Consider the following 52,149-nt stretch of genomic DNA (forward strand, 5'->3'; position numbering starts at 1 on the left):
AAAAATTAAAAATAGAACTACCCTATGACCCAGCAATTGCTACTACTAGGTATTTATCCAAGGGATACATGTATGTTGTTCCGAAGGGACACATGCACCCCAATGTTTATAGCAGCACTATCAACAGTACCCAAAGTATGGAAAGAGCCCAAATGTCCATTGATAGATGAATGGGTAAAGAAATGTAGTATATATATACAGTGGAGTATTACCCGGCAATCAAAAAGAATGAAATCTTGCCATTTGCAACTACGTGGATGTAACTAGAGGGTATTATGCTAAGCAAAATTAGTCAGAGAAAGACAAGTATCATATGGCTTCACTCATATGAGGACTTTAAGATATGAAACAGGGAAGGGAAACAAAAATAATATAAAAACAGGGAGGGGGACAAAACATAAGAGACTCTTAAATATGGAGAACAAACAGAGGGTTACTGGAGGGGTTGTGGGAGGGGGGATGGGCTAAATGGGTAAGGGGCATTAAGGAATTTACTCCTGAAATCATTGTTGCACTATATGCTAACTAATTTGGATGTAAATTTAAAAAATACAATTAATTAAAAAATGTTTGTTTCTTTACAGCTAGACTCATAGTACACATAATATTCTACAACTTGCTGGTTTTCTACTATACGGTATGCCAGGGAAAGTTCTAAGTAATAAAAATTCGAGCAGATGATTTGAATGGACAGATTACAGAATAAGTGATGAAATGGGTACTAAACAAATGAAAAGGTTTTAAAAATGTACAAACTAAGGTCATATTATATTTCTTTAAACCTTGATTGGTAAAAGAATTTATTTATCTATCTATTTTGAGAAAGACAGTGTGAGTGGGGAAGGAGCAGAGAGGGAGAGAGAATCCCAAGCAGGCTCCAAGCTGTTAGCACAGAGCCTGATGCAGGGCTTGATCCCATGAACAGTAAGGTCATGATCTGAATGAAAATCAAGTTTAACTTGATTTAACTGACTGTGCCACCCAGGTGCTCCCCCCTCCCCCTGGTTTTGTTAAGTTTTTTATTATTTTTATTTATTTATTTTGAGACAGCATGAGTGAGGAAGGAGCAGAGGCTGGGAAATGAAAAGATTTTAATGGTAGTATTAGCAAACATGTGTGTGCCAACACAAAGTGCCTTGTTCTAATGTTATTAGGTGCCATGACACCTACCCTGAGATTCTTAGTGAAACTTGTAATCTCTTCTCCATTGCCACTTTCCCCATCCTTCATATTCTGAACCTCCTTACAATGCTTTTGCCACTTCTCATGTTTCGTATTAATTAATCCTTCTCATAAAGTTAAGAGGAAGATAGTATTTGTATTTGTTTCCTAATGCTAGTATAACAAATTACCACCAAGTCAATGGCTCAAAACAATACAGATTTACTATCTTATAATTCTGGAGTTAAAAGTCCAATATCTGTTTCTTTGGGCTAAAATTAAGGTGCTGGCAAGGCTCCTTCCTTCTGAGGCTCTAGGAGAGAACCCATTCCCTGGCCTTTGCAGCTTTGAGATGCTGCCAGAATTCCTTGGCTCGTGACTCCTTCCTCCCATCACTCCATCCTCTTGCTTATCTTCCCCTACTTACCTTAATCGTCCTGGCTCCCTCTCTCTCCTAAGGACCATGCCATTGCATTTGGTCCACCTGGCTAATTTAGGGTAACCTCCTTATTTTAAAATCCTGAACTTAACTGTATTTACACCGTTCCTCTTTACCCTGTAAAGTATATAATCACCTGTCCTGGGGTTAGGACATGGCATCTAGACAAGGAAATATGATACTTAAGCACTCCTCTCCCCCTGCCCCATGTATTTCCCTTAATTCCTAGCCCAGACCCTGCTGTTAATTGTTCAGTAAATATTTACTGATTAAACACATAGATCAAAGAGTAAGAAGACCTTCAAAGAGGGTTTTAGGATATAAGAAAGTCCCTCAACTCCTGCAAGAAGTACTCATATATATATATTTTTTTTTCCATAAGGAAAAAAATGCCCAAATTTCAGTAAGGCTGTTAAAAAAAAATCCACAGGCCTAAAATGATGTCATTTAGGCTGAAGTCCCAAACTGGGGCTTAATACATAATCTAACTGCAGCTTCAACCTTTGCCAGAAACGCAGTGTTAGTCCAGAATTTTTCATTCAGCGCCAATGAATCTGCCGCCTGGGTCCTCTCCACTCCCCCAAAGAAAGATGAGTCAATCTGTATGAAAAGACAACTTGCTTTTCTCTCTAGGAAGCAGCCACATCTTGAAACAATCCTTTTGCTAATAACTCTCTTGCCCTACCCTCTTATAAATACCTTCTCTTTTGTGTATCTTCTTAGAGCCCCCTCTATTTGCTAGATGTGATGCTGCCTGATTCAGGAATCAGATCTTCAGATTTACTTGGTTGAATTTTGTTTTTTAACAAGGCTTATTTAAACTGATCTTATTTGAAGTGTTTCTTTAAAAAGAAACAGAAGCAAATCACACCCAAACTTCCCAGTGATTATTTTCCCTAAGATTATTAGATGTAGGCTACCCATATCTTATTTTTGTGTTGTATAAATATAATAACATTTGATGGTTGAAGTATGAGACTAATCTCATAGTAACTAGGTAGACTTCCAAAAGTAGAAGGCTTCCTTCAATCGTTTAAAAAGATAATTTTATTAATGATAATTTTAAACCTCTAAGATTTGTGTTTGCAAAGAGCCAGTTTCATCATTGAAGAATGTCTACTTCTATGAAGTTCTTAAAAGAGGTAAAAAACTAATTGCTAGAACAGTGGTTGCTTCTGAGGATGGGGATTGCCAGCAAGAGGTGGGAAGGAATTTTCCAGGGGGATGGGATTGTTCTGTGTCTTGATACGATGTGGTTACTCAGCTACTGGTGGTTGTCCAAACTGTATAAGCCATAAACCCAGATCTTACCAGAAGGCCCCAGTCCCCAACTACCCCCCCCTCCCGCAATTGAGCAAGATGTTTAAGGCCATTTCAAAAAGAGAAGATGTTTCAAGTATCTGAAAGTAAGCCTTTTCTCCTATCCTGATCTTGTCTGATCATATGTTTATACTTGTCCTTTTGAGACAGAGAGGCTGAAGGGACTCCATAAAAAAAAAAAAAAAAAAAAAAACAACCATTCTTTTTCCTTGCTTTTCCTGCTTCTTTTCTTACTGGGACCTGCACCCCCACCTTACACATGCCTTAACGTATGTCCTCCTTATGGGGGTTAATGATTTCTTTGGAGTCTTCCAGCACAATAGGTAACATCTAAGGAGTGACCAGGCAGGCTCATCATAAATGTTCTCCAAGACCACTGACTCCAAACACCTTGACGCCAAGACCCTGGGCTTCAGGGATCAAGTGACTTATGAAGGACACGTGGACCCTATCCTTGCTCTGCCTGGTTCCTGGATGCCTGGGGATGTGTGTACCACACCACAGTTGTCAGTGAAAATCCCAGACACCAAGCAAAGACGAGACTCCCTCCTTTCCTTCCTGAGTCTCCCGGACACTCAGTCTGTATCTGCTCTATGTTTTCAGTAAACTCTGCTTCCACCTCCTGTTGCCTCACATTTGATTTCCAATCTATGTGAAGCCAAGGCTTTCTTGGCTAGTCTTGCAGGACCCCCTCTGGGTCTCTGGACCCAGCCTGCTTATATTACTTTCAAGGTACAGCTGGGCTTCATGTTTTGCATTCTGATTACAGTGTTAATCTTGATAAAAATGATTTCTGATGCTAAATAATAAAATATTTAAGACCAGACTGGTAAGTGCATATGCAGAAACTCTCCAGGCTTTAAAAAATCAAACCATTGTTTCCAAATAACTTGTGCTATTTTGTTTTCTTTTTTGCTAAACTAATACATGTTCCCAGGGTGCCTGGCTGGCTCAGTTGGTAGAGCATGGGACTCTTGATCTCAGAGTTGTGAGTTCGAGCCCATGCCGGGTGTAGAGATTACTTTAAAAAATAAATTAAACTAATACATGTTCTGTGTTGTATGTGTCAAAACATCAGATACCTAAGAGAAATCATGTAATTTCACCACCCAGTAACTACTTTTAAAAATTGGGAAAATCCCTTCCAATACTGTTTTCTTTAAAATGGAAGCTGTCTATACATTCTCTTACAACAAGCCTTTCTGGCTTGGTACATTCTGAACGTTTTGTGGCCAAGACAGTTCCCTGAGTAGAAAAGCAGTGAAGTCACACTGGGACTTGCTGGGAAAGGAGTGGGAAGACAGGACTGACCCTATAGCGTTTTGCCATCACTCTGCCTCTCCTGGTTACCGTCTGCTTCTGCAGAGAGGCTTGCGTCTCCAGAGGTGGGCAACCGGGGGTCTGGTAGTCATGGAGAAAAAGTCACTTTTCTTTCATGGAATCCTGGCTGCGCTGACCTACAAGAAACAAAAAGGAACACACAGACTTGCTTCTAGCATGTTTTAGCCAGATTTCAAACACTTAAAGCTTTTGCCAGGGAGATATGAAGCTTGAGTCACAAGCTGTTATAATCATCCAATGGGCAATGTTGTTTTTCTACCAGCATTTTGTGTACTATCCTATTTCAGAAAATTTTTGTTCAAGGCCAGCTTGCAGACAACAAAATTCTAAAGCCATAGTATGATGATAAATATTTGTGAAGTGCTACTGTGTGCCAGGCATTGTTCCAAGCACTTTATCTACACTAAATCTTTCAATATGATATTGTTCCAAGGCCATCTGTGAAGGATATTTCCATGTCAGAGTTCAAGTTACCAATCCAATATGCCTTGTTTTTCCTTTAAAAAAAATCAAAGCATATCAAATAACAGCATAATGATTCTCTAATAGCTACTTTTATATTTCTGTATTTTAGGAAACGATCTAGGTTGGTGCTGTCTTTTGCCAGATTTCTACTGTGACCAATTACTTTCTGAGTTTTGTTTATTTTGTCTTCTATGAATCTGTCCTTAGCTCTTATTTCTTTTAAAGAAACTGCCTTGGCACTGTATAACTGGTCAACTGCTCTGTTTAGGCCTCCCGCTAAGTTGGCTCTCTGCACCCACTGTCCCCTCCCAGCACCGTGACCTGTGATTACTGTGCCTGCAACCATCTCACTGGCCTGGGCTGAGCTCCAACCACAGCCACTGAGGGGTCCAATGATCAACTTGGCTTCTGAAGTGTCTCTCAGCCCTTTCATTTTTCACTTGACAATGAAGGAAAACCATTTCTTGGTGACTTCAGTCTTTCTCTTCAAAGAATATAAAAACTCTACTCCAAACTTAGAATTAAGTTTGAAGGAACTTTATTTAGGAGTTGTCTGACTCAAAAGATTTCCTATTATTGATAGCAGTGGTTCAATAAATACAAACATTTTATTGATTAATTTTAACCATCTCATTGCATAAACTTTGCCTCAAGTGAGTGACGTGAAATCAATGGGAGCCCTCTCACAGTGCAAGCTGGAGGATATCCTCAAAAGGTAGTACTGAAATTTATACTGAAAATGATTATATATGGCAATATGCTTGAAGACTACAAAAAGCAGCATGATTTCCCCATTAAAACTGAAGTTTGAGGGGCATCTGGCTGTCTTCGTCAGTAGGACATGTGACTTTAATCTCAAGGTCATGAGTTCAAGCCCTACATTGGATGTACTTAAAAAAAAATCTTTGGGGTTCTAAATATGATTTCAAGCAGTACAGGGCAAAATTTCAATTTATTTTGCCTGTTGATAATTGAAATTAAGTTGAAAATTATTCTATAATTTATCTTTGCAATGTCTTATAGTTTTCTATATAAATGTGTTTCACGTCATTTCTTAATTCTAAATCTTTTATTATTTCTGATGCTATTGGTGGATGGATTTTTTTTGAAATGTCATTTTCTGATAGTTTGTTACTAGTATATAGAACACTTGATTTTGTTCTTGAGTTTTGGACATTGGCCTTATATCTTGCTAAATTTATTAGTTTCAGGGGCTTTTTTTTGTGGGTTCTTTGGTGTTTTCTGCCTACAGCATCATATCATCTACAAATAATGACAATTGTACTTCTTTCCCCCAACTGAAATGCTTTCTATTTTTTCCTTGTCTTAATAAACTGATTAGAATGTCCAGTACAATGTTAAATAAAAATGGTGAGACTGGATGTCTTTTCTCCATTCCTAATCTTTGGTAGAAAACTTCAGCCTTTCCTTATTTTAAATGTTATTAGCTGTAGGTTTTTCATGGATGCCCTTTGTCAGGTTGAGAAAGTTTCCTTCCTAGTTAGCTAAGAGTTTTAATCATGTGTCAAACAACAAAATTCAATTGAGTAATTTAAAATATCAAATTGGCTTTATCAAACTATTCATGATAAAGCAACATCCTATCCAGCAAATGGAAAGGAGCTCCATGGAGCTCAAGAAAAGGAAAGGTTTATAAAGGCAGAGAGGAGGCTGGAAAAAATGCATTATTTTAGGTAACGTAACCCTCCTAAGGGGGAACAGAAGTGGTCTATCCGTAAATTTCCTAGTGCTGACTAGTGAATTTTATGTTGACTGGTTAAAGATTACATTCCTAGGTGGGTTGAAACTGCAGTTAGGCTAGGCATTATGTCTTGCGGTGCTGATGTGGGACCTTAATATAAGTGACTCTTTTGGGGGAACTGTGGTTTTCTTTTTAACACAGGAAAGGCTATTAGGCTTTGTTAAATGCTTTTTCTGTATCCACTGAAAAAAATCACAGTTTTCTCCTTTATTAATATTTTGAATTATATTGATTGATTTTCAGCTGTTAAACCAACCGTACATGCTGAAGATAAACTCCACTTCGTCATGACATATGATACCTTTAGTGTAATACTGAATTCAATTTGTTAATGTTTTGTTAAGTCTTTTTGCATCTATGTTTATGAACGTTAGTGATCTGTAGTTCTTTTGCCTTGTGATGTCTTTAGTTCTGAAATCAGGGTATTACTGGCCTCATAAAATGAGTTCAGAAGTAAAGACACTTTCTGAATGATTTTGTGTAGTATTGATATGTTGGGTTTTTTTTTTTCCTTTTTCCTTTAATTGTTGGTAGAATTAACCAATGAAGCCATATGAGCCTGGAGTTTCCTTTGTTGGAAAGTTTTTAATTACTAATACAACTTTTAAAATTTATGTAGGGCTGCTCAAGCTTACCATTTCTTGTTGGGTTAGATATGGGATTTTGTGTCTTTTTTTTTCTTTTAATTTTTTTAATTTTAGAAAGACAGCATGAGCAGGGGAGGGGCAGAGAGAGGGGGAGAGAAAGAATCTTAAGAAGGATGCACTCTCAGTGCAGAGCCCAACATGGGGCTCAATCCCATGACCCTGGGATCATGACCTGAGCTGAAGTCAAGAGTTGGATGCTTAACCAACTGAACCACCAAGGTGCCCATGCATGGATCTTGTGTCTTTTAAGGAATTTGTCCATCTTACATGGGTTATCAAAGGTGTTTATAATAATCTCTTATTCTTTAATGCTCTGAAGGCACTATAGTGATGTCCCTTCTTTTATTACTGATATCAGTACAATGTATGGTTTCCATTTTTTTTTTGTAGCTAGAGGTTTATAAATTTTATTAATTTTTTTTTAAAAAGCGTCAATTTCTGCTTTCATTAGTTTTTCTTTTCTGCTTTTCTCTCTCTTTTCAAAAGAGAGAGAAATGTTTATTTATTTTGAGACCGATTGCATGTGCACTCATGTACCCACACACAAGCAGGGGAGAGGCAGAGAGGGGGAGAGAGAATGCCAAACAGGCTCCTCACTGTCAATGCAGGGTCCAATGTGGGGCTCCATCCCATGAACTGTGAGATCATGACCTGAGCTGAAATCAAGAGTTGGACACTCAACCAACTGAGCTACACAGGTGCTCCTCTTTTTTATTTCATTCATTTCTGCTTTTATATTTTATTTCCACCTTCCTGCTAGCTTTGAATTTAATGTTCTCTCTTATATTTTATTAAAGTGGGAGATGATATCATTGACTTGGGACTTTTCTTCTTTTTCTATTTTAGGTATTCTAAGGCTTTAAGTTTTCCTCTAAGTGTTCTGTGTTGGATGTATCCCCATAAATTCTGGTAAGTTGTATTTTCATTATTATTCAATTAAAAATATTTTTCTTGTGACTTATTCTTTCACCCAATGATGACTTAGAAAGTGTGTGGTTTAATTTTCATATATTTGGGGTTTTCTTGTTATCTGATATTTTTAAAATTACTACTAAAGTTTACTTAGTATGGTTTTCTTTCAATTTGCATTCATTAGTTTATTATCTTGCAAACTAGTAATTCAGGTCATTTATTTTAAGGCACAGTTAAAATTTTCTGCTCTGAGTTACAGAGTAAAAAAAAAAAAAATCTGCCATTTTAAGTGTTAGAAGTTCAAGTTTTCTTTTCTAGAGATTTTCTTTTTTTTTTTTTAATTTTTTTTTAATGTTTTATTTATTTTTGAGACAGAGAGAGACAGAGCATGAACGGGGGAGGGTCAGAAAGAGGGAGACACAGAATCTGAAGCAGGCTCCAGGCTCTGAGCTGTCAGCACAGAGCCCGACGCGGGGCTCGAACTCATGGACCGCGAGATCATGACCTGAGCCGAAGTAGGACGCTTAACTGACTGAGCCACCCAGTCGCCCCATCTAGAGATTTTCTTTTGTTTTGAATTTATATAAATATTTATTAACCTTTATAGTCAAGTTAAAAAAGAGTTCTGTTGAATTTAGGAAAATTTATAATCTAATTCATTAGTTATTTAATTTGGAGATAAGGTAAACTAATTTGTTGAGAAAACATTTCATAGTCAGAACATGGAAAAATTCTATCAAACTCTCTTGAGCAAGCTAGGGAATCCATTTGGAGTTCATAGCCAGATTTCTATTTCTTTATTTGCTCTTTGTTTTCTGCAGTAAACAAGTGGTCAGACTGTGGCTTGAGCTAAAGATTTAACTTTAAAGTCCTTCCTGGGGGTCGGCAGCAGGGGGTGAGGGGGTTGCCTGGGTGGCTCTGTTGGTTAAGCACCTCACTTTGGCTCAGGTCATGATCTTAAGGTTTGTGAGTTCAAACCCCACATCTGCTCAGCCTCCACTGTCAGCACAGAGCCTGCCTCAGATCCTCTGTCCTCCTCTCTCTCTCTCTCAAAAATAAATCTTTAAAAAAAAATGTAAATAAAGTACTTGCTGGGACAGGGCAATCTCCTTTATATTTTGACCTAGCTCATTTATACCATTCTGTGTGGCTATTTTATTTCTTTTGAGATGAAAGAGAAAAAATTACATACGCAGAACACTTCAGATTTCTCATGTATTTACCAACAGGAGGACACGAAGCTCCTGATGAGCTAGAAGCATTAATTCCCAGTACAACATGCATTTATATAGTTTATACAATTGTTGTAAATACTAAGAAACCCTTTCTGGAAAGTCCTTTATCTTTGCTTAAAGCCATATAAAATCAGTATAAAGTTTTTTCTTTAATTTTTATATAAGGAATTTTTTCTAGCCTTGAGATCAGACATATAACATTGTATAAACGTAAGGTGTACAGCATGATTTATGTATATATTACAGATTACCACAATAAGGTTATTTAACACAAGCCTCCCTCCATAGTTACAGTTTTTTTGCATATGGTGAGAACTTTTAAAATCTATTCTCTTAGCAACTTTCAACAATATGATATAGTTTTGTTAACTATAGTCACCATGCTATACATTACATCCCCACAACTTACTCATCTTACAACTGGAAGCTTGTACCATTTGACCATATTAACTCATTTACCCCACCACCCACCCCTGGCAACCACTAATCTGTTCTCTGTGTCTATCCAGTCAGTTTTTTAGATTCCATATATGAGATCATACAGTATTTGTCTTTCTCTGACTTATTTCGTTTAGCATAATGTGTTGAAGATCCAACCATGTTGTTGCAAATGGCATTTTGTTTTATGGCTGAATAATACTCCATTGTATATACAATTGACCTGTGACCAGCAGAGGTTTGAAATAAATATATAGTACTGTATATTTATTTTTAAAAATTTTTAATAAAAATATACAGTACTGTAAATATATTTTCTCATGATTTTCTTAATACTTTTTCCCCAGCTTTGCTTTATTATAAGACTACCTAATATACAAAATATGTGTTAATCAACTGTTTATGTTATCAGTAAGGCTTCTGGTGAACAGTAGGCTTTAGTAGTTAAGTTTTGAGGGAGTCAAAAGTTATACACAGAGGAAGCTTTAGTGTTTTCTCTGTATAGTATCACATCATCTGCAAATAGTGACAATTTTATTTCCTTACCAATTTGGATGTGTTTTCTTTTCTTCCCCTGCCACCCCCTTTTTTCCTTTTTCTTATCTGAATGCTGTGCTTAGCACTTCTAGTACTATGTTGAATAAAAGTGGTGAGAGTGGGCACCTTTGTTTCCTTATATTAGAGGAGAAGCTCTAAGTTTTTCACCGTTGAGGTTGATGTTAGCTGTGGGTTTGTCAGATATGGCCTTTGTTATGTTGTGGTATGTTCCCTCTGAGCCCACTTTGTTGAGAGCTTTTATCATGAATGGATGTTGAATTTTGTCAAATACTTCTTCCAAAGTTATTGAGATCATGTGATTTTTTTTTTTTTTTTATCCTTCACTTATTTTTTGGAATAGTTTAAGGGGAATATGTTTTAGGTCTTCTTCTTTTAAATGTTTGGTAGAATTCACTAGTGAAGCCATCTGGTCCTGGACTTGTTTTTATTGGGAGTTTTTTGATTACTGATTAAATTTCCTTACTAGTAATCAGCCTGTTTAGCTTCAGGCTTTTGTTTTTAAGATTTTATTTTTCAGTAATCTCCATACCCATCGTGGGGCTCAAACTCGCAACCCCGAGATCAGGAGTTGCGTGCTTTTCCGACTGAGCCAGCCAGGTGTCCCCGGGTTTATTCTTGATCCTTGCGTGCAGCTCCCCCAAGACTTTCAGGCTTCAGCTCAAGTGGAGGTGTTTACTTGGTCCTTCTTACTTGGCCAGCTCTGATCTCCATTCTTTTTCTTCTACTCCGGAGAATCTGCAAAAATTCTTTTCAGATTCTAAGGCTCTTAAAATATTTTATAGTTAGCCTTTCGGCCACTCAGCACCTGATTTCAAATCAGAAATCACCTCAAGAATAAAATCATACAAATATCAGAGTTCCCAATATAGATTTCCCAAGCCCTCTGTTATCTTGTCCCCACAAATCCTCACAGCTTTCATCTTTTTCCCATGCTGACAAATTTATATGCACATGTGTGTGTGATAAGTCAGAAAGAGACAGAGACAGAGAGACCAAGACCTAGATATATAGATGTTATTTATTTCTGGAAATTCCTGGTCATTGCAATGAAATATTTACAGGTGATAGGATTTCCTACTTGAAAATCTATGAAGTTTTAGTTAAAAATTACTAAATCTACCAAAGAATTCAATCCTCAATATTATACAAGGATTTGGTCAAATAGTGTTTTGATTATATACTCATGATAGAAAAGTAAACAGACACATAATTTTTGTCTTATGCTTCAGTATGTATGAAAAATAAAAGTGCACATGTATGTGCAGCCACTTCACATTTATTCCTGAATAATGAAAGACACATATAGCAGCCTTTTTATATAAACAAAAATTCAAAAATAAATACCCTTGAATAAGGAGATAATTTTAAAAATTATAGCCATACAACAGGGTATTTTTATTTATATGACTTGTAAAAATATGTCACCAGCAAATCATAGGTATATTATAAATATATGTGTATACACACATACATAAAAACCCATATTTCTGATATGTGTATTCAAATATAACCATACATACACATCACCTTCCCCTATTCTTTGCCTTACTATGTCTGTGTATGTGTATGTCTCCATTTGTGTGTTTAACCAGTAGGGGAAAACAGGAAGGGAATCCTTGGACAGAGCAGCAAATTCAAGTTTTATCTCATGTTATTGCCTCTTGCTAGAATGATCTTCTGTTTTCTCCCTACATGTATATACTTATACATACACGTATACACAAATATGCATCACACACGATTTTTTTTTTTTTTTTTGAGAGAGATTGAGCACAAGCAGGCAAGGGGCAGAGAGAGGGGGAGAGAGAGAATCCCAAGCAGACTCCAAGCTCAGCACAGAGCCTGACATGGGGCTCGATCTCATGACTGCAAGATCATGGCTTGAGCTGAAATCAAGTGGGATGCTTAACCAACTAAGCCACCCAGGTGCCCCCCCCCAATTATTTTTTAATAATTATTGGGAAAAAAACAAATTGTACATGCCAAACTATCAAGAGATTATTCCCCTGGAGAGCTAACTGGAGTAAGAGACGAGCAAATTTTATATATTTAAAAAACTTTTTTAACTCATAGGATAATTTTTAATATTCAATATGACATTTGAAGTCTCTTACATTTGGTATACACTGTAGATGAGATACAGCTTAAGATCTCACAATTACAAAAAGAATTTTATTGGAAAGTGAGTTTTTGTTCCATGTGGGGAAATCTGAACTGAATCTGAAAGGATGAGGAAAATTAGAAGAGACAGGGTCAGGAATGTCATACAGCTAACACACAGGACAGAAAGCATCTGGCTTGTTCACATGAGGCCTGACCTTTCTTCAGACTGGAATGAAGCACAGCTTATATACGGGCGGTGCAGCACCCACCCCATTGACAACTGGGGCAGTTTTAAGGTCCTTTGGATCAACCACAGATTTCAATGTAAAATGCTGTAAAATGTTGGTCAGTAGTAAAAACAGCTCCATGCGGGCCAGGCCTTCTCCAATACAAACTCTCTTTCCTAAAAATGACACATAAATTAAATACTCATTTTTTTTCTGAGTCAGCACACAGGGAAGAAAATAAATATATTAATAGACTAATTAACCTATGCCTTCTTTTGTCTACACTGAAACCTGGTTACCTTCATTTCCTCAGTACGTTTGTGTGGGCATGTGTAAAGGCCAGGGCAGGTCACCACAAGATGGACCACTTTGGCATAAAAATTATTTTTAGTTAAAAGCAATCAAAACCCAGCAGATTCAAGAAAAGCTCCTTACCTCTCCCTCAACTTCCAGCTTATACCAAGAAGAGAGCAATTAACAGAGATTCTTCTTTACCTAAGAAACTTCTCTGTGTAACAGGGAGACCTTTGTTTTTGAAACATCTCTCTCACCTTCCCGCTAATGGTGTTCCTTCCCTGTGAATCCCCAGACCGCTTCCCCTCTCCTTAGCTCAGGATGTCATAGAAACCTCATGTTGCCTGACTGTATTTGAAATTTCATGTCTGTAGATTCCCCATATCTATGAAACTAAATTTGATTTTCTCCTCTTAATCTGTCTCATGTCAATTTCACTTTTTAGTCTAGCTGGGAAGGACCTTGAAAGGCAGAGGAAAATTTTTCATCCCGGACACCTGGCCTAGTTGGTAGTACACTTTAACACACTGGATGCTGCTTGTCACAAACATAGCTGTGGCTGGGAGATCCTTGGGACATCTGACCTAGAGCCGACAGAAGGTAAGATTTCCTACCATGTCAGTCTCCTGGAATCTGAGGAGTCTGATAGAGCAAGAACGGTGAGAGTCATTCTCTCTTTCTAAATTCAGATTAGCAGGAGAAAATACTTGTGTAACTAGGTCCTTGGGCTTAGCAACTCTTGGTAAATTTGGTAGAGCACTCTTTTGGAGGAAATAGATTAACCAGAGATAGTCTTTGTTTTCCTTGTTTCTTTTATGTTGTTTGTCATAAAAAGGAATTAGCATAGGGCAGAAAGCAGGCATAGGCCCTATAAGCCTGCTGTTTAAAGGACATCTTGGAAACCAAAGCTGCAAAACTGGTGGGTGCGGGTCGAACACTTAAAAGCTGTTAGAGCATTTGCCACCTTAAGAAGGTTCCCGTGATAGGATAAATTGGTCACAGAACAGGTTAGATTAACACTTGGCCACCTGCCAACCTCAAGGAAACAGCTGTGTAATGAGGTACACTTGAAAACAACACACAATCCCCAACTCTGTGGCACATTCCTTTTAGGAATGAGTGTGGCTCCAAGACACCCAAGATTTAGCTGAAGGAAAAACCAGATAGGGTTTTTCCCTTTGTCTTGTTCATAGAACAAGCTCCTAAGAGCTTGGCTTTGTGAGCAGTGAGAATATGCTCTTTGGTCTCCACCATCTGGAGGAGATACACCTATCCGGGTGCACCTTAATGTCCAATTGAAAGGAAGAGGGATAGGAGTCTCTCTCTCTTTCTGTCTGGCCATGCCAGCTCTCAAGGGTGTTTGTCATGAGAAGTCCCAGCCCATAGGAGCCTTTATATTCTCAACCTTCATTTCTTGTTAGTGCTGGAAACTCCCATTATAGGAGCACATGCCTAGTGTCACGGATTATTGTCTTTGACTGGAAGCATCTCAAGATTTTGTTGGAGACCAGCAATGAAGGCCTCTGCTTTCTTGTATTAATTATGGGAGTAAACTTTTGGATCATGAGGGCTGTGTCATCTATGCCCTTTCTCTGGACACCTCTTGTATCTTTGGTTAAGGCATTAAAAGGCTTATTGGCTTGAGTTGCTCATAACAGATCCTACTCATCAATGGCCCGACGACAGATCCTTTAAATTAGTTAATGTTTGAAAAAAGAAGAAAAACATTTTAAACTTAGTTGAATGGCTAGCCTCAGGGATTCCCTTGATAAGATGAAAGAAGAGGAACTAGACTTAAAATAAAGGTCCACATACAACATAAATTCCCCCTAAAATGCCTATTTTAACTTCCCTTTCCCTATAGGATTTACAGAGAGCACTCCATCTCTACGTTCAAATTCTACAGGCTGCTCATGTAATTGCTGAAAGCCAGGAAAGGAATTTAACAAAAGCAATAAGGCTCACTTTGCTTCTACCTTCCAGGGCACTGTAATTAGTTTGTGACAGCTTCAGGCATTCCTAGGCAATGTACTTGGCTAGTGTATCCTAGACCCCCAAGGCAAAAGAATTTGTGTCCCCTGGACAGCTGTAAAGCTTTTAAATTATCAAGCCCTTTTAACCTCTACTTTCAAAGGACCCTAGCAAATTTAGAGAGAAATTAAAAAGATTAATCACTAGTCACAACCCTCCCTTCAGAGAGGAAACATGACCAAAATTTCTCCTAGGCCCTCCTATAAATGATCAGGGAAAGGCCAATATTCAGGGACTGTTAGAAGCCCAGATTAAACTGTGCAACCAGAAAGAAGGCTTTTGTTAAAATGCTTCACACAGACTTTACAAAGGCATGAATCTTTTGATTCCCATTTTAATAAAAAATCTGCCTGATATAAAAAAGCAAATTTAGTTTAAAAAAAAAAAAAAGGGCCAATCCCGTGATATTCAGGCTGTAATCCAGTCCTTTGAGGAATTAGAAACAACTCTCTTTCAAAGCTCTACAAAACCAGAGATGCAACTCTAGAAATAAGTCAAAGCTTACCTCTCTTTACCAATCCCCAAACCTGGTCTATTTCTCTCAAAATGTTTACAGATACTACAGAAGATTACAATTTGGAACAATATTGTTTAGGACTTAAAAGAATAAGTACATTTTAAATAGTAATTACACTGAAACTCTAAAAAAATTTTTTTTTTTTTTACCTTCTCTGTCCCTTGAAATTATAAATTTAATGTCTTTGAACACAGCCCACAATCACCTGAGACTGAAAAAAAAGCAAGAGGTGGGGTAGGGTGACAGTGGTAGGGGAAGAGGACTTTCCAAGTACAAACTGCTAAAATGCCTCTTGTGTTCAGACTTGGAAAAAACTTGGATACTTTTCTCTGTGCCTTTGTGATGTAAATTTTCTACGTTTATCATCTCTAGGATGTAAAAGCCTTTCTTTTAAATACAAACTTCAGGGGCACCTGAGTAGCTCAGTTGGTTATCTAACTTTTTTTCTTTTTTAAAGTTTATTTACTTTGAAAGAGAGAGAGCATGGAGGAGGGGCAGGGGCGGGGGGCAAGAGAATCCAAGCAGGCTCTATGCTGTCAGTGCAGAGCCCAATTCAGGGCTTGTCCCCACAAACTGTGAGATCATGACCTGAGCTGAGATCAAGAGCTTATGCTTAACTGAGCCACCCAGGAGCCCCAGTATCAGACTCTTGATATTGACTCAGGTCATGATCTCAGTCATGAAATCGAGCCCCACATTGGGCTCCATGCTGAGCTTGGAGTCTGCTTGGGATTCTCTCTCTCTCTCTCTCAAAATGAAAAAATAAACATTTAAAAAATAAATTTGTAAAAGAGCTCCATTTAGTTGGCTTGAAGACAAGTACTTGTAAGGATTGGGCATTCTAAAACTCAGGAAGAGAGAAACTAACCTAAATATTTTTCAAGTTTATGTGATCTCAGAAAATATTCAATATTAAATTTTTTAATGTTTATTCATTTCTTAGACAGAGACAGAGCATGAACAGGGGAGGGGCAGAGAGAGAGGGAGACACAGAATATGAAGCAGGCTCCAGGCTTTGAGCTGTCAGCACAGAGCCTGATGTGAGGCTCGAACTCACAAGCTGTGAGATCATGACCTGAGCCGAAGTTGGATGCTTAACCCACCAAGTCACCCAGGTGCCCCGAAAATATTCAATATTAAAGCTAATTTAAAGTTGTTGGTTTAGAGTACCTGGGTGACTCAGTTGGTTGAGACTCTGACTCTTGATTTCAGCTTAGGTCATGATCCACAGGGTCATGGGATCAGGCTCTACATTGGGCTCTGTGCTCAGCATGGATTCTCTCTCTCCCTCTCCCCTGCTCACATGCACTCTCTCTCTCTCTCAAAAAAAAAAAAATTGTTGGTTTAATTAAAATAGCCATGTCTTTAGAGTTATCAGGATTAAATATAAAACTTTTATTCTGCCTATGTTTACTGAAAGTCAAATAAGTCCATATTATAGCTTACAAAATTTGTCAGGAAAAAGAAACTTAAAATAATGGTTGACTTTGTCTAATACCTTATAAAATGTTGTGGCTAGTCTCAGCATAACAGTTCAAAACAAGTAAATAGATGTAGGGGTGCCTGGTGGCTCAGTCAGTTGAGCGTCTCACTTCAGGTCATGATCTCACAGTTCATGAGTTCTAGCCCAACATTGGGCTCACTGCTGTCAGCTTGTCAGCACAGACCCCGCTTCAGATCCTCTGCCCCTCCCCTACTTGTGCTCTCCCAAAAAATAAATGTTAAAAAAATAATAAAAATAAATAGATAGAAAGATAAAATAGTTTACAGGTAAACTTTTTATTTTAAAAATAATAAAAATAAATAGATAGAAATAAGATTAAATGGTTTGTAGGTAAACTTTTAAAGGGCTACCAAAATCTTCAGTAACCTGAAGTTTTAAAGTTTGGCTAAGTTAAATGTTAAGTTAAATTCATTGAATATCTAGATCATTTCCAAATAAGATAAAATAATGAAACATTAAGTACCGAACATAGGTTTATCTGTTTTTGTTTCTTTTTTAAAAAATTTGTTGATTTATTTTGAGAGAGAGAAAGTGAATGTGAGCAGGGGAGGGACAAAGAGAGAGAGCATCCCAAGCAGGCTCTGCAATGTCAGTGCAGAGCCCAATGCAGGGCTTGATCCCATGAACCATGAGATCATGACCTGAGCCAAAATGAAGAGCCAGTCACTTTACTGACTGAGCCACCTGGGCGTCCCTCTATTTTTGTCTTATTACAGAGAAACTAAAGATAAATTTGGGTCTGTGAGTAAACCTGGTTTGTTCTTTACTGAAAGACTGTACTATGATGAAGTACATGTTTCTAAGTTACAAAATGTATTCACAAATTTGCCAATCTAAAAAATACTGGTATTATAGTTCACTGTGAAAGTGAGGTACCTCCGTCACAGACCTGCTAATCTGTGACACCAGGCAGGCACTCCTGTAATGGGTCTTCCTGGCACAAACAGGAAACAAAGGTTGAGATGACAAAGGTTCCTATGGGTTGGGACCTCTTAAGAACTGTCATGGCCAGAGAAAGACTTGGAGCCCCATTCTATTTGGCCACCAAGGTACACCCTGTTAAGTGCATCCTCCAGATGGTGGAGACCAAAGAGAATATTCTCACTGGTCACAAAGTCAAGCTCTTAGGACAAAGAACAAGACAAAAGGAAAAATCCTATCCTGTATATGTGCACTTTAACAGCTTTAGCTAAGTGTTGGGTAGCTTGGAGCCACACTAATACTTGAAGGATGTGCCACAGGGTTGGGGATTGTGTGTTGTTTCACAGGGTGCCTTTTTCTTGAGGCTGGCAGGTGATCTGTTATCAATCCAACCTGTTCTGTGACCAACTTATGCTATCACAGGAGACTTCTTGAAGTGGTGAGTGCTCGAACAGATTTTTAAAAAATATATTTTATTTTTTGGAGCACCTGGGTGGCTCAGTTGGTTGAGCATCTGCTTTTGGCTCAGGTCATGATCTCATGGTGGGTTTGTGAGTTTGAGCCCTGCATCGGGGTCTGTGCTGACAGTGAGGAGCCTGCTTGGAATTCTCTCTTTTTTAAAAAATTTTATTTTTTAAGCAAAATCCACACCCACCATGGGTCTCAAACCCACAACCTTGAGATCAAGAGTCACACACTCCACTGACCAAGCCAGCCAGGAGCCTTAGTTCTAACTTCTTTTAAGTATTCAACCCACGTCCACCAGTTTTGCAGCTTTGACTTCCAAGAAGTCTGTTAGCAACAGCTTTGACTTCATGTACCCATTAACATAGGGCAAAGTTTGTAGGACAAGTGACATAAAAGACACTAAGGAAAACAAAGACCATCTCTGGGGGGAAATAGATCAGTTACCGAAGAGTATCCTACAAAACTCAACAAGAGTCAGTCCCTAAGCCCAAGGAACCAGCCCTACAAGTATTTTCTCCTATTAATCTAAATTTGGGGAGAGAGAGAAAAAGGACTCTTATCGTTCTTGCTCCATCAGACTCTGTAGATACAGATTCTCAGAGACTGACATGCTAAGAAATCTTACCTTGTACCAGCTGTCCTCAGGGACTTTTGGCTATCATAGTGTGTGGGGTGAGCAGTGTCCAGCGAGTTAAGGTGTCCTGCTGACACACCAATTGTCTGTTGGGGAGCAAGAATTTCCTGTCCCCCTCAAGGTCCTCTTAGCTGGACTAAGAATCAAATTGACGTGAGACAAATAAACAGAAGAAAACCAAATTCAATTTCACGTGTGCAGAGAATCCACACAGACCTGAAAATTCCAAAGATGATCAGGCAAAATAAGGTATTTATGTCATCCTGAACTAAGAGGGTAGGAAAAAAAGAAATATTACAAATCAGCCACAAACATACTAACTAATCACTAATCCCCAGACTGGCAATTTCAAATGCTGTCTAGAGTCTAGTCATTCCTCCAGTGGAAATAGCCCTCCATTCTACTCTGCCTGCTCATATTTTCTACATCATTCTAGATCCAGCTCAGATATCATTTCTTTTATGCAAAGTTCTTTGATGTGCTCAGAGCATATAACTCACTTCTTTATCTGTTTTCCCTAACACTAGTTAATGCTTCTAAAACAGCACATTTCAGATGAAATTATAATTATTCACCTATCTCACATACTGGAACATAAGTTCTTAAGGTAAGGCCTCAGATCTTGCCCACAGTGTCAGGGCAAAAGCAGGTCTGCAAGCCCTGTGACTTGAATAGAAATCTCAAGGAGTCTCATTATGCAGTAATGGGCTCAAAATATAGGAAGAAAGGTAAGGAGTAGTAAAGCAGCATCTTGCTTTGAGATAATCTCCGGGAGTTGCACATAATCCTGGGACCACGATAGCAAGGGTTGCTTGATACTTGTTTTTCTTAGATATTCAATCAGGAGCAAATCTCCTATTTTTGTCTCTGTTTCAATTACTTCTACAGGAAAGGCCTGTTACCCTCGTGTCTTCCTCCTGTTTCTCCTTTGGAGTGTGCTGAATATTTTCCATTTCTCCTGCCTTCCAGCTCTCTTTTGTGTTTGTCTTTTATGCCTACTCTGTGTTCAGGAAGGTGATTTCTATAGATGCATAAACTGAGATGTTAGTTCCCTTCTGGGTTCTGAACAAATTCAGAGCATTGGACATTGAAAAAGTCAGAGTATTTATTCCCTCAATCCTACCCTGTCAGGCTATAGTTCAGGCAGTGGTTGTATCGCTTTACTATAGACACATCTCCCGTTGAGGCAGCCACCCTTTCTTTCCTAAAGGTCTATTTGGATCCCAGTAATGCCCTCCTTCCTTCATCCTTTCCAATTTAGGATGGTAACCTCTTCCTGCTTATGCTAATCTCTGAGTACTTTATAATATCTTGTTATTTACCTTAATCCTACCCACCCTCTGAAAATCGTCTCATCGTTACATTCTCTTTAATTAGCCTTTTTGAGTATGCCACCTGTTTCTTCCCAGGACACTGACAAATTAAAGGAAGATACTCAAATTTCCATTACCCTCTGCTCCTGCCCCTTTATAGGAATCTCAGTGGTGGGTCCTGGTGCCAAACTTGGTGAGGGCAGACTTCAATTGAACGAGAAATAACCTGGGCTTTGGGAGTGATGCCTCTAGCCTCATACAAATGACAATTTGTTCAGTCCAGAATAGCCTCCATGCAAAGCCTTCCTCATCTCACTGACCCCTGATGCATACATAAATATAAATATGAAGCTTGCTTACCTGCTGAAAAAGCCAGGAAGTAGTCACTCTTCTTAAAGTTGCCACTTTCATCCAGGAAGTGGCCAGGATCAAACTGATCTGGGTTGGGAAACTCTTTCTCACCATGCAGGACAGAAGTCAGAGATGTTAATATGGTTGTGCCCTGATATAAAGAGAAACAGATAAACTGGATTATGATGAAGGTCATGGAGCTTGAAATCCTTTTGTTTTATAGATGAGGAGACTGAGGCACAGAAGTGATTTATTTACTCCATGTCACAGAACAAACTAATGACCAACCCTAACAGGTTTTAAATCATGTAATGGCAGTCCAAAGCACCGTTAACAGACTCCAAACTTTGTAGCCGACACCAGCACTTGCTTTTCAGAAAACTAAGGGAGCTCCCTAGAGTGCACTGTTGACCAATGGATTTCAGTATTGTCTCAAGGTGCTGATGCCACTGAGAATGAGGTCTTCAAAACTCTACTTGAGTGGCCATATTCTTGAAAACCCTTCATCTTCCCATCAAAATGACAAATTTAGGGGTGTCTGGCTGGCTCAGTTGGCAAAGTGTGGGACTCTTGGTCTCAGGGTCTACGGGTTCTGACTTTGGGCAAAGAGCTTACTTAAAAAAATTTTTTTAAAGGTAACAAACGGGTAAGTTTGAAAGAGCTATGCTGTTTCAATTGAATTGTTGCATATTATTGTAGAAATGAGAGAGCATTTCTGCTTCCTAGTAGGGTGTTCTTAAACTCATAGATACAGTGCAACATAATGACTTGGAGGTTAGTTTTCAAAATCAACTGAATCTTTGGAAGACAGTATCGTCAGTCCTAGAATAGGCTTCCATATAAAGTTAGTTACAAAACACTTCTCCTGGCTGGTGGGACCATCTACTTCAGACTATAACAGAATAACTCCTTTGGAGTTGTCCTCACGACTAACACGAATATAAATCCAGAAAAAAAAGTATATAAAGAAACAGTTCTCTGGCACTGAACAAGAGGCAATCCAGGATTGTGATACTTCACTAAAGAGAAATTAGGTAGACCCTACAATCACTCTGAATTTCTGCCTGACAACACTTTCCTCCTAAGAGTTCAGGGAGGAGAAGGTCAAGCAAAGTGCTACTCTTTTTTGAGCTAAGGAGACAGAGATAAAAACTTGGCATCTAGAATTCATGAAGAAGGATACAGGCCAAGAAGAATCTACAAATAGGATCTCAAAGGTATATAAGACCTATAACCTTATAAGACTCTGTGAGTCCATGATTATGGGTTGGGAGGCACAAACACAGGAAACTCCATGAAGCCTATCAGGGTACGACTGCTTGAGAACTGCAGGTGGATAACACATGTTGTGCAGTGATAGAGGAACTGAGGTTCCAACCCAGCTAGGATGGAGAGAACTTTCTTAGCACCTCAGATGCTAAGGCAACCCCAAACTTCTAAATTGTTGGACTAAGGAACTCACATCAGACTAAGGGCCATGAACAAACACTAATTTCAGAATTGAAACCAATCCACAATGAAAGAGTTATAGTAAGCCTCACAGACTGAAAACCATCTGTCAGTAATTTAGCTTCCTGCCAAAATAAAAGTCAATGCTCTTTAAAGGAAGACAGCATAATCCAGACTCCCCACAAGGCATCATTCAAAATATTAAGCATATAATAAATCATTAAACATGTGAAAAAAGAAATGTGACCCAAAATTAAAGAAAAAAAATTCATAGAAACAGACCCCATAATATCCTAGTTGTCAGATTTATCACATAAGAGCTTCAAAGCATATGAGTGTATGAGTGTGTGTTTAACAGACACAGAACAGTCCATCCAAAAGCAACAGAGTACAGGTTCTTCTCAAGCACATGTGGAATATTCTTCAGGACAGATAATATGTTAGTGCACAAAATAAGCATTAACAAAAGGCAGAAGATTAAAATCATATCAACCATGTTTTCTGACCACAGTGATATGAATCTAGAAACATGAACAAAACTGAAAAATTCACAGATTTGTGGAGATGAAATAACATGCTACTGAACAACCAATGAGTTAAAGAATAAATCAAAAGAGAAACACATACCCTGAGAGAAATGAAATGGAAATACAACATACTGAAGCTTATGGGATGCAGGAAAAGCAGTTCAAAGAGGAAAGTTCATAGTAATAAATGCCTACATCAAGAAATATGAAAAATCTCAAACAACTCAACTTTATGCCTCATGGAACTAAAGAAAGAACAAATGAAGCCCGAAGTTAGGAGGAGCAAGGAAATAACAAAGATCAGGGTTGAAATAAATGAAATAGAAACTAAAAGAACAATAGAAAAGATCAATGAAACTAAGAGCTTGTTTTTTGAAAAGAAAGATAAGCAAAACTGACTAACCTTTAGTTAGTCTCACTAAGAAAAAAGAGAGGACTCTATATCAGAAATGAAATAGGCTATTACAACTGATACCACAGAAATCAAGAGAACATGAGACTGCCATGCATAATTATACACCAACAAATTGAACAACCTAGAAGATATAGATAAATTCCTAAAAACATACAACATACCAAGACTGAATCACAAAGAAATAGAAAATCTGAACAGACCTATTACTCTGATTGAATCAGTAATCAAAACTCTCTCAACAAACACAAGTCCAGGACCAGATAGCTTCACTGGTAGATTCTACCAAATATTTAAAGATGAATGAATACCAATCCTTCTCAACTCTATGTAAAAATAGAAGAGGAGGGAATACTTGTAAATTCATTTAGTGAGTCCAGCATAATCCTAGTACCAAAACCAGACGAGGATATCACAGGAAAAGGCCAATATCTCTGATGAATAAAGATGTAAAAATCCTCAGCAAAATCTTAGCAAACTGAATTGAAGTACAATAAAAGGATCATATACATAATCAAGTGGGATTTATCTCGGGGATGCAAGGATGGTTCAACATCCACAAGCCAATGTGATACACATTAAAAAACGAACTATAAAAACCATATGATCATTTCAGTAGATGCAGAAAAAAGCATCCGACAAAATTCAACATTCACTTATGACAAAAGTTCAACAAGTAAATAAAGAGGAAGTGTACCTCAACATCATAAAGGCCATATATGATAAGACAACAGCAAACATTATACTCAATGGTGAAAAGCTGAAAGCTTTTCCTCTAAGATCAGGAACAAAAGAAGGATGCCCACTGTCACCACTTGTAATGTTTTTTTGTGGTTTTTTTTGTTTTTGTTTTTTGAGACAGAGCATGAACAGGGGAGGGTCAGAGAGAGAGGGAGACACAGAATCTGAAGCAGGCTCCAGGCTCTGAGCTGTCAGCACAGAGCCCGACATGGGGCTCGAACTCACGGACCGCAATCATGACCTGAGCCAAAGTCGGATGCTTAACCAACTGAGCCATCCAGGCGCCCCCACTCTCACCACTTTTATTCAACATAGTATTACAAGTCCTAGTCTAGAGCATTAGCAAGAAAAAGAAATAAAGGGCATCCATACAGGAAAGAAGTAAAACTGTTACTATTTGAAGATAACATGATATTGTAGATCTAAAGACTCTACCCAAACTGTTAGAATAAACTGATACAAAATCAATACACAAAAATCTGTTGCATTTCTATACATTAATAATGAACTATAAATTAAGAAAACAGTCTTATTCACAATGGCATAAAAAAAATCTAGTAATAAATTTAACCAAGGAGGTGCAAGATTGTACACTTAAACCTGTAGGACACTGATGAAAGAAATGGAAGAAGACACAAATAAATGGAAAGATATTCTGTGCTCATGGACTGGGGAAAATTAATATTGTTAAAAATGTCCCTATCACCCAAAGCCATGTATAGATTCAATGCAATACCTATCAAGATTCCTATGGGATTTTTTCCAGGAATAGAACAAGTAATCCTAAAATTTGTATGGAGCCACAAAAGATCCTGAATAGCCAAAGAAATCTTGAGGAAGAAAAACAAACCTGGAGGCATCAAACTTTGTGATTTCGAACTCTGTTACAAAGCTATAGTCATTAAGACAGTATAGTACTGGCATAAAAACAAACACGGATAAATGAAACAGAATAGAGAGACCAGGAATAAACCCATGTATATATGGCCAATTAATTTCCAACAAAGGAGCCAAGGTATACAATCAAGAAAAGATAGTCTCTTCAATAAATGGTGTTGGAAAAACTGGGCAGCCACATACTAAAGAATAAAACTAGACCCTATCTTATGCCACACACAAAAATTAACTCAAAATAGATTAAAGAATTTCACATAAGACATAAAACCATAAAACTCCCAGAAGAAAACATAGGCAGTAAGCCACCTGGGCAATGAATACTATGAAGAAAATCCTGTGGGAGTCTAAGCACTATTACATATAAAATTGTATCAACAGAGTAAAAGGACAGAAGCATGTAGTCAGAGGGTAAGATGCCTGGGTTATGACTGTGCCATGCCTGTAGATGGTGATCTATAATCCTACTATTGTGATGGCTGATAACCTGAGATTCTTAAGGAGTAGTACAGATGAAATATCTCTCACCTTAGGAATGAGGTATTCTCTGAACTTAGTGTCCTGAGTCACTGCATGGGGCAGACTGTTGGGGACGAGGTCAATGAATCTCTGGATCTCATGTACCACAGCATCTGTGTAAGGCATGCGGCTCCTGTCCTGCATGCAGGGGCTCCGGTGTCTGCCAACCACACGGTCAATCTCTTCCTGGACTTTAGCTGGCAAGATAGGAATCAGAATTTATGTGAAATGGAAATGCCTTTTGGCTTAATCTTCTTAATCATGGTTACATTGTGGTAAGAGATTGGGCGAAGGGAAAATCACTTATGGTTACTACCATAGGGGGAAAAAAAAGAAATAATTTGTTTCCTGGCAAATTGGGATCTCATTAGAGACTTAAATATATGTACATATAAAATATAATTGTACCATGAAATTCAGCTCTGATTCTCTGTTTTGTGTACTTTTGTTTAACAACTCAAGGATCTATGATCTTGAAGGCTCACTACAGACCATGCTGTTTAACCACTTTGTGTATGCCAGTATTTTTAGAAAAAATTTTTAAACTTTATTTATTTATTTTGAGAGAGAGACTGGAGGAGGGGCAGAGAGGGAGAAAAGAGAGAATCCCAAGTAGGCTTCGTGCTGTCAGTGTGGAGCCTGATACAGGGATCAATCCCAGGATTCATGAGATCATGACCTGAACCGAAATCAAGAGACGCCTAACTGACTGAGCCACCCAGGCATCCTCAGTTTTCGTTTTAAGTACGTAAGTTCCAGGGGCGCCTGGGTGGCTCAGTCGGTTAAGCGTCCGACTTCAACTCAGGTCATGATCTCGCAGTCCGTGAGTTTGAGCCCCACGTCGGGCTCTGTGCTGACAGCTCAGAGCCTGGAGCCTGCTTTGGATTCTGTGTCTCCCTCTCTCTCTGACCCTCCCCCGTTCATGCTCTGGCTCTCTCTGTCTCAAAAATAAATAAACATTAAAAAAAATTTTTTTTAATAAATAAATATGTAAGTTCCAAGAGGGTAAGAACTACCCAGTGCCATAGATGCTTAATAAATAGAACTGAATAAGATATTTGATTCAGCACATAGTAACAAGAAGTTAACATTTAGAATGCAACATATGATAGGCATGCTGTACGACATATTACATTACTTTATAATTCCTCAAAATAGGTCTATGTGTTAGGTATTATTTTATGTGTCTTAAAAATGAGGAAACAGGTCCATAAAAGTAAATATACTTCTCAAGGACACCCAGGTATTACGTGGTTTTTCTCATTTCCAAACCCACAATCTTAGCAATTGAATAAGATTACTGAAATTTATGTTATGTTAATTGAAATGAAATTTATGTAATTTATGTTAATGAGTTATATTTTTCCTTTATTTGCAAAATATATCATACATAGTTTAAGTAGGACTACTCATTAGTTAAAACAAATGTTTATTAACTTTTTCTTACGAGGGAGAGGCTCTATGAATGTTAGGAAGCATTATCATCTCCCTTAAACAGATGAGGGGCCAAGATAAGCAGAGAGATAGTCATGAGTCTGAGGTCACACAGCTACTTACTAGTAAAGTCAGAATCCAAAGCCACTGTAGTTAGTCTATAACCCATTTTCTCCAGTACCATGTTGCTACTTTGGTCAAATGGTATTTATCTACTACCTGAAGAAGGAGTCTTTGTTAATGGATTATGTGAAAATTCTGTGGTTTGATAGCTATCAAGAAAACTTAGGAATTTTAGAGAAGTTTGAAGCTTTACCTTCTCAGGTTGAGAGGCTGGATTTTTATCTAGAAGAGAGTGATTATAGAAAGTGGTTAGGAGCTACTTGTAAAATCAGAATGCTTAAAAGAATGGCACAGTAAGGGATGAAAATGGGAAGAAAAGAAAAATACAAATGGATGTGATGTAAGAAAAAATGAAAATGGAAGCAATGTAGAAATATTACACAAAAAGGGCTTTTGCAATGTACACAAGACTTAAAGGTTTGGAGAAAAATGTCATGGTATTCACAGTCATAGTCAACATAGGTCTAATAAGAGTTAGTGAAGTTATTTGGCTGAAAGCGTGTCACTCAAAGGAAATAGTGCCATTATATCGCACAACGTATGAAAACGGGAATTTTGAGGCTATGCTTGTAAATTGCACCATTTGGAAAGCAGTTATTCTTTATAATGGGAGGACAGAAGGACCTTCAACAAAGGAGAAAAATCTGGTGATGTCATGGAGAAAAGCTTCCTGAGATGTAACTGTACTAAGAGTGTCTTAATGTGCCAAAGCACAGAACACTATACGGTAGTGAAGGAAATATCCTCTGAGATTAGCACTCAATAAAAAAAAAAGGAGGAAAAATGGAAAGGTTGTATTTGCAAGAGAAATCATATTTGGGAGGAAGAATTTATTTGCCCAAAAGGGTATATTTGAAAAGAATTTATTTGAATAAAGTTTTATTTAGGGAGTCTCTTTGATAAAGAAAGATTGTAATTTTGTTGAGTCAATCCTTACACTGCAAATTCATTTGAGAAGAAATATCTTTTGATATAGGCTCCTGGGTGGCTCAGTCGCTTAAGCATTGGAACCTTGATTTTGGCTTGGGTCATGATCTTGCAGTTTTGTGAGTTCGAGCCCCACATCCGGCTCTGTGCTGACAGTGCAGAGCCTGCTTGGGATTCTCTCTCTCTCCCTCTCAAGGCTTCTCTCTCTCTCAAAAACAAATAAACTTAAAAAAATATCTTTTGACAAAAATACATTTATCTGGACATGGAAGGCATGTCAAGTGACATCTTTTTAGAGAAAGCAGAAGGCTGATCCTTTCAGATCCTAAGAAAACTCTGCTTATTGCATCTGTCCCAACACAAATCAGGGACATTCCACCATAGCAGGGAAAACAATGGCCTCTGCCCTTCAAATTTCTGCTGCTGTTTAAATATTTCATTATCTTTTTGTACTATAATTGAATTTGAATTTAATTTATCCAATGACAGGAAGATGTACTAATGATGGAAATATTTTTTTTAATTTTTTTAATCTTTATTTTTGAGAGACACAGAGAGAGAGAGACAGACAGACAGACAGAGTTCAAGCAGGGGATGGACCCAGAGAGAGGGAAGCATAGAATCCAAAGCAGGCTCCAGGCTCTGAGCTGTTAGCACAGAGCCCGACGCAGGGCTCGAACTCACAGCTGTGAGATCATGACCTGAGCCAAAGTTGGACAGACGCCCAACCAACTGAGCCACCCAGGTGCCCCAGAAATATTTTTTTATTTAAATGTTTATTTATTTATTTTTGAGAGAGAACGAGCGGTGGAGGGGCAGAGAGAGAGAGAGAGAGGGAAAGAAAGAATCCCAAGCAGGTTCCACACTGTCAGCTCAGAGCCAGACTCGGTGCTCAATCCCACAAACTGTGAGATCATGACTTGAGCAGAAATCAGGAGTCAGATGCTTAACTGGCTGAGCCACCCAGGTGCTCCTAATGATGGAAAAATTTTCCTGTGCATTGTCTAGGCAGGTGAAGAGCGGGATAGTTGTCAGTGTCACCTTCTAATGTCTACCAGGAATTTCATTCTGCCCATCACCTGTGACCATACCTGTGACCCCTGGGTGCTTCAGCAGGAGCAGGAGTCCATACCTCAGGGTGGTGCTCGTTGTCTCTGTTCCTGCACTAATCACATCCCAGACAGTAATGATCAAGTTGTCCATGGTAAATTCAGACTGTTTATTGTGTTTTTCCTAGAAATAATGTGTTAGAATTACTTGATAAATGAAAGAGCCTCAGAGGTAACATAACTCAATATGACACCGTTATCTGGTGTGAGGGCTACAGTTAAAATATACTCAGAGTTATAAACTTCCAACAAGCCCTTTCTGATTCTTCACTTTCTCATCCCCTAGAGTTGATCAGTTCCTCTATAATTTCTTTGAAACATAATTTTTATCAAGTCCTCACTGCTACTCACTGTCCATTCTAGTATCTAATTACCTATTTTATAATGTCTGTTTTTCTCATTCAAGCCTCCAGAACCACCCATCCCCCACAATGCAGCTCTATTCCCAACCTCATCAGTCATCACACCCATGACAGTTGCTCAGTTACAATCAAGATCACCTCTCTGAAAGTTCCACACACTTGATCACTGCACTTACCGTTCCCTGGACCTACTTTATGTCTGTTCATCTAAGCTATAGTTTCTTCAAAACCTACCTCATCTGTGAAGATTTCCTAGTGCCACTCCAAAGGTAAGTCTTTCTAGATTCCTATCTGTTCCTGTGTTCCCTTATCTGTTACATCTTCCATTCTCAGAACTTACTTGATGAAGGATGATTATGTTGTGTATCATTTATCTTGAATGTGTGCGTATTTCAGTCTGTTCTCAAATTAAAAAAACCAGCTTTCACATGATAAATATAAAACCTCCTAAGTCACTTTCAGTGAGAATTTAGAAATAACTCGAGATACCCAATATGATTTGCACAATTATAGGTTATGCAAGCAATTAATACATCTTCAGTATATCCCAATTTCACTGGGAAGAACAAAGCTAATCCATGAGTCTCACCACCCACAAAGATAAAGGGTCACATTATACCTTTTCTATTTTGATCAGGAAGTAGTCAATAAAGTCTCGAGGGTTACTGAGGTCCAGGGATTCTTGGTGTTCTTTTATTTTTTCAACAATAAACCTACATTGGTTAGCAATGTTTTTAAGTAACACATTGTGACATCCTGGAAAGTGTATTAAAAGAGGAAAAGCATTGCAGAGCTGAAAGAGGAAAGAATCACTCATTAATTCACTCAACAAAGTTCTGTAGGCTCATATTATACATCAGACACCGAGTTCTATGCTGAGTAGATAAAGGTAAGACACGCTTCCCTCACTAGAACATACTTGGAACTTGAAGGAGAGAGAACTGACAAAATGTTAGGAGTTAGAGTATGCACAAGTCACAAAGCAATTTCAGAACCATTTAATTTCCCAACCATAACTCTATGAAGGAATCCAGGAGTATATCGCCTCTTCCAAAGAAGAATACTAAGGTTCAGAAAGGTTAGTCAACCATTCTAAGACACCAAACTAGCAACAGAGCTAGAACCTAGTGTTCATCCCTGTTTACTTACACATATTTCTACAGCCCCCTAAAAAAGTTTGCAGGGCTTTTTTTTTTTTTTTTTTTTGTAATTAAGAAACTACATCAGAAAAATTAATGGCTAAATTAGCTTATTTTTATTTAGGAGTTTTATACCTTTAAGAATGTGCACATTGCCCTTATTTATCTGTCCATTGCTAGTCCTAGAGTGTATGGACTCTGCTCTAGACAGTACTTCACGACTTAATACCGTTGTTAGGCACTGAAGCAATTTATTCAGGCTGGTAGCATGTATCCAACTAGACAGAGAATTGAGAAATCTAGATTCTGGGTCTAGCTCATTCCTTGCCTCGGCTAGGCCATTTTGGAAAATATGCTTAATATCTCTGGGTGACAGTTTCCTGGTCCAAAAACGAGTAGATGCTTTGTTCTCAAGAGTCCTTTCCAGGTGGAACACATCATAACCTTTTGATCCACACAGAATTTTAGTTCTTAATGATCATACAACATAAGATACTAACATTTTCTGACACTCTACTATAGTAAGACATACGTTTTACATCACCACCTTCTTCATCTATGGATATAAAAAAGGTTTCTCAAAAAAATGCCTTGCTATAATTGATGAACTATACTACATTTCTCTATTACTATATTTCATGTTTTAAATTTCATTTCAATACATTAAATTGATTTGATAAGTCACTAATTGGCTACAAATGATAATTTGATAAACATTACTTTAGCCATTTGGAAATAGGGCAAAGGACCAAGGTAGGCATGAGTGATAGACTACCTAGAAAATTATTTCCCATTTATTTATTTTTATTAAAAAAATATTTTTTTAAATGTTTATTTTTGGGAGAGAGAGCATGCGAGTAAAGGAAAGGGGGAGAAAGAGGGAGACACAGAATCCGAAGCAGGCTCCAGGCTCTGAGCTGTCAGCCCAGAGCCTGACGCGGGGCTCGAACTCACGAACTGTGACATCATGACCTGAGCCGAAGTCAGATGCTTAGCTGACTGAGCCACCCAGGTGCCCTGATTTTTTTTAAGTTTATTTATTTATTCATTTATTTATTTGTTTAGAGAGATCGTGTGCAAGTGGGGAGGGGCAGAGAGAGAGGGGGGAGAGAGAATCCCAAGCAGGTTCCACAGTGTCAGCACGGAGCTTGACTCAGGGTTCGAATCCACGAACTTGAGATCATGACCCGAGCCGAAATCAAGAGTCAGATAACCCACTCAGTCACCCAGGTGCCCTGAAAATTATTTCCCATTTAAAAAGAACCTTGGCTGGGGGCACCCGGCTGGCTCAGTTGAAAGACCATGTGGCTGTTGATCCAGGGGTTGTGAGTTCGAGCCCCATGGTGGGTGTAGAGATTACTTAAACACATTTTTTAAAAAAACTAAAACAAGAATAAAAATAAGGAGAACGTTGACATTACCTGTATCCAGGAGTTGCTTGAAATTAGGAGGTTTTCATGAAAATAGTTTATCAAGATTGAAAATTTCTTATCATCATACTCAAAACGATTCTGGAAAACAACGGAGCAGATCACATTGCAGGAAGCACAGCCCAGAAGGAAAGTAGGATCACAGGGAGATGCTAAAACAATAAAAGTTAAAGGTTAGAGCACAATTTTCATATAAATCTTAAGTTGACTGTTTTAAACAATTAAGAAGGGTTAACTTCTGGGATTTTTTTTAAGTATAGGAATTCCCTGGACATGTGATCATCACTATAAACTCAACATGCCTAAAATTTATTGTGCTTCCCCAAACAAAGCTGTCTACTCCAGTCTATTTATTTCCCCCCAAGTGTTCTCCTTGGGGAACTCCCCAAGAGTTCCCCCAAGTGTTCCCCAAATAAGAGCCACAAGATAATTCACAAGAATTACTGGGCACAGTCTGGATAAGCATAGGTCGGAAGCATCCAAAATAATGGAACACTGTACTAGTCTGTTAATAATGTTCTTGATAAACATTTATAGATTAAACCTGTAAAAATATTTAATATATTAAGTTGAAATTTTGCAAAACCATATGCGTAGTATAAGCCTCACATCTGTATCCCTCTTCTGCCAGGTCTCCCACCCGTTCTTTGTTGATAGACATCAAAAGTCCAAATGACAGTCATTGAAACTCTATTGCCACCTCCAGAAATTTATTCCAAGGAAGAAAGAAGTGCAAATACTTGTAAAAATGGCATGTTTAATATTAATAGCAGGAAAAAAAAAAGGGGGGGAAACAACTTGTCTGGACAATATATAACATTGGTTAAAAAACACAATGCCGGGCACCTGGGTGACTCAAATGGTTAAGCACCCGGCTCTTGGTTTTGGTTCAGGTCATGATCTCGAGCTTTTGTGGATTTGAGCCCCGCGTTGGGCTCTGCTGGAGGCGTGGAGCCTGCTTGGGATTCTCTCTCCCTTTCTCTGCCCCTCCCTTACTTGCGCACTCTCTGTTTCTCTCAACATAAATAATAAATTAAAAAAAAATAATATTGAAAAAAAACCACCATGTAGAAAACAGTACTATAATGGGGCAGCTGGGTGGCTCAGTTGGTTAAGCGTCCAACTTCAGCTCAGGGTCATGATCTCTGGTTCATGAGTTTGAGCCCCATGTCGGGCTCTGGGGTGACAGCTCAGAGCCTGGAGCCTGCTTCAGATTCTGTGTCTCCTTCTCTCTCTGCCCCTCCCCTGTTTATACTCTCTCTCTCTCTCTCTCAAATATAAACATTACAAAAAAATTTTTAAAAAGAAAATAGTACTATTTCCTTAACAGTGTTCTTGAAAAATATTTAAATATTGAGGTTCAAAAACCATATATGTCTTATGATCCTGATCTTATTCCTTCTCTGCCACGACTCCTGTCTACCCCTTCGTCTTCCACCTCCTCTCCAGTCTGGCAAGTGCATACACAAATACACACACTGAGCCAATTTGTGCTACCGAGGCTCACTCCATTCACATCCATAATCCTCCAGGTGAGCTATATAGCAGCCCTAAGCACTGAGAAGGATTTGGCATGAATCCTAGTGCTGAACCACTCGTGCTTTTTTTTCTCCTGATTTTACTAAGATATGATTGACAGCACTGTGTAAGTTTAAGGTGCACAGCATAATGACTTGACGTATATATACTGTGAAATGTTTGCAATGTTCTCAAGAAGTTACTAGAGAAATTACTTCATTTTTCAAGTTATTGTGGCTAAAACTACTAGCTCATTATCCAAATCCCCGTTCTCCTTGCTTTTCTGTGCACACAGAGAACCACATCTCACACTGCGTCTTAGAGCTGGTATGGTCCTGAGACCGAGTTAAAGCCATGGAATGTCTGCCATTGTCATACCTGGCCTACTGAAAACCTTATTTGCTCTTTTCTTTGTTCTTTGCTCTTTCTGCTACCCTGCAGAGAGATGAATCCTGGGTGACACTAGATGCCATGTGTTGAAGATATCAAGGCTCCTGTCAACCTGGTGCCTGAAAAGGCTATTGTGCCAACCCCTTCACTTCACTACTGTCATGTGAGCAAAAAGTAAACTTCTATGGTGCTTGAGCCATCAGATTTCTCTGTAGTCTATTTGAAAGAGCATATAGTCCTCCCAAACTATTACTGTTAAATACGTAAAGAAATACACACCATTGGTTTTTGTTAATGCTTCCACCAGATACAAGGCCTCCTCTTGAATTCTGTCTTCAATACTCTTCTTCCCCATGCCCATATTCCGCAAAACCATGAGGGAGAAACGCCGAACTTGCTTCCACTGCTCTCCGTTGCTGAAAATAATTCCTATCAGAAAAAAAAAAAAAAAAAAAAAAAAAAAAAAGGGAGGGATGCCTGGGTAGTTTAGTAGGTTAAGGGTCCAACTCTTAATCTCAGCTCAGGTCTTGATCTCAAAGTCATGAGTTCAAGCCCCTCATTGAAAAAAAAAAAAAGCCTCCTTAAAAAAGAGAGAGAAGAATGACCTCCATTGCCATCAATTCTAGCTGAGTCTTTATCTCAGCAAATGATAATGACACTGAAGCAGGAATGTAACTATGGTGTGGTGCCAGCCATAAGAATTCCAATGAGCCCTGCTTTACCTGCTTTCTGTTAGCCCAGCCTCATATCTGTCAAGACTCTGGGTTTTACATGTTACTTAACTCTTCTTCTCCATCTATTAGCTCCTTTAACCTCAGAATAACTCTGTGAACCAAGTGTTTTGTCTCCATTTTACTGGTGATCATGGAGGCAAAATGCTAGCTCTGTGGACCACACAGCTAATACATCATGGTGACTCCAAGTTGTAGGTGAAATTTTCAGGGCTGATTTTTGTATGTTGTAAGTGAATTGTAGGAGAGGCAACAAAAAGAGTCAATTCTCAAGAGAAGGAGAGAGAGCACTTGTGCACTGGAAGGAAGTTCATGAAAATCTATTCCTCTGATAAGAGACACAGTCTCTGCCCTCCTCATTTTAACATTTCCCTTCTGTGTGTAATGTCTCTGCCATGAAATATGGTTTTAACACCAAGGAAGGTCAATACCAGACTTCTGGAAGCCAAGACAATATCAGGAGAAAAAACAATTCTCATAGGATACTTGTCCATAGAGATTTTAAAGAATAGTGTAGAGGAGGAAGTGACTCCATTCAGGCCTTATCTCTTTTTACAGGAACCCAGTGACCCACCAGAGGACTGGACAGTTTAAGGCCAACTCCAGAAACAAATGGAAGACAGTTCAAGTACTTAATATAAAAACCTTTTTAAATTTCTTTTTCTTTCTTCCCTCCCTCCCTCCCTCTCTTTCTTTCTCTTTCTCTCTCTCTCTCTCTCTCTCTCTCTCTCTCTCTCTTTCTTTCATTGTTGGTCCCCTAGCAACAACTCAGTTCCATTTGGTCCAGCCACCTGAGAACCAAGTGAACTATGTGCCAGGTACTGTTCTAGGGCTTCTTCATATAGAGATAACATATGAGGAGGATCCTATGACCAGTTTGGATTTAAAAAGCTTTTTCTAGTATCACTCTCAATCCATGTGTACTCACTATGTGTTTTTCTATAATCCTCTTTCCAGAGCTTATCTGTGTATGTATAAGGATTGTATTCTATTGGATTCAAATATTTCTTATGCCTTTTTTTTTTTTTTTTGAAGAATAAAAGATTGAAGTCAAGACTGGGAATATTTCAAACCTATGCTGGTTCCATGCACACTATTCAAGTTTCCTAAACTAGTCTCTTAGCAACCATGACTCAGGCCAAAAAGCAAAATGTTTGGTGGCTAGGATAATTGAGTCATTTTCCTTCCTTCTTTTTCTGTCTCTTATTATCTTAACTGAAATGAACATTATCCTAACTGGCCATATTTTCAAATGAACACAAATTTATAGCACATTAATGGTTAGGTGATTTGCTTTCATTGCATTTTATGTTTCATGGAGACACCTTGTCACTTTCCGAATCTAAAATATGGATTAATGATCCTTTATGGAAAAAAATGTTGGAATTATGATATTTTCATAGGCTTCTCTAAATACTTACAATTTCTCAATCCCTTAGTTTATAAGTCTTTGCAACTTACAAACCCACATATGTTCCCCAAATGGAGACATACCTAATCCCTGGATGGATTTGTCCAGCACTGGGAAAGGGCCTCTGCCAGAAAACACCTCACTCTGATCAATTAGAGCTTCCTTTACTGCTTCATATCCGTATATCACCACAGTGGGCTTGATGCCAAAGTACACAGTGAACACAGGGCCGTAACTCTCTGCTAGCTGGGAAAGCAATACAAGGTACAGGAGTAGTGAGAATTTCAAAACTAAAAATGTAGATAAGTCTCTTTACTCAAGAGATATTTTATACTCATTCACGTAATATAAAAGATCTCAACTTCTAGAACTAGTAACTTAATCACATTAAGTGGTAATTATATTATTAGACACATTGCTATTATTATTATCGTCATCAATAGTTAACCTTTATTCAGCTCCTACTATGTGACAGATATTATATTATGGAATTTATTCATATTCTTTTATTAACTTTTGTCTGCCAAATCTACAGCTGCACCAAATTTCTTTCTTCCTATAGTTACAATAATGTGTTTCTTGTCCTGCTTAAGGGAGGCTCCTCCATCTTGTCCCATGTGTAGACTACCAGTCATCCCTCATTATCCACTCTCTACGTCTTTTTAGCACTAGAGACCTCTAAATACATAAGGACATGGCAACATGGTCGCAGACATTTCCCAGCTTCCCTGTGCGGCCATGTGACTAAGTTTTCATGAACTGATATTAGCAGAAATGATGTGTGCAAATCCTACGCTTTTGTATAAATGGTAATTGCATGCCCTCCATTTCTCCCCCTACCCGGGGACTGAAAGGACAGCATGGAAACAACCTCACTGCCTCCATGCACATGAGAACAATAGCCTAGGTGCCCAGGATGGTCAACTAGAAGACAAAGAAAAACTGGTTCTCTAGATGACCGCAAGGAAGAGAGGCAGCACAGCAGCACTCACCTCGATCTCATGCTGTGAGATAGAAATAAGCTCTTATCTTCCTGAAGCCATTGTGTTATTGGGGTCTTTCTGTCATGGCAGCTTCTTTGGTATACTAAATAACTCCTTCAACTTGTCCAAGGTTTGAGTCCTCCTGCTACCTTACAATTCATTCTCCATAAAGCAACCAGAGTGCTCTTTTCACAAGGCAAATGTTAACATGAGAGTCCTTTAAGCACGTTAATGGCATCACATTGCTCTTGTGCTAAAGACCAATATTCTTTTTTTTTAATGTTTATTTTTGAGAGAGCGAGAAAGAGAGAGAGATAGAGCACAAGCAGGGGAGGGGCAGAGAGAGAGGGAGACACAGCATCTGAAGCAGTCTCCAGGCTCTGAGCTGCCGGCACAGAGCCTGACGCAGGGCTCGAACTCATGAACCGAGATGGCTTGAGCCGAAGTTGGACACATAAGTGACTGAGGCCACCCAGGTGCCCCAGGACCAATAGTTTTAAAAGCCTTGTAAGACTTGCATTTCTGGCAACTATTTCTCCAATCATATCCCACACCATGTTTTTACCAAATTGGTCCTCTTTCAGAGACAATGACAACTAATTCTCCTCCAGAATGAAACCGCCTGGAATGAACTTCCATCTGCATTTTGTCTGGTTAATGCTTGAACATTCTTTAGATCTCAGCTTCAGCTTCACTTCCTCAGAGAACGCTTTGCTGACATTCCTCCCATTCCTGCTCCACCGAGCTGCACGGCCTCTTTCTATTGTGTCCCTGTTACATGGTTTGTAATCACACACTTATCTGCGTGATTATTTTACAAAACATGCCTACCCTATAGACTATAAATTCCATAATCCAGGGTCTGTTTTTTCTTTTTCATTTACCATTGAAAATCCCCAGCACTGGGGCACCCGGATGGCTCAGTCAGTTAAGCATCCGACTTTTTGATTTTGGCTCAAGTCATGATCTCACAGTACATGAGATCAAGCCCCATGTCAGACTTTGTGCATGGACCCTGCTTGGGATTCTCTCTCCCTCTGCCCCTCCCCTGCATGCTCTCTCTCTCTCTGTCTCTCTCAAAAATAAATAAATAAACTTAAAAAAAACCCAAAATCCCCAGCATCTAACAAAGTAGATATTCAATAACTTGTTGAATATATGATATATTGAAGGACCCTACACAAAATAGAACTGTTATTCACATTTTAAAGGAATGGAAATTAACACTGAGAGAGATTTTTAAAACTTGCCCAATGCTGTGAGTTAACAAGCAGATGAGCTAGGGTGCTGACATAATCCTCTTTCAATCTCTTAGCGCAAAACACAGAAAGGGGTTTCCAGAAGCTGTGCTCTGGTAACTAGCTGTCTCAGCAAAGACAGATTTCAGACAATCCCTTCAAGATTTAGAGAGCTACTGCTATATAAATAGCTAGGAATAGAGTAGTTCTTCACACATTCATTGAACAAATATAATAGAAACAATTCTGGGACCGTATTTCCTTGACTTAAAAAAATGTGTGTTTTTAGGAAATTTTTAGTGTTGTGATCTGTAGATCAGAACTTTTTTTTAAATTGAAAACAGTTTCATTGCCATTAGAGTTTACCAAAGAATAATTACTAAAAAGGGGACCTGCTCACAACATGGACAGGGAATTCCTTCTTTTGGCAATTTTAACAATCATCTCATGGATCTCATCCTCTCTGGCAACCTTCTAGCTGGATACCCAATGAACACTTCTCTTTAAAATCACTTCTTTTCTTTTTAATATGAAATTTATTGTCAAATTGGTTTCCATACAACACCCAGTGCTCATCCCAGCAGGTGCCGTCCTCAATGCCCATCACCCACCCTACCCTCCCTCCCACCCCCCATCAACCCTCAGTTTATTCTCACAGTTTTTATGAGTCTTTTATGGTTTGGCTCTCTCCCTCTTTTTTTTTTTTTTTTTTTCCTTCTCCCCCATGGTCTTCTGTTAAGTTTCTCAGCATCCACATAAGACTGAAAACATATGGTATCTGTCTTTCTCTGTATGACTTATTTCACTTAGCATCACACTCTCCAGTTCCATCCATGTTGCTACAAAAGGCCATATTTCATTCTTTCTCATTGCCAAGTAGTATTCCATTGTGTATATAAACCACAATTTCTTTATCCATTCATTGTTGATAGACATTTCGGCTCTTTCCATTTTTTGGCTATTGTTGATAGTGCTGCTATAAACATTAAGGTGCATGTGCTCCTTCAGATCATCACTCCTGTATCCTTTGGCTAAATACCTAGTAGTGCAGTTACTGGTCATAGGGTAGTTCTATTTTTAACTTTTGGAGGAGCCTCCATATTGTTTTCCAGAGTGGCAGCACCAGTTTGCATTCCCACCAGCAGTGCAAGAGGGTTCCCGTTTCTCCACATCCTCGCCAGAATCTATAGTCTCCTGATTTGTTCATTTTAGCCAATCTGACTGGCGTGAGGTGATATCTCAGTGTGCTTTTGATTTGTATTTCCTTGATGAGGAGTGATGGGGAATTCTACCAGACATTTAAAGCAGAGATAATACCTATCCTTCTCAAGCTGTTCCAAAAAATAGAAAGGGAAGGAAAACTTCCAGACTCATTCTATGAAGCCAGCATTACTTTGATTCCCAAACCAGACAGAGACCCAGCAAAAAAAGAGAACTACAGGCCAATATCCCTGATGAATTATGGATGCAAAAATTCTCAACAAGATACTAGCAAATCAAATTCAACAGCATATAAAAAGAATTATTCACCACGATCAAGTGGGATTCGTTCCTGGGCTGCAGGGCTGGTTCAACATTCACAAATCAATCAATGTGATACATCACATTAATAAAAGAAAAGAAAAGAACCATAAGATCCTGTCAATCGATGCAGAAAAAGCATTTGACAAAATTCAGCATCCTTTCTTAATAAAAACCCTTGAGAAAGTCGGAATAGAAGGAACATACTTAAACATCATAAAAGCCATTTATGAAAAGCCCACAGCTAATATTATCCTCAATGGGGAAAAACTGAGAGCTTCCCCCCCCCCCCCCGAGATCAGGAACACGACAGGGACGTCCACTCTCACTGCTGTTGTTTAACATAGTGTTGGAAGTCCTCGCAATCAGACAATCCTGATTTGCAGATGAGATATTATACATGGAAAACCCGATAGACTCCACCAAAAGTCTGCTAGAACTGATACATGAATTCAGCAAAGTCGCAGGATACGAAATTAATGTACAGAAATCAGTTGCATTCTTATACACTAATAATGAAGCAACACAAAGACAAATAAAGAAACTGATCCCATTTACAAGTGCACCACGAATCATAAAATACCCAGGAATCAACCTAACCAAAGATGTAAAAGAACTGTATGCTGAAAACTATAGAAAGCTTATGAAGGAAATTAAAGAAGACACAAAGAAATGGAAAAACATTCTGTGCTCATGGATTGGAAGAATAAATATTGTTAAAATGTCAGTACTACCCAAAGCTATCTACACATTCAACACAATCCCAATCAAAATTGCACCCCTTCGGGGCGCCTGGGTGGCGCAGTCGGTTAAGCGTCCGACTTCAGCCAGGTCACGATCTCGCGGTCCATGAGTTCGAGCCCCGCGTCAGGCTCTGGGCTGATGGCTCGGAGCCTGGAGCCTGTTTCCGATTCTGTGTCTCCCTCTCTCTCTGCCCCTCCCCCGTTCATGCTCTGTCTCTCTCTGTCCCAAAAATAAATAAAACATGTTAAAAAAAAAAAATTTAAAAAAAAAAAAAATTGCACCCCTGCAAATATGGCTGGGACCATATTTTATTTAGATATATGGCTGTAACCGCAAACAGCTGGAAGAAAAGTAATCATACTCACCTTGCTTATGGATTTGCTTACATTATTAGTATTTATCTGCAAAATATTTCCAATGATTGGCAGAGGGGCCAGGTGGTAGCTTCCCTTTGGCACGGTTTCGATTCCAGAGAAAATAAAGAATCAAACAAGAAAGATAAATCACCAGAATTATGAAAAGATCCATTGTTGTACCTTGCGTAAATGCAGTTGGAAGCTTGGAATCCAAAGGTTTTATAAATACTAAGTTCCAGCTGATCATCAAACATGCACTAAATCTTCAACCTTTGGGATACCTTTTTATCTTCAGTGGATTTTGACCTATTAGCAAAGAGTAAAACAAAAACAGTCACTTTAGTATTGATAAATATCTAGGTTTTCATTGGTAATCCCAACTAAAACAGTAACTCTTACTTCTTCAGAGATGGTCATATTTTAACAGTAAAACTGAAAACTATCAGATTTTCAAAGGGCTGGAATTCATGATCTTGACAAATGATGAAAGAGAGTATCTCATGTCAAAAATTACTACTACATGAGCAGAAGAAAGCAGCACTCTCTCTGCCTTTTCGCAGAAAATCCAGGAAAAAGCCAGAATTAAGAGATAGTAGAGAGAAGGCAGGGTAAAAAAGAAGAATATACAGAGCTAGTCTTTCCTAAAGAAGAGTAGAGATATCCCAACTCTTGGCAGAGCCCCTTTCTATATGTCAAGAGTTCTTTTTTTTTTTAATTAAAAAAATTTTAATGTTTATTTTTGAGAGAGAGAGAGAGAGCGTGTGTGTGTATGAGAGTGAGAGAGAGAGAGCAAGCGAGCGCACGTGCAGGGGAGGGGTAGAGACAGGAAGACACAGAATCCAAAATAAGCTCCAGGCTCCTAGCTGTCAGCACAGAGCCTAACACGGGGTTTGAACTCACAAACCATGAGATCATGACCTGAGCATAAGTCTGATGCTTAACCAACTGAGCCACCCAGGTGTCCCAATATATGTGAGGCGTTCTGACACACTTAACTCCCAAAGGGGATGCAGGGTCAAAAGACATTAGAAGACAGGGATCTACCAAGTCAAAGAAAGAAATCACTTAAACAGTGGAAGGTCCTTTGGCTGCATATCACCCCTCCTTCCCCTTGTACATCCATTTCCAATGAGGGTCCTATAACCAGAATACATTGCTTAATCTCACGTGGGTAAGGAAATATACTCCAGAATTCAATACTATAAATATTTGAAAGTGTCTAGAAGCTCAAAGATATGAACAAAACTTCAAGACTCAAAATACATTTGAGGAAATCCGACAAGGCACGACAAATATCACACTTAAGAAACGAGAACATGAGAGTGAGATGATCATGGAAGCTGGGGCCAGTCAGGGGGCCCTGAGAAAGGTGGTTTCGGGATGCCGTCCAAAGTCAACGGCAGTGGCTGGAACCCTGGCTCCGTCGCAGGGGCCCTACCTGGAACGTCAGATATTTAGCTTCCTGTGGTATACTGATGAGCAGAACTCTTCCACTACATACCTCAGTTTTGCCTAAGGAGATATATGCAAGAACTTTCTTCAAAAGTGTTGCACCATTAATAAACAAAAGAATATTCAGAGAGGAGAATTATAGGATATTCTATGCAGAAAATGTATGATGTGGTATCAGGAATGGAAGACTACAAGCATTTTGTTCCTTGGCGTAAAAAATCAGATGTAATATCAAAGAGAACCGGATACTGCAAAACACAATTGGAAATTGGGTTTCCACCTGTGTTGGAGCGCTATACATCAGTAGGAACCTTGGTGAAACCACATTTGGTAAAGGCATCCTATACTGATGGGAAGCTTTTCAATCATTTGAAGACTATTTGGCATTTTAGCCCTGGTCTTCCTGGCTACCCAAGAACTTGTACCTTGGATTTTTCAATTTCTTCTGAATTCCGCTCCCTTCTGTACTCTCAGCTTGCCACATCATTTTTCGATGAAGTTGTAAAGCAGATGTTAGCTGCCTTTGAAAGAGGAGCATGTCTGGGACCTCATCAAAATAAAAAGCTTCTGCACAGTGAAGGAAACAATCAGCAAAACTAAAAGGCAACCAACAGAATGGGAGAAGATATTTGCAAATAACATATCAGATAAAGGGTTAGTATCCAAAATCTACAAAGAACTTCTCAAACTCAACACCCAAAAAACAAATAATCCCATGAAGAAGCAGGCAAAAGACATGAATAGACACTTCTCCAAAGAAGACATCCAGATGGCCAACCGACACATGAAAAAATGCTCAACATCACTCGCTCATCATCAGGGAAATACAAATCAAAACCACAATGAGATACCACCTCACACGTGTCAGAATGGCTAACATTAACAACTCAGGCAGCAACAGATGTTGGCGAGGATGCGGAGAAAGAGGATCTCTTTTGCACTGTTGGTGGGAATGCAAGCTGGTGCAGCCACTCTGGAAAATAGTATGGGGGTTCTTCAAAAAACTAAAAATAGAACTACCCTACGACCCAGCAATTGCACTACTAGGCATTTATCCAAGGGATACAGGTATGCTGTTTTGAAGGGACACATTCACCCCCATGTTTATAGCAGCACTATCAACAATAGCCAAAGTATGGAAAGAGCCCAAATGTCCATGAATAGATGAATGGATGGAGTGAATGGAATAAATGGATAAAGAAAATGTGGTATATATATATACAATGGAGTATTACTCGGCAATCAAAAAGAATGAAATGTTGCCATTTGCAATTATGTGGATGGTACTGGAGGGTATTATGCTAAGTGAAATTAGTCAGAGAAAGACAAAAATCATATTACTTCACTCATATGAGTACTTTAAGAGACAAAACAGATTAACATAAGGGAAGGGAAACAAAAATAATATAAAAACAGGGAGGGGACAAAACAGAAGAGACTCATAAATATGGAGAACTGAGGGTTGCTGGAGGGGTTGTGGGAGGGGGGATGGGCTAAATGGGTAAGGGACATTAAGGAATCTACTCCTGAAGTCACTGCTTCACTATATGGTAACTAATTTGGATGTAAATTTTAAAAAATCAAAAATAAAGTTAAAAAAATGTAATTCTTAAAAAAAAAAAGAAAGAAAAGAAAAGAAAAAAGAAAATCATGTAAGCTATATGGTCCAGAAACAAATATACCTCGGAATTAAGGCTTCATGAAGTTCATCACACATAAAGGGAAAAAAAGGATTGGTCACCTGTTTGTAACCTTAGTTTATTCACTTTTAGGCAGTGCTTTTATCATTTGCTTTCAGAAGTTAGAAAGCATTTGTTAAACCCAGCTTTGATTTTAAGCCTACACCGCTGAGAATTTGCATTTGGAATATGGAACCACGTGTATACAGAATTCATTCAAGTATAATTCATGCAAGTAATGTGCATATTAGCATATTTACAATAATGGGGTATCATCACTCTTAAGCAGAAATTGAAACTGTAGACTTAAGCCTTTTAATTATGACCTTACCTGAAAGAGGTTAGTTGAGTTCCTCACACAGTATGTATTATATTAACCATTATCACCTTTAAGTTATTAAATTCAGACTATTTATAACTTATTGTCATAGGGCCTGCCTCTTGGCTTAGGATATTCGAGTAATCATCAGATATTTAAAGTAGAAACTTAGACTTAAAAATACTGTTAATGAGGGTTCCTTGGCACTTTTCTTATTTTTAAATTGTTCTTATGGGTAGTAGTTTATTCAGTGCTATATATAGTGAGATTAACTCCCAGATTAAACAGTGAATATTTTTTTGGTGAGTGGTCCAGAGCTTTAATATATTTTTCTTATAGTTTGCACCCCTCTCCCAGGTACTTTGACTGCTCTTTCAATAATGCTGATTATGTGTCAAATCTTGTCTACAACAGTGGGCAACACCTGAAGATGAGTTGGTTGATATGTCTCCAGCACCATGCATCCCTGTTTTCCATTTATTGTGTGTATTCACTTTCAATAATGTATTTCAAACTGATATTTTTATAAACAAATCAATGTCTAAGGACTGAAATAGTAACTTAATAAAGTTAATTTATTTTTTGTACAGCTAAAAAAAAAAAACCAACAAAAAAACAAGAACGTTAGGGGTGCCTGGGTGGCCCAGTTGGTTAAGTGTCCAACTTTGGCTCAGGTAATAATCTCAGGGTTCATGGGTTTGGGCTATGTTTCAGGTTCTGCCCTGACAGTGCCGAGCCTGCTTGGGATTCTCTCTCCCACTCCCACTTGCATGCTCTCTCTCTCTCTCTCTCTCAATAAATAAAACTTTTTTTGTTTTTTGTTTTTTGTTTTTTTGTTTTTTTTACTTCATCTTTTATTTATTTTTTTTATTATTTTTTTTTAATATATGAAATTTACTGTCAAATTGGTTTCCATACAACACCCAGTGCTCATCCCAAAAGGTGCCCTCCTCAATACCCATCACCCACCCTGCCCTCCCTCCCACCCCCCATCAACCCTCAGTTTGTTCTCAGTTTTTAACAGTCTCTTATGCTTTGGCTCTCTCCCACTCTAACCTCTTTTTTTTTTTTTTTTTCCTTCCCCTCCCCCATGGGTTTCTGTTACGTTTCTCAGGATCCACATAAGAGTGAAACCATATGGTATCTGTCTTTCTCTGTATGGCTTCTCAATAAATAAAACTAAAAAAAAAAAAAAAAAAAGAATACTAATCCCTGAAGAAGTTAACCTTGAGAAAACAAAAATGGTTAAAATAAGTACAACATCATAAGATATATTTAGCCATTTAAAAAGAACACGTTGGGGTGCCTGGGTGGCTCAGTCGGTTGGGCGTCCAACTTCGGCTCAGGTCACGATCTCACGGACCGTGAGTTCGAGCCCCGCGTCGGGCTCTGGGCTGATGGCTCAGAGCCTGGAGCCTGCTTCCAGTTCTGTGTCTCCCTCTCTCTCTGCCCCTCCCCCCGTTCATGCTCTGTCTCTCTCTGTCTCAAAAATAAATAAACGTTAAAAAAACAAAAAAAAAGAACACGTTATTAGAAAAAGTTCTTGGTAATTAACAATACGATTACAAAACCTTTTTTTAAGAGAGAGCGAGAGCGAGAGCAGGAGCATGCACAAGCAGGAAGAGGGGCAGAGGGAAGACGGAGAAAGAATCGTAAGCAGGTTCCACGCCCAGCACAGAGCCTGATGCAGGGCTCTATTTCATGACGGTGACATCATGCCCTGGGCCCAAATCAAGCGTCAGACACTTAACTGACTGAGCCACCCACATGCCCCAAAGACGCAGTGCCATCCCAACATATAAGACCCAGTGCCATCCCAACAAGTGTCCTCCTTAATGCCCACCACCTATTTAGCCCATCTCCCCACCCAACACCCTTCAGCATCCTTCAGTTTGTCCTCTGAATTTAAGAGTCTTTTATGGTTGTCTCCCTCTCTGTTTTAATCTTATTTTTGCTTCCCTTCCTTTTGTTCATCTGTTTTGTTTCTTAAATTCCATATATGAGTAAAATCACATATTGGTCTTTTTCTAATTTCACTTAGCATCCACGTTGTTGCAAATGGCAAGATTTCATTCTTTTCGATTGCCAAGTAATATTCCATATATTATATATATGAACCACATCTTCTTTATCCATTCATTGTTGATAGACATTTCGGCTCTTTCCATTTTTTGGCTATTGTTGATAGTGCTGCTATAAACATTAAGGTGCATGTGCTCCTTCAAATCATCACTCCTGTATCCTTTGGCTAAATACCTAGTAGTGCAGTTACTGGTCGTAGGGTAGTTCTATTTTTAACTTTTGGAGGAGCCTCCATATTGTTTTCCAGAGTGGCAGCACCAGTTTGCATTTCCACCAACAGTGCAAGAGGGTTCCCCTTTCTCCACATCCTCGCCAACATCTGTTGTTGCCTGAGTTGTTCATTTTAGCCATTCTGACAGGTGTGAGGTGGTATCTCTTTGTGGTTTTGATTTGTGTTTCCCTGATGATGAGTGATGTTGAGCATTTTTTCATGTGTCTGTTAGCCATCTGGATGTCTTCTTTGGAAAAGAGTCTATTCATGTCTTTTGCCCATTTCTTCACTGGATTATTTGTTTTTCGGGTGTTGAGTTTGGCAAATTCTTTATAGATTTTGGATACTAACCCTTTATCTGACATGTCATTTGCAAATATTTTCTCCCATTCTGTCAATCGCCTTTTAGTTTTTCTGACCGAAAACATTTTTTAAATGAACAAACGTGCTGAGTAATAAACTAGATTTAGCTGTATTTCAATTTATTTAGCAGGAAGACATTGGGAAACCAAAGGTTTCCCAAGAATAGAGTATAAAGTAATAATAATGAAAACTACAAACAGAGTTAAATGGTATGGACAATAGTTCTAGAAGTTCCAATGAATTTATGATAGCAGTTTCAACGAGAGAGAAAAAAATACCTAAATGGAAAAATAAGCAAAGAAAATTAAAGAAAAATTTCCTAAACTGATGAAAAATGCAAAGGATCCACACCAAGTTTGAAGAAGGATTAAAGTAAAAAGACCGACACTCCCACAATCTTGTGAGACCTTGGAACATCAAGAAACAAAACAAAACAAAGACAAAATGTAAAAAATCCTGGAGAGAAAAAGGAAGTTATAAAGAATAAAGATCAGTTTAAAGCTTCCCATATACGATGCTTTTACATGACAGACTACAGTGGAGTAAGGTATTCAAAGGTTCAATAGGAAATGATTTTCAAAATTATTAGTGTATGCCAAAATAGGATTCAAATATGATGTCAAAATACAGGCATTTTTGAACATGTAAACATTCAGACATTTTATAACCTTGAAACCATTTCCAAAATGATTGAGAAAAACTCCAACAAAATAAAAATGTATCCAAGAGGGGCACCTCAGTGGCTCAGCCAGTTAAGTATCTGACTCTTGATTTCTGCTCAGGTCATGATCTCATGGTTTGTGGGATTGAGCCTTGCGTCAGGCTCTGTGCTGATAGTGTGGAGCCTGCTTGAGATCCTCTCTCTTCCTCTCTCTCTGCTCCTTCCCTGCTTGTGCTGTCTCTCAAAATAAATAAACTTAAAAAAAAAATGTATCCAAGAAAAGGGAGAAGGCGGGATACAAAAATAATGTGCAAAAGAAAACTTTTTTTTTTTCAAGCACAAAATGAGTATTTTAATTCAGTTTCAGAAAAAGATGTTACATGAATTTGGATTATAAAAGAAGCTTGTTTTTCCAGAAATAGAGGGAAAAGAAATAACCCATAGTAGATTCAATGATAATTTTCTGGATCTTCCTTTTGCATCAAAAGCTGTATATCTTATTACAATCCAGGCCTATCTCAAGAAACAAGAAAAATCCCAAATACAACATCTAACAGCACACCTAAAGGAAATAGAAGCAGAGGAGCAAAGACACCCCAAAGCAGAAGAAGAGAAATAATAAAGTCAAGAGCAGAAATAAACAATATAGAATCTAAAAAAACTGTAGGGGAGATCAATGAAACCAAGAGTTGGTTTTTTGAAAAACTAAACAAAACTGATAAAACCTCTAGCCAGGCTTCTCAAAAAGAAAAGGGAGATGACCCAAATAGATAAAATCATGAATGAAAATGAAATTATTACAAAAAATCCCTCAGAAATACAAGCAATTATTAGGGAATACTATGAAAAATTATATGCCAACAAACTGGACAACCTGGAAGAAATGGACAAATTCCTAAGCACCCACACACTTCCAAAACTCAAAGAGGAAGAAATAGAAAACTTGAACAGACCCATAACCAGCGAAGAAATTGAATCAGTTATCAAAAATCTCCCAACAAATAAGAGTCCAGGACCAGATGGCCTCCCTGGGGAATTCTACCAGACATTTAAAGCAGAGATAATACCTAGCCTTCTCAAGCTGTTCCAAAAAAATAGAAAGGGAAGGAAAACTTCCAGACTCATTCTATGAAGCCAGTATTACTTTGATTCCTAAGCCAGACAGAGACCCAGCAAAAAAAGAGAACTACAGGCCAATATCCCTGATGAATATGGATGCAAAAATTCTCAACAAGATACTAGCAAATCGAATTCAACAGCATATAAAAAGAATTATTCACCACGATCAAGTGGGATTCGTTCCTGGGCTGCAGGGCTGGTTCAACATTCGCAAATCAATCAATATGATACATCACATTAAGAAAAGAAAAGAACCGTATGATCCTGTCAATCGATGCAGAAAAAGCATTTGACAAAATTCAGCATCCTTTCTTAATAAAAAAACCCTTGAGAAAGTCAGGATAGAAAGAACATACTTAAACATCATAAAAGCCATTTATGAAAAGCCCACAGCTAATATCATCCTCAATGGGGGAAAACTGAGAGCTTTCCCCTGAGGTCAGGAGGATCCCCCTGTGTTGTTCAGTGGTCAACCGTATGACTTATGAACTCTATAATGGAAAGTATTTCAACTAAATTACATCCTACAAACATTTGTTGAGTATCTTGCAGAATCACTTGGACGTCAAACAATCTGTTGAAATAGTGAGTTGACAGTTTCACAGTGGGTAAATAAAAAGGGAGGTTCAGAAAAGTTTGTCTCTTTGCAATCTTTATTTACTTTTTTAAAGAGCGAGAAAGCACGCATGCATGTGCTCTCTGGGGGAGGGACAGAGGGAGTGAGGATCTTAAGCAGGCCCCATGCTCCTAGTGTTGAGCCTGGAGTCGTGACCTGAGCCAAATCAAGAGTCAGACGCTCAACCAACTGAGTGACCCAGCCACCCGTCCCTTTGCAATCTTTAGAACTCTCTTCCTCCTCCTCCTCCCTCAGCAGAGCATGGAGCCATGGGGGCACATGCTGGTAGGCCAGGGTCTCTGAAGCTGCTTGTGGGTCCAGATCAGGCTCTGTCTTGTCACCAGCCTGCAGCACCATGTGCACCTATATAGCCAGCCCCTCCAGCTGTGCACGCCTGGCCTAATCCTCACCATCAACCATCATTGCAGTGTGCACACCTGGTGAGAGAGTGTGCAGCCGTGGGGGGGGGGGGGGCACACCAACAGCTAGGGACACTGCAACAGCCAGTGAGCCCTTCGTTGGACTGACTCCTGCTGCCTGCCCTTGCTAAGTGAGGTAAAGCAGAAGGACAAATACCACATGATTCAACTTAAACGAAACATCTAAAATAGTCAAACTCATAGAAACAGAGCAGAATGGTTTTTGCCTGGGGCTTGGCAGAAGAGGAAATAGGAAGTTGCTATTCAATGGATGAAGAGTTTCAATCACGTAAAATGTAAAGTTCTAGAGATAGCTGTGCAACAATACTGTATTGTGCACCTAAAAATTTAAGGGGACAGGGGCGCCTGGGTAGCTCAGTTGGTTGACTATCTGACTCATGATTTCAGCTCAGGTCATGATCTCGCGGTTCATGGGACTGAGCCCCATGTCAGCATCATCTGTGCTGTCAGCATCAGAGCCTCCTTGGGATTCTCGCACTCTCTCTCTCTGCCCCTCCCCCACTCTCTCTTGCTCTCTTTCAAAAATAAGTACATATTGAGGGGGGAAAAAAACAAAAGATTGACTCAGATATTCTCACTCTGTACTCACTACTTTTCTGGACATAGCTTTCTTGGATAGTAGGTTTCCTTCAGCTACATCTTTTGTCATAGCAGGTTCTCTTCTCCTGAAGCTAACTTTTTAGAATGCTTCTCAGACTGTAAAACCATCTGAGACAATTTCACGCAGAATTCCAGAACTTATTTCATTCTTCAGTAATAGAAAGTGGAGTATCCATTTTCGCAACTGCAACATTGGAACACTACTCTGGACATCTTCGCTATGAGGAATGAATTTTGAAAAAATGCACACTGATCAATGAAGTAGCCACCTCTTAAGAAACAAACAAACAAACAAACAAACAAACAAACAAACACCTTAGACAACTCAAGTTGGTTGTGCCCAAACCACAGCTATGAAGCTGGGATTCTGCATTGTTCAGAGAATGATCACGTCTCCTACTGTCCACTCCGCCCTTCAGTTTTCCCTATCATTCTCCCCTTTGGGTTATCTCCTCTCTTCAGTCCTGCCAGGCAATTTGAACAGAAGACAGCCGTGGGCACATCAACTTAAAAACTTTTTAAGAAAAAGAATCAAGGTGGGGCGCCTGGATGGCTCAGTCGGTTAAGCATCTGACTCTTCATCTCAGCTCAGGTCGTGATCTCACGGTTTGTGGGTTCAAGCCCCATGTTGGGCTCTGCGTTGGCAGTGTGGAGCCTGCTTGGGATTCTCTTTCTCCCTCTCTCTCTGCCCCTCCCTTGCTTGCGTTCTCCTTCTCTCCCTCTCTCTCTCTCAAAATAGATAAATAAAAACTTTTTAAAAATTAAGAAAAAAAGAATCAAAGTAAATACTATCCATGCCTTTCCAACTTCTATAATTCTATTCTAATCTATCCCCAAATTCACCTTTCTTGTTATCAAACCTGTGCTCTTAGGATGTTTGGACAGAAGAAAGAGTCTACATCTCAGGATAAGGTTCATTATTTCTATTTCATCACAAGTCAGATATAATCATTATCAGGTTGTCATAGGTAAGTTTTTTAGCATTTAGCACTCCCTAGGAGTGATTAGATGCAATTACTTGACAAAATAATTGCCCAACATATGTCCCAATATAAAGAAACAATAGTACAAATTTTCCCTGGATATACCCATCTGTTCAAGTGCATCAGGGGATTCAGTGGTTCTCATACCTGGCCTATCAAAATTATGCTAGAATCAAAATAAAATAATGTTGCCCAGAACAATGAAGTTATATTTAAATACAGTACTGGGGCAATAGCTACTGATAATTCAGACACCAGAGGACTTGGAGCCCTCCTCATCCTGGGAGTAATGAAGAGGCTTTACAGCATCCATAACGCCCATCAAAATGGGCAAAAAAAGCAAGTGGTGCATACAAGTGAATTCTTCCCAGAAAGAACTATGGCCTCCAAAAGGTTAAGAACCATTCCTAAGGGATAGAAAAAAAGGACAGATACTGAAAGGAATTTGCTTCTTCTGACAGCTCCTTAAATCAGCTACTTGACCCAAATCACTGCACCTCATCCAGATCCCATGAAATTGGTTGTTCAGACCAAATTCCACAGAAAATTATTTGAATGTCATTATTTTTGACCTTCTAGACTCTACCCATTTAGGGTCCTAGGTCCTGCCCACTAACCCATTTCTCCAATCCACCCAGTGTAACAGAAAATAGATGATTAAACCAATTGTAATTTCAGAGGAAGAAATGTCCTTTTTTTTTCTGGGAGTACCTCTCTTCCATGTGTTCTAGAATCTTCCCTGTCCCATTTTGGTGAAAACTTTGCACTCACACTTATGTATCAATAAGTATATTTATTCCCTTCCCATGTACTTTTTCCACTTGACCCAACCACTATTTAAATCTGTCACCCAGACCTTTCCCACTTTGGTTTAACTTCTCAAAGAGAAGATCTTCCATTACTGAAATTTCTCTCACCATCATCTCCTTCCTTCTAAATTGCTCTCTTTAGTTATGACTCACCAGCAAATCCTCTTAGCCCATCCAAAGGCCACCCAGGGGTCCACCTTCCTCACTCAATCTGAT

The 52,149-nt window shown here is 38.7% G+C and overlaps 1 protein-coding gene, 1 long non-coding RNA gene and 1 pseudogene across 2 annotated transcripts; 2 read left to right on the forward strand and 1 right to left on the reverse strand.

Moving 5' to 3' along the window:
* Positions 1 to 7,885: 7,885 nt before the first annotated feature.
* On the forward strand, positions 7,886 to 35,025 carry LOC107179454. The gene is made up of 4 exons (XR_001510082.1): positions 7,886 to 8,044; positions 29,183 to 29,407; positions 33,667 to 33,778; positions 34,905 to 35,025. It is a non-coding gene; the product is annotated as an uncharacterized LOC107179454 (long non-coding RNA).
* On the reverse strand, positions 12,192 to 50,217 carry LOC102958169 (cytochrome P450 2C21-like). The gene is given in 11 exon segments (XM_015536661.2): positions 12,192 to 12,784; positions 20,651 to 20,792; positions 25,193 to 25,380; positions 28,759 to 28,900; positions 29,758 to 29,931; positions 31,699 to 31,859; positions 33,895 to 34,044; positions 35,841 to 36,003; positions 40,609 to 40,675; positions 40,677 to 40,905; positions 50,131 to 50,217. Coding segments are annotated over 10 exon segments (1,539 nt in total). The 5' UTR covers positions 40,847 to 40,905; positions 50,131 to 50,217; the 3' UTR covers positions 12,192 to 12,602.
* On the forward strand, positions 41,927 to 43,838 carry LOC102949790 (annotated as a pseudogene).
* Positions 50,218 to 52,149: the final 1,932 nt, after the last annotated feature.

This window comes from Panthera tigris, chromosome D2 (assembly GCF_018350195.1).
Source record: "Panthera tigris isolate Pti1 chromosome D2, P.tigris_Pti1_mat1.1, whole genome shotgun sequence".
Classification (NCBI taxonomy): Eukaryota; Metazoa; Chordata; class Mammalia; order Carnivora; family Felidae; genus Panthera; species Panthera tigris.